Here is a 72,089-nt window from a genome sequence, read left to right on the forward strand (position 1 = left end):
TTTCAAGTAAACACGGTCGAAGTCCAGACTCACTAATGCATCCTAACAAACTCGATAAGACACACTAATGCAAAATTCTGGTTCTCTAAGACCAACGCTCTGATACCAACTGAAATGTCCCGTTCTTATTGATTAAAAACGTTCCATATTAATTGATTTCGTGGCGAGGTTTTGACCTCTATATGAGACGTTTTTCAAAGACTGCATTCATTTTAAAACAAACCATAACCTTTATTTCATCAATAAAGGTTTAAAAAGCTTTACGTAGATTATCAAATAATGATAATCTAAAATATCCTGTTTACACACGACCATTACATAATGGTTTACAATACAAATATGTTACAACAAAATAAGTTTCTTGAATGCAGTTTTTACACAATATCATACAAGCATGGACTCCAAATCTCGTCCTTATTTAAGTATGCGACAGTGGAAGCTCTTAATAATCACCTGAGAATAAACATGCTTAAAACGTCAACAAAAATGTTGGTGAGTTATAGGTTTAATCTATATATATCAAATCATAATAATAGACCACAAGATTTCATATTTCAATACACATCCCATACATAGAGATAAAAATCATTCATATGGTGAACACCTGGTAACCGACATTAACAAGATGCATATATAAGAATATCCCCATCATTCCGGGACACCCTTCGGATATGATATAAATTTCGAAGTACTAAAGCATCCGGTACTTTGGATGGGGTTTGTTAGGCCCAATAGATCTATCTTTAGGATTCGCGTCAATTAGGGTGTCTGTTCCCTAATTCTTAGATTACCAGACTTAATAAAAAGGGGCATATTCGATTTTGATAATTCAACCATAGAATGTAGTTTCACGTACTTGTGTCTATTTTGTAAATCATTTATAAAACCTGCATGTATTCTCATCCCAAAAATATTAGATTTTAAAAGTGGGACTATAACTCACTTTCACAGATTTTTACTTCGTCGGGAAGTAAGACTTGGCCACTGGTTGATTCACGAACCTATAACAATATATACATATATATCAAAGTATGTTCAAAATATATTTACAACACTTTTAATATATTTTGATGTTTTAAGTTTATTAAGTCAGCTGTCCTCGTTAGTAACCTACAACTAGTTGTCCACAGTTAGATGTACAGAAATAAATCGATAAATATTATCTTGAATCAATCCACGACCCAGTGTATACGTATCTCAGTATTGATCACAACTCAAACTATATATATTTTGGAATCAACCTCAACCCTGTATAGCTAACTCCAACATTCACATATAGAGTGTCTATGGTTGTTCCGAAATATATATAGATGTGTCGACATGATAGGTCGAAACATTGTATACGTGTCTATGGTATCTCAAGATTACATAATATACAATACAAGTTGATTAAGTTATGGTGGGAATAGATTTGTTACAAATTTTCACGTAGCTAAAATGAAAAAAAATTATCCAATCTTGTTTTACCCATAACTTCTTCATTTTAAATCCGTTTTGAGTGAATCAAATTGCTATGGTTTCATATTGAACTCTATTTTATGAATCTAAATAGAAAAAGTATAGGTTTATTGTCGGAAAAATAAGTTACAAGTCGTTTTTGTAAAGGTAGTCATTTCAGTCGAAAGAACGACGTCTAGATGACCATTTTAGAAAACATACTTCCACTTTGAGTTTAACCATAATTTTTGGATATAGTTTCATGTTCATAATAAAAATCATTTTCTCAGAATAACAACTTTTAAATCAAAGTTTATCATAGTTTTTAATTAACTAACCCAAAACAGCCCGCGGTGTTACTACGACGGCGTAAATCTCGTTTTACGGTGTTTTTCGTGTCTCCAGGTTTTAAATCATTAAGTTAGCATATCATATAGATATAGAACATGTGTTTAGTTGATTTTAAAAGTCAAGTTAGAAGGATTAACTTTTGTTTGCGAACAAGTTTAGAATTAACTAAACTATGTTCTAGTGATTACAAGTTTAAACCTTCGAATAAGATAGCTTTATATGTATGAATTGAATGATGTTATGAACATCATTACTACCTTAAGTTCCTTGGATAAACCTACTGGAAAAGTGAAAAATGGATCTAGCTTCAACGGATCCTTGGATGGCTCGAAGTTCTTGAAGCAGGATCATGACACGAAAACAAGTTCAAGTAAGATCATCACTTGAAATAAGATTGTTATAGTTATAGAAATTGAACCAAAGTTTGAATATGATTATTACCTTGTATTAGAATGATAACCTACTATAAGAAACAAAGATATCTTGAGGTTGGATGATCACCTTACAAGATTGGAAGTGAGCTAGCAAACTTGAAAGTATTCTTGATTTTATGTAACTAGAACTTGTAGAATATATGAAGAACACTTAGAACTTGAAGATAGAACTTGAGAGAGATCAATTAGATGAAGAAAATTGAAGAATGAAAGTGTTTGTAGGTGTTTTTGGTCGTTGGTGTATGGATTAGATATAAAGGATATGTAATTTTGTTTTCATGTAAATAAGTCATGAATGATTACTCATATTTTTGTAATTTTATGAGATATTTCATGCTAGTTGCCAAATGATGGTTCCCACATGTGTTAGGTGACTCACATGGGCTGCTAAGAGCTGATCATTGGAGTGTATATACCAATAGTACATACATCTAAAAGCTGTGTATTGTACGAGTACGAATACGGGTGCATACGAGTAGAATTGTTGATGAAACTGAACGAGGATGTAATTGTAAGCATTTTTGTTAAGTAGAAGTATTTTGATAAGTGTATTGAAGTCTTTCAAAAGTCTATAAATACATATTAAAACACTACATGTATATACATTTTAACTGAGTCGTTAAGTCATCGTTAGTCGTTACATGTAAGTGTTGTTTTGAAACCTTTAGGTTAACGATCTTGTTAAATGTTGTTAACCCAATGTTTATAATATAAAATGAGATTTTAAATTATTATATTATCATGATATTATCATGTATGAATATCTCTTAATATGATATATATATACATTAAATGTCTTTACAACGATAATCGTTACATATATGTCTCGTTTAAAAATCATTAAGTTAGTAGTCTTTTTTTTTACATATGTAGTTCATTGTTAATATACTTAATGATATGTTTACTTATCATAGTATCATGTTAACTATATATATATCCATATATATGTCATCATATAGTTTTTACAAGTTTTAACGTTCGTGAATCACCGGTCAACTTGGGTGGTCAATTGTCTATATGAAACATATTTCAATTAATCAAGTCTTAACATGTTTGATTGCTTAACATGTTGGAAACATTTAATCATGTAAATATCAATCTCAATTAATATATATAAACATGGAAAAGTTCGGGTCACTACAAACTTTGCGTTATTTAATTCTTGCACGATGTTCTATCTACATTGCTGTACGATGATTCTGTGGTATTTGTACCTAGATGCATTATTTATAACATGTGATGTTTTGATTCCATGTTGGTCACTATATACTGTATTATTACTACTTGCATACTGGATTTTGACTTGAGTCAAAATTTTTGTTTAGAATACCATGGCTAACGGAAGATCCACACCTACCGCCGCCCTGATTGAGGACATGATCAACGAACGGGTCGCTGGAGCCCTAGCAGAAAGAAATCTCGAAGCTCCACCGCCACCACCACCGGTTATTCCACCCGTTCGAAATGGGTGTACATACAAGGAATTCCAGAGCTGCAAACTGCATAACTTCAGCGGCACCGAGGGACTAGTTGGTCTCACCAGATGGTTCGATAAACTTGAATCGGTATTCCAAGTTAGCAACTGTTCGGAGGACAATAAGACCAAGTTTGCATCTTGCATGCTATCTGACGGCGCGCTAACGTGGTGGAACACGTTAGCTCAAGCGAAAGGTATCGATGAGGCGTATGCTACGCCATGGGAGGAATTCAAGGCGGCTATGATTGATGAGTATTGTCCGAGAACCGAAATTCAGAAGATGGAAATTGAATTCATACAGTTGAAGGCCGTAGGGAACGACCTTAACAGTTACAATCGTAGGTTTTTGGAGTTAGCATTAATGTGTCCGACCATGGTCACCCCCGAATTTAAGTGCTTGGAGAAATACTTCTTGGGACTTCCTAAGTCCATCAAGGGTAATGTTACCTCATCCAAGCCACCGAGTGTTCCCGAAGCAATGCGCATGGCGCATACTCTCATGAATCAGATTCTTATTGATGAGCCGGAGAAGGCTAAGTTTGAAGCTGGTAGTAGCGAAAAGAGGAAATGGGATAACAACCACAACAACCACAACAACAACAACAACAACAACAACAACAACAACAACAACAACAACAACAACAATAACAGGGGGAGAAACTACGATCAGACCCCCGCCAAGAGGCACAACAACGGTGGAAACCCCAATCCCAACAACAACACCAACACCAACCAGAACTACAAAGGAACCTTACCACAATGCAAGCGGTGCTACAAGCACCATACTGGATATTGCAATGTTGTCTGTGAGAAGTGCCAACGGGCTAGGCATATCGGAAAGGACTGCAAGGTCACCACTTTGAATGGGAAACCGAACACCAATGGACCGAAGAAGTGCTACGAATGTGGGCAGACGGGCCATTTCAGAAACGCGTGCCCAAACAAGCAAAAAGACGGAGGACCACCCCGAGGTAGAGCCTTCAATGTTAATGCAAGGGATGCACGAGATAACCCCGACTTGGTGACAGGTATATTCAAAATCAACAATCTCTTAGCTTCTGTCCTATTTGATTCTGGTGCCGATAGAAGTTACGTATGTAGACATTTTTGCGATAAGTTAGATTGGTCGTTAGTTCCTTTAAAGGAAAGTATGCTTGTCGAGGTAGCGAACGGTAAAATTGAAAAGGTTGACCATATTAGTCGTGGAGCTATTATCAACATAGCTGGTGCAGATTTCGAAATTGATTTGATACCTATCAAACTGGGAAGTTTTGACGTGATCGTCGGTATGGATTTGGTTGAGCAAGACAAAGGCCGATATTATCTGTGAAGATAAATCACTTCGCATACCACAAGGAGATGGCGAACCACTGGTTATCTATGGAGAGAGATGTACCTCGAAGTTGAACCTCATTAGTTGCATGAAAGCGCAAAATATTATGAAGAAGGGACGTTTTGCTGTCCTAGCACATGTGAAAGCGGTAGAAACTGAGGTGAAGAGCGTGAACGACGTTCGAATTGTGAACGAATTTTCCGATGTCTTCCCAGAGGAATTGCCTGGATTGCCGCCGCAGAGAGCTGTAGAGTTTCAGATTGATTTAGTGCCAGGAGCAGCACCTGTAGCTCGCGCACCTTATAGACTCGCACCTTCCGAGATGCAAGAATTACAGATTCAACTACAAGAGCTGTTAGACCAAGGATTTATTCAACCAAGTTTCTCGCCTTGGGGCGCACCTGTGTTGTTTGTGAAGAAGAAGAAGGATGGATCCTTCCGTATGTGTATCGACTACCGTGAACTCAACAAATTGACTATCAAGAATCGGTATCCTCTTCCACGAATTGGCGATCTTTTTGATCAACTACAAGGATCGAGTGTCTACTCAAAGATCGATTTGCGATCCGGCTATCACCAGTTGAGGGTGAAGGAAAGTGACGTGATGAAGACTGCATTCAGAACCCGTTATGGTCATTATGAGTTCCTCGTGATGCCATTCGGTTTGACAAATGCACCTGCCGTGTTCATGGATCTCATGAATCGTGTCTGCAAGCCTTACTTGGACAAGTTTGTTATCGTCTTCATAGATGATATCCTCATCTACTCTAAGAGCGAAGAAGAACATGAGCAACACCTCCGATTAGTGCTTGAACTCTTAAGACAAGAGCAACTTTATGCCAAATTCTCCAAGTGTGAATTTTGGTTGAAGGAAGTACAATTTTTGGGTCATGTTGTAAGCGACCAGGGTATCAAAGTTAATCCCGCCAAGATTGAAGCCATTAGCAAGTGGGAGACCCCCACTACTCCGACGCATATTCACCAATTCCTAGGTCTCGCCGGTTATTACAGAAGATTTATCGAAGGATTTTCTCTGATTGCGCGTCCTTTGACCGCACTGACTCACAAGGGCAAGAAGTTCATTTGGGAACCCGCACACGAATCAGCATTTCAAACTTTGAAGAAGAAGTTAACCACCGCACCTATCCTATCACTTCCTGAAGGCAGTGTCGACTTTGTTGTTTATTGTGATGCATCGAAGAGTGGTTTTGGTTGTGTACTGATGCAACGATCAAAAGTTATTGCCTATGCCTCCCGACAATTGAAGATTCACGAGCGGAACTACACTACTCACGATCTTGAACTTGGAGCCGTTGTCTTTGCACTCAAATTGTGGAGACATTATTTGTATGGAACTAAGAGCACTATCTTCACCGATCACAAGAGTCTCCAGCACATCTTTGATCAGAAGCAACTGAATATGAGACAGCGTCGATGGATCGAGACATTCAACGACTACGATTTTGAACTCCGTTATCACCCTGGCAAGGCCAATGTTGTAGCTGACGCTTTAAGCCGAAAGGAGAGGACGGCACCTCTTCGTGTTAGGGCTCTGAACATCACCATCCATTCGAACCTCAATAGCCAGATTAGAGTAGCCCAAGATGAGGCTCTCAAGGAGGAGAATATATCCCATGAACATTTGAACATACTTGTCTCTCGATTCGAGGTTAGGGAGTCTGGACTCCGATGTTATGCAGGAAGAATTTGGGTACCTCTTTATGGAGATCTACGGAACCTTATACTTGATGAAGCACACAAATTGAGATATTCGATTCACCCCGGTGTGGGCAAGATGTACCACGACCTTAAAGAACAGTATTGGTGGCCGAATCTCAAGAAGGACATTGTAACTTATGTTGGGAAGTGTTTGACTTATTCGAAAGTTAAGGCCGAACATCAGAGACCTTCTGGTTTACTTCAACAACCAGAAATCCCACAATGGAAGTGGGAACGGATAACAATGGATTTCATCACCAAGCTACCAAAGACGGTGGGCGGATACGATACCATTTGGGTTATTGTTGACCGCCTCACCAAATCTGCACACTTTCTAGCGATGAAGGAAACGGATACAATGGAGAGACTTGCTCAATTATACATCAAGGAGGTTGTATCTCGTCATGGTGTACCTTTATCGATCATCTCCGATCGCGATCCCCGTTTTGCCTCTAGATTTTGGCGTTCTTTGCAAGAAGCCATGAGAACTCGTCTCGACATGAGTACTTCGTATCATCCATAGACTGACGGGCAAAGTGAGCGAACGATTCAGACCTTGGAAGACATGCTGCGTGCATGTGTCATTGATTTCGGAAAGGCCTGGGAAAGGCATTTGCCACTCATCGAATTCTCGTACAACAATAGTTATCACTCGAGCATTAATGCCGCACCTTTTGAAGCATTGTATGGCCGCAAGGGCCGATCTCCTATTTGTTGGGCCGAAGTAGGCGAAAAGCAAATCACCGGACCCGAGGTAGTCCACGAAACGACGGAGAAGATTGCTCAGATCCAAGCTAGACTTAAGGCTGCCCACGATCGTCAAAAGAGTTATGCCGATCTTAAACGTAAGGACTTTGAATTCAACGTTGGTTATCGTGTAATGTTGAAGGTTGCACCTTAGAAAGGTGTGATCCGTTTTGGAAAACGTGGGAAGTTAAACCCACGATACATTGGTCCTTTTGAGATCTTGGAACGTGTTGGACCCGTTGCTTACCGTTTGGATCTACCAGCACAATTGAGCTCAGTTCATCCTACCTTCCATGTGTCAAACTTGAAGAAGTGTCTTGCTGCACCTGAACTTATCATACCACTGGAAGAACTTACAATTGACGACAAACTCCACTTTGTGGAAGAACCAGTTGAGATTATGGATCTTGAGATCAAAACTTTGAAACGCAACAAGATTCCGATCGTCCGAGTGCGATGGAATGCCAAATGAGGACCTGAGTTTACTTGGGAAAGAGAAGATCAAATGATGCGGAAGATCAAACGAATGTATGTTATTACATTTACATGTTACCATGATTGCCCGAACTTGACTTTAATTGCCCGAAACATCTTTGTGACACCCGGAACTTGCACGAATAATATTTCTAGATATTATTTGCATTCATGATTAGTTTTATTAATCATTTTAATTAGCAAAGGTTACTTGTTAGTTACTTGGGCTTTAATTGGTTTAACTTGGTAAATACTTGAACTTGGGCCTTGTTAGTGTTAATGGACTTATGTAAGCCCACCCTACCTTTAAGTGGGCTTAGTTAGCCCACTCTTTCAAAGTGTAAGTATTACTTGAACCTTAACTAGTTAGTTTGGAAGACATGAAGAATCTAGTTACCATAATCCACATGCATGTTCTCTTATTAACCACCTTTAAAGGACAAATACATACTAGTGACTAGTGAGCAATCCCTTTCCCCCTTCCCTCTTTGCAAACCGATGGCCAAGGGAGGCCTTTAGAGGTGTTTGGTTTCTTTTTTTGATTACTCCATTCACTTGTTCCATTTCATTTTTCACACACCCAAATTACTTGCAAATTTTCTCTTCTTTTTTCTCCCATCTTTCCTTTACATCTTTGTAAGTAACTTGAGTTTTCTCCTTCCTTTTTCTTTTGTAAAACCGAAATCTTAAGGCATTCATCATCATCATTCCTTGTTTGTTAAATCTTTTGTTACTTGTGTTGATTACTAGTTGTTATTATCTTTATTTACTTGCATGTTTTCAAGAATCAAACTTCTTAGTTTAATTCTTCTTTTATCTTGAATCTTCAAGAACATACAAGACATAAACTCTCTAGTTTATGATCTCCACTAAATACTTGTTCAAAGTTTATAAAGTTCATGGTTGAAAGACATACTTGAAGTTCATGAAGTAAACTTTAAAGTTTACTTTCTAAAGATCAAACCTTGGTTTGAATCTTTAAAGTATGAACAACCATGAACTTTTACTTGTTTACTTAGTTTACTACTTCATTCTTGCACTTTAATTTCATGAGTTATGTTCTTGTTGGTCAAATGTTACAAGTTAACTTTGATCTCATTAATCTTGAACTTAAAGTTAACTTTAAAGTTCAAGAACATATAAAGGAAACTTTTTTAATTTTAACTTTGTATACTTATGCTTGATCTAGACTTTTGGGTCTTGGATCTTCAAGATCTAACTAAGAACTATGTTCTACATTTTAAGATCTTGATTTCATAAGTTCATTTTCAAGTTTGTAACTTATTATTAGACTTATAGTTCATGTAAGTGTCAAACCTAAGACTTTGATGTAACTTTGGTTCATCAAACTACATGCAACTCTTAAGTGAGTTGTGCTTCATGTCTTAGACTTGCACTAGGGTTATGATGGTCAAGACTTGGTTAAGATGATGTAGATACATCAATGAGTTGTACAATTGAAGCTATATGCATCAAGGATGAGAACCATGATGAACATCAAGCACCAAGACCACCGGAACCCTTTTAAACTTACTGTTTCTGTCCAAAAGCTGCTGATCTGATGTTTCTGTAACAGACCAGTAGACCTGGGCTGTTCTAACCTTGATTTTTAGATAGAACTTTTCTAGTAGATAACTTTTCATATAGGACTCGTCTTAATCCGAGTTACGGTTTAGGATTTATGGCCCTCCGATCGTCACTATGTCCTTTAACGTTGTGCAGAAATTTCTGACCTACTCGCACTTAGACCGTCGCCACGGTCAAACCAAGACGAGTTTGCTTCTGTAAATTTTACCACACTTAAGAGACTCATAGTTGGAGCCATGGCCACTGGTCTCACCTTAATTCAGTAAGGGTAGAGGCCGTGGTGACTGACTGAAGTCAGACTTTGTTTTAAACTACTTTCATAAACGAAACCTACCTTACGCCTTTTGTTTAATGATGAATGATGATGACCCTTAAGACCTTAAATACATACTTTTAAACCTATTAAGACGATTTACTGACTTAGTATTATTTGCCTTAGGTTGAGGACCTTCGGACCGATTACTTGCACACCTTTTCCGAACCGACTTTACGACTACATTATCATTGTGAGTTATAGCATTCCCTTTTTACTTTAACTTATTTTGGGAACTGAGAATACATGCGGATTTTATGTTTTACATACTAGGCACGAGTACTTAAACTTATATATGTGTGGGTTATACAACGGCATAAACATTCCCTTTAGCTCGGTAACGTTTAATCATTGGTTTTTGAACCATGAACGCGAATCTTAGATATGGATCCATAGGGTTTGACATCTCCACTCGGGCTAGTAGCGCTAGCATTTAACGAGTGTTTAATACTTCGTAGACATACGCACTTTCCAAGTGTACTTTCAGGGGGTATAAACGTTAAGTTAGTTACCAAGTGCCCACGGTTAACATATACTTTATCATACTATTTTGAAACGCTCTTTGTAGCACTGAAATCTCGTGGCCTACCTTACATACTATTATACTTAAACTATAGCTCACCAACCTTTGTGTTGACGTTTTTAAGCATGTATTTCTCAGGTGCTTGAGGTTGCTTCCGCTGTCTTACTTGTTGTGCTGTAGACACCCGCTGCTTAGAGTTGTCCAGGCATGAACTACTTTATTTTGCATTCAAACATTCGTACTTTTGAACTATGACTTGTAACGACCATTGTAGTCATATACACTTATTATTTGCTTCTACATAGTGAAGCATGCTTTTGAAATGTAAAACATTTGATGTCGGTTATGACATCACCTTTTTATCGTGAATGCAACTTCTTTAATTATAGCATATAGTACTTAACCTTGTAATGATCCTGTTGTTGATGGTTCGTACATGATGATTTAGTACGGGGCATCACAACGAATTCACATTGACAAGTAGGTCATCCCCGTTGATGTTGATGACGTTGATGAGGCGTGTTGGGATGGTAAATCTTGTGTAGTTCAGATTCACAATGTCGTGTGTAGTTTCGACATTCCCATTTGTGTTGTTATGACTTAGGGTGTGCTTCTTGTGTAGTTCAGATCCACTCTGGCATGTGTAGTTCCGCCAACCCTATAGTCATTTAGTTGAGGTGTGAATCTTGTGTAGTTAAGATTCATAAGGCATGTGTAGTTCGGCCATCCTCAGTTGTAGTTAGGAGGAAGGTAGTGAATCTCGTGGAGTTCAGATTCACTTAGGCATGCGTAGTTCGGCCAACCTTCGTATGTTTAAGGTTAAGGGGTTAACCTTGTGTTTCGTGATACTCGTATGTATGTATATATATTGTTGTGTTCTAGCTAAACTTGCGGTTTTGGCATGGTGTTAGGTTATGTATAGCTTTGCTTAGTTATACTTGGATGCGGTACGTGTTTATTATTTGTGTTGGTGATGCGTATTCATTTTATGCATATGTATGTATATAGTATGTTTATCCTCAATAAGCTTTATAGCTTACCCTCTCGTTGATATTATTTTCATAGGTTTGCAAGGTGGCGGCTCGGGTAAGTACGGGAACTAGTGGACTTTTATAGGTTGCTTTAGAAGACGTGCTTTTGGGATGATTTAGGATTGGGTAGTGTGTCCCCAATCGCCATGCTTGGTGTTTTATTGTTTGTTTAAACGAAACGGGTTAAAATTGTCACGTTCATGTAATTATAGGTCGTTGGAGTCCCAATGGTTGTATTACACTCTTGTTAACTAAAACTCGGTCATTTAATGTTTGAGAAGCGTTGGTCGTGGTTTGGGGATTTACGAAACTTGTTTTGGGCGAAAATGGCTTGTTTTGTGTATTAAAGGGGCTGACCCTGTTTTCCAGCTGATATGTGCGCCGCGCGTTGGCCTACGCACCGCGTAAATGGCCAAATCCTGGGGGTCGCCCAGTTTTCAACTTCTGAATTCGTTTTGCGTTATAGACCGCGCCGCGCAACATTATGCGCGCAGCGCATATGGTCTGGCCTGCGACTGCTGTTGTTTGTTTTAAAAAAAATAAGCGTGTTTTCTAGTAAACGGTTTTGGGGTCGTTACATGTAGATGACATGATAATTACCGGAAATGATAAATAAGAAATTTAAAAACTAAAAATTAACTTGTTTAATGAATTTGAAATGAAAGACTTTGGCAGACTTAATTATTTTTTGCGGATTGAGGTCTTACGATCCCAACAGGGAATATTTATTTGTCAAAAGAAGTACATATTCTTGATTTTCTTGCAGAGACATGTATGATTGATTACAAACCAACCGCTAGTCCTATGATTCCAAACCAAAAGCTATATATGGAAGATGAAGCCGATCTTGCTGATAAAGGGCAGTATCAAAGGATGGTGGAAAAACTCATCTACCTTTCTCACTCTCGACCATTATAGCCCATGCAGTAGGAGTTGTTAGTCAATTTATGCATCAACCACAGGTTTACCATATGGAAGCTGTAGTGAGAAGCATCAGATGTTTAAAGAAAATGGCAGATCATGGAGTTGCTATTAAAAGAAATGAAGCCCTAAAGACTCAGATATATACAGATGCGAGCTGGGCTGGGAAAAAAGGAGATAGAAGATCCGCATCTGGATTATTCACTCTTATCAGAGGTAATCTAGTTGTGTAGAGAAGTAAGAAACAAAAGGTTGTCTCACTCTCAAGCGCGAAATCAGAATTCAGAGGAATAGTGAAAGGAGTGGCTGAAGACTTATGGATCAAGAAGTTATTAATAGAATTGGGTTTCCACCAGAAGAAGCTATTCAAATTATCTGCGATAACGAAGCAGCAATTGTCATATCAAAAAATCCAATTCAATATGACCGAACTAAGCATGTTGAGGTGGACAGACACTTTATCGGAGAGAAATTGGATGCAGAAATAATTTATCTCCCATACGTCAGATCAGAAGATCAATTGGCTGACATTCTAACAAAGTCAGTAAATGGAAGACTCTTTAGCAAAGTTTTTGTCAAGATGAATATCGGGAACCAACTTGAGGGGGAGTGTTAAAGAACATTAATAAAACAACACATACCTACATTTCCTTTTAAGGAAACTTAACTTTGGATCAGAGAAAAGTACTCTCATCACTTCCAAGTTTAGAGGGTCACAAGAAAACATAAGCAGCAGCAAAGTCAGCAGTCCAGGACATAAGTCAGTAGAAGTCAATAGATCTTTAACAACACACTTTCCTTTATGTTAAAATGGTTCTAAAAGTACTTTGGATCCATACTCAAGTTAGAAGTTACTGTTAGGCCATTTTGTGTATAAAACATGTTCATACTCACTTGTAATATTCACTTAACAGTTTGAAATAATTGTATTATCAATCAAAATCATTTTACAATTGTTACTTGAAAGCATAATTGGCAGTTTAACCTTTGGACTTGTCATGTTAAAGCTTGGAACTGTTGGTGGCTAAAGTAGAATTTTTCATTCTTGATTTTGCTGTTGTTTAAAGTTCAAGCATCTCAAGTCTAAAGATTAAAAGCTGGAGGGGCTGTTGTGTAATTTTTTAATTATGTCGGCCAAGTAATTAGCCTGGGATATAACCCAATTTCTAGGGTTTTCATTCATTCATTCATTATCATCTTCATTCATCCGATTGCTTTCACTCTCAAAACCAAATCTGTTTATGATCATCATCTTATTCAGTTTCATAGTTTTCATTCGATTATTGTAATAAGGATCGGCTCTTTGTTGAGTGTTATTGATTTGGTGTATTGTGGTTATTCGATTGCAACTGTTTTGGTTGTGATCTTGTTTAGTTATTGAAAATTTCTGATATAGTCTTATAGATTTTTACAACACTTGAAATGAGACATCTCAAATTAAAAATATGGACATTTGTGGTGGGACTAATAGAGTATTAAAAATAAATTACGACAATAAATTACAAATTGTGCGTCGGGTTTTGAAGCCACGATGTCTAGTTAACAATGGACTTGGAAAATCTACTAGAAATTCATAAAAGATAAAGCGCGACAATACTACATATAATATGGGACTTCCTAAACTTCTTGTCTCCAAGCGTGATGTTGTTTTGATATTTCCACAAATTTCAAAGCGTAGGAAGAGAACTTAACGATATTTCTCACAAAACCTTTAAACGAAATCAAACCAACTCTTCATATACGTGGCTAAAGACCACGAAACTATAAGAATATCGGATCATATCTATCTATCTATCTATCTATCTATCTATCTATCTATCTATCTATCTATCTATCTATCTATCTATCTATCTATCTATCTATCTATCTATCTATCTATCTATCTATCCATCCATCTATCTATCTATCCATCTATCCATCTATCTATCCATCTATCTATCTATCCATCTATCTATCCATCTATCTATCAATCCATCTATCTATCTATCTATCTATCTATCTATCTATCTATCTATCTATCTATCTATCTATCTATCTATCTATCTATCTATCTATCTATCTATCTATCTATCTATCTATCTATCTATCTATCTATCTATCTATCTATCTATCTATCTATCTATCTATCTATCTATCTATCTATCTATCTATCTATCTATCTATCTATCTATCTATCTATCTATCTATCTATCTATCTATCTATCTATCTATCTATCTATCTATCTATCTATCTATCTATCCATCCATCCATCCATCTATCCATCCATCCATCTGCTTTCTATATATTTATATAAATCTTTGAAATGATGATGTTATCATTTCAATAATTACTATTTAATTTTTATAATAATGAAGTCATTATTTAATATTAATATTAATATTAATTCTACTTAAAAAGATACAAAATAAAAACAAATAAAAGCCGATAATATATGAATGCCGATTTAAAAAATAAAATAATTAATAAACATATCATCTAATGTTTAATACGGTATTACTGTTTTATAAATATATATTCTGGAGCATGTCCGCCATATATTATCATAAATATTTTTCTCAATCTGTACAAAACTTTACAACTCTTTTTCACACTCCATCATATTATCCAATAACCTTTTGTTTCTAAAAAGCATGTACAAACCTTCATGTCATTGTAATTGTTTTTTCAAAGAATTATTCTCTTTTGTAAGACCCAAATTATTATTGTACAGCAGTGTAAATAGAGTACATGAAGTGTGGGTATCCTTGTGTAATTAAACAGAGGTCAGAGTCTGCCCAGACATTGGTGCGCGCCACGCAAGGGTAAGTGTGCGCACCGTACAATGCTCCTGTGCACAGTTTCCTGCATTTTAAATTAAAGTTAAATGAGGTGCATTCTTGTATTTTCACATGGGGACGAGTTTAGGGCATTAGAAGCCAGTTGTGTAATGGTTGAAAACACATTCAACACTACACCAACCTCATCTCCTCCCCATAAAGTTCTAGAGTGAGAAACACTTTGAGAGAGAGAAAGCTCAAATCAAGGAGGAAGAAGTTGATTTTGGGCCAAAACGTGTGTATTAAAGTTGTTCATCTAATCACTAGCTACGTTGTGATTGTGGTGGTATGCTCTAATCTTGAATTCCTTATTTTAATTTGTTTAAGGGTTAAGATTTTGGGTTAGTGATGAACATAAAACCCATATTTGGTGATTTTAGTTGTTCTTGGGTAAGATTGGGTCATGAAGACTCAAAGATAACTAACCTAGGGTTTTGAACTGATAAATGAATTTATGAGTCATAATTGGTTAGTTAATTACTAGCACACCTAGTTATTAAGTGAATGAGTGTTAATTGGGTTAGTGGATGACTCGAAATGGGTGTGTTGATTTTAAAATGGTCAAATGGATAATGATTGACCTAGTTAGGAAAGATGAGTATGAAACACCCCAATTTGGTATTAGTTAGTGTTGTTGGACCTTAATCACTAGCTTTTAGTGATTTATGATGGTCTTGACCTTAAATGGACGGTTTTGGTATAAATGGGGCATTTAATGCATTTAAGTCATTAAATGCACATGAGTGAATTGTTGGTGTTTACTCCAACTAGTATGTGTGTTGATTGAGTACTTATTGTATTAGGTACTTTACTTTGAAGCTTGTGGAAGTATAAAACTGTTACTGAATCGTTAAGGTGAGTGGAATAATTATGCATGTATGTATATGATGTATTTATTTGTGTGGCGTGAAATGTTGGGTAGTCGCGGTGTTAAGACACCACATAATACGTAACGAGTGGGTTGGTCGCGGTGTTAAGACGCCACTCCGAAAATTAATGGAATGTAGGGTAGTCGTGGTGTTAAGACACCACATAATATGTAATGAGTGGGTTAGTCGCGGTGTTAAGACGCCGCTCCGGGATTTAATGACATGTGGGTTAGTCGCGGTGTTAAGACACCACAATGTCATAGAGGGTGGGTTAGTCGCAGTGTTAAGATACCACCCGGGGGGTTAGTGATACGTGGTGTTAAGTACACTAATGGATGTTGCGAACTCCGATGGTCTTTGCAAGCACCATCTCCTTGTATGAATGGTTAACCATGGTTATGTGTCGTAGTATAGCATATTATATTGTTCGTGTTATATGCTATTGTTTGTGCTAGCTCGTGATATCGTGGATTTAGCATTGTACGTTGAAATGGTATGCTAATTTAAAATGCTAGCGTGTATGAGATATTTGTGTAAGTGATGGCAAGTAAGTAGGTTATATATGTATATGTGATAGTGCTCCAAATGAACATATATTTAGTCGCAATATGTAACATCCCGTTTTCCCGTACGTATCGAAAGGTACTTACTTAATCATTTGTACGTTTATAACTCGTTAGCTTATGCGTAAATGTATGAATATATGTGTAGATATATATATACATATATGTATACTTGATAATGTGTGCATGTATAAGTTTAAACATGGGTTTGGTTAGCGTTAAGTCTTGTGAGACTATTGTTGAAGGCTAGGTGAATATAGGAAGCGGGTTTGGAATGTACAAATTAAATAAAATCGAAAATTGTTTAAGTTGGTCGAGCTGTTCAGATACAGCCTTAGGCCGCGCCGTGACAGTTGGGTCCGCGCCGCGGCATATCAAGCAAATCTGGATCAGAAGTTAGGTTAAAAGGGGTTGTTTTTGCTTCGATACGTCGCGCCGCGACATTTGGGCCGCGCCGCGGCAAATCTACTAGACAGATTCCGGTTTTAGCTCAAATTAAATGACTTTAAGGGGCAAAGTGGTAATTTGGCGTATAAATCTGATGGGAGCATTAAATCCCAACCACTTATCCATTTCATTTAATTTCTTTTCTCTTTTCTTTCCAATTTCTCTCCCAAAACTTAAAACCCATTTGGATTAAAAGTGAGATTTGAGAGTGAAGGATTGAGGGTTGATCTTGGGAGCAAGAATTAAAGTTATTCCTTGTGTCTCTAGCTACGCGTTGGTAGTCTCGGTAAGTTCTAACCTTATGATTTAAGTTTTAATTGGTTAATGGCTAGGGTTTTGGTTACTAGAGAATTGTATGACCCATTTGAGGGTAAAATGGGCGAGTTTGAGTTATGTTGTTGTAATGAAGCCCTAATAGCCACAATCTAGGGTTGTGGCCTTGTGATTTGAGGTTGTAAGTGTCAATTGGTGTTGTTAGTCACTAATACACTTTAAGATTTATGAAAGAAGTGTTAATGGGTAAGTTTGACTTGATTGTGAGTTTAAGTGATATAAAATGGGTCAAAATGTACTAGTTGACCTAATTAGATGAAACGGGTATGGATTACCCTAAGTTTTATGTTAATTGAAGTTAATAGACTTTAATTCACTAGTCTTAGTGATTAAAGTCGAGTCTTGGCCATTTATGGGCGGTTGTGAGTAGTTGAGTCATTTAATGCAAATTGGGACATTAAATGCTCAAGTGGAAGTAATGTGGTAAATGCCATTAGTTGTATATTAAATGTGTACCTATGTATTAGGTACTTTGCTCGAGGTGTACGGAAGCATTTAAATCACCACCGAAGTGTTAAGGTGAGTGGAATAATTATATATGCATGTATATGATTTATTTGCTTGTGGGGTATGGGTTAAAGTTCGATGTTGACGATACCATACCCTAGAGTATATTACGTTGTGGATGAGGGTTTAAAGTTCGTTGTTGACAATACCTCATACGTATGGAATTAAAGTTCGATGTTGACGATCCCATATGATTTTTGTAGTGACGTTGATGAGGGTTTAAAGTTCGTTGTTGACGATACCTCATATGTGGGTTTAAAGTTCGGTGTTGACGATACCACATTAATATAGGCGAATGGGATTTAAGTTCGATGTTGACGATACCATTCGTTGGGCTAGCCTTGAGATCTTGAGTACTACGGATGTTGTGAACATCATCGTTATACTTGTGTTTTAGCATATTGTATTGTTGTGTTATAAGCTATTATTATACTAGCCTTGTTATCGTGATACTTAGCGTTATACATGTGAAAGGTATGCTAATTATGTAACTAGTATGTATGCGGATTTGGTAAGTGTTTGCAAGTAAGTAGGTTATATATATGTATGTATAATTGTTGCACTCACTAAGCGTTGCTTACCCTCTCGTTGTTTACCATTTTATAGGTTTCGGCTTGGACAAGGGTAAGGGCATATGTTTGGACTAGTGGTCTCCTGCTTATGTTGTCGGGGGGTGCTTTTGGTGTTAGCTCTTCGAAGTTGGCCTAACGTTTTGGGTAGTTTAGCCCCAAACCATGCTCGAGTGTCGTTTGGATTATAAACTATCATTTGTAGTGGGTCAAACTTGTATTAAACTTAATTAATGGCTTTCGTGCCTTTCGTAAACATTTAAATTGATGTACGTTTAAATGGAACTTGTGGAATGGTTTACATATTTAATTGGCGCATAAATGTGTATTATAAAAAAAAAATTATCGTATGGAATACGGGTTGGGTTGTTTCAAGTGTATCAGAGCATGATCTAAGTGATTTAGGCGACTCGAGATAGGTGTCTAGACTTAGACTTTATTGTGTGAGCGCTTTATGCGGGACTTGTAAGACTTTGGGTCTAATCGGGAATTGTTAGTGCTTTGGTTTATGTGAGCTAACCTTGTGCTAATTGTTTTGTGTTGTGTTTAGCAATTATCAAGCAAGACAGACGTTGTACTAGCGAGTTAATGTGACGTGCTCGCGTAACAACGATTAGCTACCGTTGTTAGGGGTGCAAATCGTTTCAAACGAGTAATGTACGACGATTGTTGAGCAAGATGGGGTAGTGTATTACGCATGTATATACTTACGTGTTATGCTTTTCGTTCATGGTTTAACCCTTTCCGTTTTATAGACTGAAGACGAGAAACGGACACGATAATGATATCGGTGGTACAAGCGAGGACCCCGAATTTTCGACCAAGGTTGAGGCCGTCTTTAAAAAGTTAAAAGCGGATTTCCTTACAGACATCCGAAAGGTCTTCCAAGATTCGGTCGATGGACAAGTGACCGATTTAATAAATGAATGAATGAAGGCCACTATCGAAGAGGCTCTTGAAGCTAGAAACATTTAATGGGGTGAGGGATCCATTGAAAAGCACTTGTTGGATTTCCGATATCGAGGGGGCGTTCCGTACTGCGGAGTGTCCTCCTAAGAAGAAGAAGAGGTAAGGGTCTAGCATGTTACGTGAAGAAGGCAAGTTGTGGTGGGACGATAAAATCAATTTATATGGTGAAGAGCAATGCATGAGCTTGACATGGGAGGAGTTTAAGAAGGAATTCTTCCAAGAATACCGAACTTCTTCCGACCTTGATAGAATCCGGGACGAGTTGCATCATTTGCAACAAGGTTCGATGGACTTGGTTACTCTCAAGTCTACCTTTTTGGCAAAGACTCGCTTTTGCCCGGAATATGTTGGTGACGATCACAAGCTAATGAAAGATTTCTATCGTACCTTGAACGATGAGTTCAAGGGTAAGATTAGTCGGGGAATGGCTAAGACTTTTGAAGAGCTATTCGAGTTGGCTCGGGGTTTTGAGCCGGAGGTTCCAAGAAAAAGCGATTTCACTTTTTCAAAAAGAAAGTTTGAAGGTTCGAGTTATTCGAATTTTTCAAATAAAAAGAACAAGAACAAAAAGGGTTCCGAAAGTGTCAATAGTGTGAAGAAGGGCGCTACCGGTGGTTTTGGGAACTTTGTCCCTACTTGCTACAATTGTGGGGTACGTGGACATATGGCTCGAGATTGTCCGAAGCCAAATTCAACAAACAAGCTCACTTGTTTTAATTGCAACAAAGAAGGACACCGAAAGTCAGAGTGTCCCGATTTGAACAACGATAATGTTAAAAGGCTAGAAAAGGCGGCGGGTACCGCTCGAGGTCGAAACTATTTGATGACTAACGACGAAGCCAAGCAATCCAATGAAGTTGTCTCAGGTACCTTCTTGGTTAATTCTAATCCGGAAAGGATTCTTTTTGATAGCGGTGCAAATTTTTCGTTTGTGTCTCCAAAATTTGTGCCTAAACTTGATAGACCGTTAGCTAAGTTAAGTCATCCGGTAGAAGTCGAAATAGCGGACGGCAAGACGGTGCTAGTGGTTGATGTGTGTAAGAATTGTGATGTCGTTTTTGGTGCCGAAAACTTTAAAATTGATCTCATCCCTATGACTTTGGGCGATTTTGATATCGTTGTTGGTATGGATTGGCTCGATCGAAATAGAGCCGATATTGCATGCCATGAAAAGTTTATACGTGTGAAGACCCCAAGTGGGGGAGAGTTGATTATTCATGGCGATAGACGAAGAAGACTTGTGCCGATATGTTCTTTTGCACGGGCACATCGTTTTCTTGTTAGTGGTGGTTTGGCTTTTCTTGCCCATGTTGTTGATACTCGTGATAAGCCACCACCTATTCGTGAAATTCCGGTGGTTAGGGAATTCGAAGACGTTTTTTCGGACGAGTTACCGGGTGTTCCGGCGGAAAGACAAGTTGAATTTCTCATTGAGTTGGTTCCGGGAGCTACTCCCATTGCTAAAACTCCTTATCGTTTAGCACCGACGGAAATGCAAGAGTTGTTAAATCAAACCCAAGAGTTGCTCGAGAAGGGTTTTATTCGACCGAGTGCTTCGCCATGGGGCGCTCCGGTTTTATTTGTGAAGAAGAAGGATGGTAGCATGCGAATGTGCATCGATTACCGGGAGTTTAATAAGGTGACGATCAAGAATCGTTATCCATTGCCTCGGATTGACTATTTGTTTGACCAACTCCAAGGTGCGACGTATTTCTCTAAGATCGACCTACTGTCCGGCTATCACCAAATGCGGGTCCGTGAGGAAGATATTGAGAAAACGGCTTTTTGAACACGTTATGGGCATTTTGAGTTTGTAGTTATGCCTTTTGGTCTTACGAATGCACCGGAGGCATTCATGGATCTTATGAACCGAGTGTGCCAACCTATGTTGGACAAGTCGGTAATTGTGTTCATTGACGACATACTTGTTTATTCAAAGAGTATGAACGAACATAAACGTCATTTGCGTGAAGTATTGAAGACGTTACGAAAGGAGAAGTTGTATGCTAAGTTCTCCAAATGTGAATTTTGGCTAAGGAAAGTTCAATTCCTTGGTCATATTGTGAACAAAGACAGCATTCAAGTGGATCCGGGGAAGAAAGAGATAGTGAAGAGTTGGAGACAACCGACTACGCCTACGGAGGTCTGAAGTTTTCTTGGATTGGCCGGTTATTATCGTCGGTTTATCCAAGACTTTTCTAAAATCGCTTCTTCATTGACGAAGTTGACAAGGAAGAACGCGAGATTTAATTGGAAGAACGAGCAAGAAATTGCTTTTCAATTGCTAAAAGAGAAGTTGTGTCAAGCACCGGTGTTAGTGTTGCCGGAAGGAGTGGAAGACATGACGGTTTATTGTGATGCTTCGTTAAATGGAATCGGGTGTGTTCTAATGCAAAGAGGTAAAGTCATCGCTTATGCCTCTCGACAATTAAAGGAACACGAGACGAGATATCCGACTCATGATCTTGAGTTGGCGGCGGTTGTGCATGCGTTGAAAATTTGGCGCCATTACTTGTATGGTGTCAAGTGTACGATTTATTCGGATCATAAGAGTTTGAAACATCTCTTTAATCAACGAGATTGGAATTATCGTCAACGTAGGTGGATGGATGTAGTAAAAGACAATGATTGTGAAATACTTTATCATCCGGGCAAGGCGAATGTGGTCGCGGATGCGTTAAGTCGAAAGAGTCATCACCCGGCGTTACGATTGGGATTGTTACTTATGATTAATACTAACGATTTTCTTGAAAAACTCGGCATGATTCAAATAGAGGCTTACGTTCACAACAAGCATGCGGAGCGAATTGTGGGACAATCGGAGTTCATTACTATGGGCTCGCGGGGTTTGTTGTCATTTCAAGGAAGAGTGTGGGTGCCTAAGATGGGAGATTATCGACAAGTGCTACTTGATGAAGCACATAAGTCAAAGTATTCCATTCATCCGGGCGCAACGAAAATGTATCTTGATTTAAGGAAAGATTATTGGTGGCCGGGCATGAAACGTGATGTTGTGAAGTATGTTGAGCAATGCGTCACGTGTTTGCAAGTTAAGGCCGAGCACCAAAAACCGTATGGTAAGTTACAACCGTTAGAAATCCCGAAATGGAAATGGGAGCACATTACCATGGATTTCATCACAAAGTTACCTAAAACGGCGAGAACCCAACTTGATTCGATTTGGGTTATAGTAGATCGATTGACGAAAAGCGCTTTGTTTCTTCCCATTAAGGAAGCGATATCGTCAGAGACCTTGGCTAAGTTGTTTATCAAGGAAGTTATCTCTCGACACGGAGTTCCTATATCTATTATTTCGGATCGAGATACACGTTTTACATCTCAGTTTTGGGAGAAATTTCATGAAGATATGGGTACACAGTTAAAATTAAGCACGGTGTATCATCCTCAAACGGACGGTCAAACTGAACGTACGAATCAAACTTTGGAAGATATGTTACGTGCGTGCATTATTGATTTCGGTGGTAGTTGGGATGAACATTTGCCTTTGGTGGAATTCTCGTACAATAATAGTTATCATACTAGGATCGGGATGCCGCCATATGAGATGCTTTATGGGCGTAGATGCCGAACCCCGATTTGTTGGGGTGAAGTGGGACAAAAGGAAATCGGGAGTACCGATTTGGTTTTAGAGATGAATAGCAAGATTGATATGATTCGAGTGCATTTGAAAAAGGCTCAAGATAGGCAAAAGTCGTATGCTGACAAACGTAGACGAACGATCGAATTTCAAGAAGGTGACATGTTGATGCTTAAGGTTTTGCCATGGAAAGGTATTATTCGATTCTGGAAAGGAGGAAAGTTAGCTCCTCGGTTTATTGGACCGTTTAAGGTTTTAGCTCATGTTGGTGAAGTCGCGCATCGTTTGGAATTACCTGAAGAGCTTGCGGGGATCCATAATACATTTCATGTTTCTCATCTCCGTAAGTGTCTTGCGGATGATTCTTCTTGGGTGCCATTAGACGAGATTGAGCTAAATAATAAGTTAGAGTATATCGAGGAACCGATTGCCATACTCGATGAGAAGGTCAAAAGGTTGAGACATAAAGAGGTTAGGACTTTTAAAGTTCAATGGCGTCGTAGTAAGGGTTTCGAGTTTACTTGGGAGCCCGAAGAGTTTGTGTTGGTTTATCTTCCTTCTTGTCATGCGGCTTGGATCGCGAGGACGCGCTCCGATTCAAGTGGGGGAGAGTTGTAACATCCCGTTTTCCCGTACGTATCGAAAGGTACTTACTTAATCATTTGTACGTTTATAACTCGTTAGCTTATGCGTAAATGTATGAATATATGTGTAGATATATATATATATGAATATATGTGTAGATATATATATACATATATGTATACTTGATAATGTGTGCATGTATAAGTTTAAACATGGGTTTGGTTAGCGTTAAGTCTTGTGAGACTATTGTTGAAGGCTAGGTGAATATAGGAAGCGGGTTTGGAATGTACAAATTAAATAAAATCGAAAATTGTTTAAGTTGGTCGAGCTGTTCAGATACAGCCTTAGGCCGCGCCGCGACAGTTGGGTCCGCGCCGCGGCATATCAAGCAAATCTGGATCAGAAGTTAGGTTAAAAGGGGTTGTTTTTCCTTCGATACGTCGCGCCGCGACATTTGGGCCGCGCTGCGGCAAATCTACTGGACAGATTCCGGTTTTAGCTCAAATTAAATGACTTTAAGGGGCAAAGTGGTAATTTGGCGTATAAATCTGATGGGAGCATTAAATCCCAACCACTTATCCATTTCATTTAATTTCTTTTCTCTTTTCTTTCCAATTTCTCTCCCAAAACTTAAAACCCATTTGGATTAAAAGTGAGATTTGAGAGTGAAGGATTGAGGGTTGATCTTGGGAGCAAGAATTAAAGTTGTTCCTTGTGTCTCTAGCTACGCGTTGGTAGTCTCGGTAAGTTCTAACCTTATGATTTAAGTTTTAATTGGTTAATGGCTAGGGTTTTGGTTACTAGAGAATTGTATGACCCATTTGAGGGTAAAATGGGTGAGTTTGAGTTATGTTGTTGTAATGAAACCCTAATAGCCACAATGTAGGGTTTTGGCCTTGTGATTTGAGGTTGTAAGTGTCAATTGGTGTTGTTAGTCACTAATACACTTTAAGATTTATGAAAGAAGTGTTAATGGGTAAGTTTGACTTGATTGTGAGTTTAAGTGATATAAAATGGGTCAAAATGTACTAGTTGACCTAATTAGATGAAACGGGTATGGATTACCCTAAGTTTTATGTTAATTGAAGTTAATAGACTTTAATTCACTAGTCTTAGTGATTAAAGTCGAGTCTTGGCCATTTATGGGCGGTTGTGAGTAGTTGAGTCATTTAATGCAAATTGGGACATTAAATGCTCAAGTGGAAGTAATGTGGTAAATGCCATTAGTTGTGTATTAAATGTGTACCTATGTATTAGGTACTTTTCTCGAGGTGTACGGAAGCATTTAAATCACCACCGAAGTGTTAAGGTGAGTGGAATAATTATATATGCATGTATATGATTTATTTGCTTGTGAGGTATGGGTTAAAGTTTGATGTTGACGATACTATACCCTAGAGTATATTACGTTGTGGATGAGGGTTTAAAGTTCGTTGTTGACGATACCTCATACGTATGGAATTAAAGTTCGATGTTGACGATGCCATACGATTTTTGTAGTGACGTTGATGAGGGTTTAAAGTTCGTTGTTGACGATACCTCATATGTGGGTTTAAAGTTCGGTGTTGACGATACCACATTAATATAGGCGAATGGGATTTAAGTTCGATGTTGACGATACCATTCGTTGGGCTAGCCTTGAGATCTTGAGTACTACGGATGTTGTGAACATCATCGTTATACTTGTGTTTTAGCATATTGTATTGTTGTGTTATAAGCTATTATTATACTAGCCTTGTTATCGTGATACTTAGCGTTATACATGTGAAAGGTATGCTAATTATGTAACTAGTATGTATGCAGATTTGGTAAGTGTTTGCAAGTAAGTAGGTTATATATATGTATGTATAATTGTTGCACTCACTAAGCCTTGCTTACCCTCTCGTTGTTTACCATTTTATAGGTTCCGGCTTGGACAAGGGTAACGGCATACGTTTGGACTAGTGGTCTCCTGCTTATGTTGTCGGGGGGTGCTTTTGGTGTTAGCTCTTCGAAGTTGGCCTAACATTTTGGGTAGTTTAGCCCCAAACCATGCTCGAGTGTCGTTTGGATTATAAACTATCATTTGTAGTGGGTCAAACTTGTATTAAACTTAATTAATGGCTTTCGTGCCTTTCGTAAACATTTAAATTGATGTACGTTTAAATGGAACTTGTGGAATGGTTTACATATTTAATTGGCGCATAAATGTGTATTATAAAGAAAAAATTTATCGTATGGAATACGGGTTGGGTTGTTTCACAATATCATCCCAATATGTAAAGTTTTTAGTTGTAATTATTCTATTTTTAAGTTGTAATCGTTTAAATAAATAAATGTGAAGACGAAGCACGAAGATTAAAGAATTGAAGAAAAAGTGCCACTAAAGCCATAGTGCACTCAAAAGTGTCACTAAAAGTGAGTTAAAGACTTGCGCGGATTTTGGGAGTTAAGGAAAATAATTTTTTGTGCAACTTACAAATTACAAAACGCAAAGTACAAGATATCTAAGCATACGAAAGGACGTTCGAAAATCCAGAATCGAAACATAAATCGAGCATCAACACGCGAGTCAACGGAGCTAAAATTACAAGTCAACTAGGCACAAGAATTTAATATAATATATATATAATTATATAAAATTATATATATTATATTATATATAATAAATTAATCAGCAGCCCACGTTTTGAATCAAAAATATCTGCACCCAGCTGGCCATGCGATCGCATGGCCTGGAAGAACAAATTCCATTCGATCGCATGGCTTCAGATTCCTGGCCAAGTCTCTAAATTCAGCAATTTCCGGACGAGTTTAACACTTCACACTTATTTTCTTTCTTTCCTCTGTAATATTTATAATTATATTTATAATTATAATTAAGTTTAAGTAAGATTAATAATAAATTATGGTTTAGTTGGGTTATTGTAAGCAATGTTTTTGTAACATCCCGCCTTTTTCCATTTACTTTTACGTTATACTAATTTAAACTCCGTTATATGTTTATAACATCTCCCGTTGATACGCGTTTTAAATTATCTCGTTTAGGTAATTCACGCACCCGAACGAAAGTTGAGGGACTAAACTTGACAAGGGATCAAACCCTTGACTAGGTCAAAGGGTCAAACCCCTTTCACCCATTCATTATCATCTCCATCTCTCTCTCTTTCTCTCTAGCAAGAACACACACCCATTTACCAAATTCATTCAATCATCATCTAAATTCGATCTAGGAGGCTTACAACAAAATAAATTACATATTCGTGATCCTCTCTTCATCCTCTTCATTTTGGTACCAACTTCATCTAGTTTGGGTAACATTTCTAAAACTCTAGATTTCTCTAAATTCGTGTTTTTGACTTGAAATGGTGTTAGATAGTGTCTATGGCTCATTGTGATGTCGTGTATGTAATTTGTATGCTCGATCTCGTTGTTTTAGTATAACTAGCATGAACTTGAATTTTGGTGTGTTGTTCTTGAATTTTGGATGATCATATGTTGTTAGATGTTAAAAGTTCATGTTTTAATTGTGTTCCTAGTATCACTAGCTTCAATTTGATGTGTAGGTTGCTTGAGAAAACTCCATAAACTTGATTAGTGATTTTTGGTGGAATTGAGCTAGGGTTTAATGAACTTGAAATGATTATTTGATGCATTGATTGTCATGATTTGTTGTTAGTAAGTTGTTAGTTGTATTGTATGCTCAATTACCTACAAAATGGCATGTCATATGTATGCATTGAATGCCTAAATCATTAAATGTGCATTGGTGAGTTTGAAGCATTAATGTGTGCATTGAATGATCACTTGGTTTGAAAACTCGGTTGTTACAAATGAGGTTTTTGATTGATGAATTGTGTTTAGTTGCATTCTACGTCAAAAGAGCTTTCCAACGATATAAGGTGCGAGTCCTAAGTGTTAGCGGTTTGTGTTTTATGCACAAAAAGGTTTAGGATTGGGACTTGAACATTTAGGACTGGCCAGGCACCAGCACCCGGCCTTTGCCGCGGCGCGGCATTTCCTGTCGCGGCGCGACATATAAGGGGGTCAGGTTCTGACCTCCATGTCCAAAATACGAAAAATGTTTGGCATACTACGGACCTCCGATTCACATGAAACTTGTTCTAACATGCTCATATATGATTAAAAACCTCAGAAAAATAGTTCGGGACCCGACCCGAACATGTTGACTTTTTCGTTGACTTTGACCCGACCAAGTTGACTTTTAATCAAACTTAACCAATTGTTTGTGCAATCGTTCTAACATGCTTTTATACTTGTACCTTGCATGAAACATGACAATTTGATTCACATGCTGTTATGATCGAGTCTTAACGAGCCATAGGACTAATTGAACATTTTCGACCAATCGTGACTATCGTTATTGATACAACCTATTTGTTTAGGTCAAGACTAGCATTGTTCTTTGCACACGTTTACTTGTTGAAGTACTTTACTACTCGTGCACTCAAGGTGAGATCATAGTCCCACTTTTACTCTTTTTGAACTTACATTTGGGATGAGAAAGCATAAACATTTCTTTACTAAGTGAACACAAGTACAGGAAAACAAACATTCTACATACGAGTTTAGAACAAAATCCTCAATTCGATTATCATTAGTTACACTTGCCGGGTGTAAGCGAGAACTTATGTTGTATGGATCCATATGGGTTTGACAAACCCTCATTCAAACGGTTCGCTACCGTTTACGAATGAAATATATTTTCGAGAAACAGTGTATGTTCTGGCACTAAGTGATGGGGTTCTATGGAAGGAATGTTAAGCATTGATAATTGGGTGCTCGTGAAACAAACTTTTGGAATGTATTACTATTATTTCATTGATGCAAATCTTGTGGTTCACTTGTACTTACTTACTTAAACCTATGATTTCACCAACGTTTTCGTTGACAGATTTCTATGTTTTTCTCAGGTCCTTGAACGATACATGATACATGCTTCCGCTCATTATTTGATACTTGCATTGGATGTCGAGTATATGTGCATACATGGAGCGTCTTTTGACTTTATTTAAAACTGTGTCGTATAAGATTTCGTTTGTACTTAACTTTGTGACGTAACTTTTGGATGAACAATTCTTGTAAACTGGGGAACAATCTTTACTTTTGAAATGAATGCGACATCTTTTGGTCAAACGTTGTTTTAAAGACTTATGACCACGTAACGGGACCTAAGTAGACGGCGCCGTCAAACATGATTTGGTCGGGTCGCTACAGATGGTATCAGAGCGTTGGTTGTAGGGATTTAGAGTTCATTGGTGTCAACCTCGAGTCATAGGGTACATTGGTGAGTCTAGACTACAACCGGCATATAGACTTGAAGTAGGAATTACTTGACTACTTGTGCATTTATACTCGAACGCTTCTACTCATATGTACTCTTAGTTCATCTTAATCTCACGTTGTTTAATTTGATTGACACGCCACCTTGACTATATGAAATGATGTCGAATGCACATATGAATCAGGGTAATATAATTTCCGGGATTATATTACGGTGACTCATATGAACGTTCCGACATTATGGCATAAAGAATTTAAGGCGAGTCGAGGAAAAACTTCTCTTTATCTTTATTCTATATCACGGTTAGTATTATTGAAAATACTAATCAATGATATTCTTGTGTCTTGAAGGAACAATGGCTCCTCGTCATGTACGCCGCAATGAAACTCCCGAACAAGCTCTCGAACGGATGATAGCTACCGCCGTAGATGCGGCCATTGTCGGTCACTCTTCCAACAACAATAACAATAACAACAACCACAACAACAACAACAACAACAACAATGGGGCCGGTAACTCAAACGAGGGATGCTCCTATAAAGCTTTCATGGGGTGCAAACCTCACACTTTCGATGGAACCGGGGGACCGGTCGTGCTCACCCGATGGTTTGAGCAAACGGAAGCCGTCTTTAGCATAAGCGGTTGTCGGGACCAAGACAAGGTCAAATACTCCACTCACACTTTCTCCGGCGTCACTCTCACTTGGTGGAACACCTATGTACAATCGGTGGGTACCGATGAAGCCCACGCTCTCTCTTGGTCCGATTTGAAAGGAAAGATGATCACCGAATACTTTCCGCGCGAGGAGACCCGAAAGCTCGAACAAGAGCTAAGAACTCTAAAAGCGGTCGGAAACGATCTCAAGGCCTATAATCAACGATTTTCTGAACTAGCCTTGATGTGCCCAAACCTTGTGAACCCCGAGTCTTTAAGGGTTGAACTTTACATGGATGGTCTTCCAAAGAGCATCAAACACGGAGTAATGTCATCCAAACCCCCTAATCATCAAGAAGCTTTGAACATGGCCCGCAAATTGATAGAGACGGTGGACGAAATCGTAGTACCGGCACCTAAAGCCGAGGACAAGTCGGGTAACAACAAAAGAAAATGGGAAGCTCCCCAATCAAGCAACAACTTTGCCAAGAAATCTTTCACCTCCGACGGCAAGAAGGGTTATGACGGAAATCTACCTCTTTGCAACAAATGCAACAAACATCACTTTGGAGAATGTAGTAAGCTAATTTGCCATCGGTGCCAAGAAATTGGTCATAAGGCCAACGATTGTAAAAGTACCACTCCCGTCGCTCGAAAGTGGCCCAATGCACCAACGATGATAGCTACCGCCGTAGATGCGGCCATTGTCGGTCACTCTTCCAACAACAATAACAATAACAACAACCACAACAACAACAACAACAACAACAATGGGGCCGGTAACTCAAACGAGGGATGCTCCTATAAAGCTTTCATGGGGTGCAAACCTCACACTTTCGATGGAACCGGGGGACCGGTCGTGCTCACCCGATGGTTTGAGCAAACGGAAGCCGTCTTTAGCATAAGCGGTTGTCGGGACCAAGACAAGGTCAAATACTCCACTCACACTTTCTCCGGCGTCACTCTCACTTGGTGGAACACCTATGTACAATCGGTGGGTACCGATGAAGCCCACGCTCTCTCTTGGTCCGATTTGAAAGGAAAGATGATCACCGAATACTTTCCGCGCGAGGAGACCCGAAAGCTCGAACAAGAGCTAAGAACTCTAAAAGCGGTCGGAAACGATCTCAAGGCCTATAATCAACGATTTTCTGAACTAGCCTTGATGTGCCCAAACCTTGTGAACCCCGAGTCTTTAAGGGTTGAACTTTACATGGATGGTCTTCCAAAGAGCATCAAACACGGAGTAATGTCATCCAAACCCCCTAATCATCAAGAAGCTTTGAACATGGCCCGCAAATTGATAGAGACGGTGGACGAAATCGTAGTACCGGCACCTAAAGCCGAGGACAAGTCGGGTAACAACAAAAGAAAATGGGAAGCTCCCCAATCAAGCAACAACTTTGCCAAGAAATCTTTCACCTCCGACGGCAAGAAGGGTTATGACGGAAATCTACCTCTTTGCAACAAATGCAACAAACATCACTTTGGAGAATGTAGTAAGCTAATTTGCCATCGGTGCCAAGAAATTGGTCATAAGGCCAACGATTGTAAAAGTACCACTCCCGTCGCTCGAAAGTGGCCCAATGCACCAACGATGATAGCTACCGCCGTAGATGCGGCCATTGTCGGTCACTCTTCCAACAACAATAACAATAACAACAACCACAACAACAACAACAACAACAACAATGGGGCCGGTAACTCAAACAAGGGATGCTCCTATAAAGCTTTCATGGGGTGCAAACCTCACACTTTCGATGGAACCGGGGGACCGGTCGTGCTCACCCGATGGTTTGAGCAAACGGAAGCCGTCTTTAGCATAAGCGGTTGTCGGGACCAAGACAAGGTCAAATACTCCACTCACACTTTCTCCGGCGTCACTCTCACTTGGTGGAACACCTATGTACAATCGGTGGGTACCGATGAAGCCCACGCTCTCTCTTGGTCCGATTTGAAAGGAAAGATGATCACCGAATACTTTCCGCGCGAGGAGACCCGAAAGCTCGAACAAGAGCTAAGAACTCTAAAAGCGGTCGGAAACGATCTCAAGGCCTATAATCAACGATTTTCTGAACTAGCCTTGATGTGCCCAAACCTTGTGAACCCCGAGTCTTTAAGGGTTGAACTTTACATGGATGGTCTTCCAAAGAGCATCAAACACGGAGTAATGTCATCCAAACCCCCTAATCATCAAGAAGCTTTGAACATGGCCCGCAAATTGATAGAGACGGTGGACGAAATCGTAGTACCGGCACCTAAAGCCGAGGACAAGTCGGGTAACAACAAAAGAAAATGGGAAGCTCCCCAATCAAGCAACAACTTTGCCAAGAAATCTTTCACCTCCGACGGCAAGAAGGGTTATGACGGAAATCTACCTCTTTGCAACAAATGCAACAAACATCACTTTGGAGAATGTAGTAAGCTAATTTGCCATCGGTGCCAAGAAATTGGTCATAAGGCCAACGATTGTAAAAGTACCACTCCCGTCGCTCGAAAGTGGCCCAATGCACCAAAGACGGGCACTTGTTACGAATGTGGCCAAATGGGTCATTATAGAAATGCATGCCCGAAGAGGAAAGATAACCCCAATACGCACGGCCGAACTTTCAACATCAACACCGAGGAAGCCCGGGATGACACTGAACTAGTCACGGGTACGTTTCTTCTCAACAATTCTTATGTCTCTTGCTTATTCGATTCGGGTGCCGATAAATGCTTTGTATCCAAGACTTTGACTCATTCTTTTAGCACTCCACCTCTTCCATTAGATACCACTTATACCATCGAAGTGGCTAACGGGAAACTATTAAGTGCCGACACATATTACCGGGGGTGTACGTTAAACATTTTGGGTAAGGAATTTGAAATTGACTTGATACCTATGGAACTAGGAAGCTTTGATGTAATAATCGGTATGAATTGGTTAGTAAAAACGAAATCTCACATCCTTTGTGATCTTAACGCAATCCGAATTCCTATCGAGAATGGTGAACCTTTGATTGTTTATGGCGATAAGAGTTGCACCAGACTCAACCTCGTTTCGTGTATTAAAGTTAGAAAACTACTCCGTAAGGGTTGTTTTGCGATCCTTGCCCACGTTAAGAAAGTCGAGTCTGATGAGAAGCATATCGATGATGTGCCAATTGTTAGTGACTTTTCTGATGTATTTCCCGACGAATTGCCGGGTCTTCCACCTCATCGACCGGTTGAATTCCAAATTGATCTTATTCCGGGAGCCGCACCCGTAGCACGTGCACCGTATAGACTTGCTCCATCCGAAATGCAAGAATTGCAAAGTCAAATCCAAGAACTACTTGACAGTGGTTTTATCCAACCTAGCCATTCACCTTGGGGCGCTCCGATTTTGTTTGTTAAAAAGAAAGACGGATCCCTACGAATGTGCATTGATTATCGTGAACTAAATAAATTGACGGTTAAGAACCGATATCCTCTTCCTCGCATCGATGACCTCTTTGATCAACTACAAGGGTCTTGTGTATATTCGAAAATCGATCTCCGCTCGGGTTATCATCAATTAAGGGTTAAGGGGGAAGATGTCTCCAAAACCGCTTTCCGGACTCGTTATGGTAGTTATGAATTCCTTGTCATGCCATTTGGTCTTACTAACGCACCGGTGGTGTTCATGGATCTTATGAACCGCGTGTGCAAACCGTATCTCGATAAATTCGTTATTGTGTTCATCGATGACATATTGATCTATTCTAAAAATGAAGAGGAGCACGAACAACATCTCCGACTTGTGCTTGAACTCTTGAGACAAGAACGACTTTATGCCAAATTCTCCAAGTGTGAATTTTGGTTGAAGGAAGTTCAATTTCTTGGTCATGTTGTAAGTGATCAAGGTATTAAAGTCGATCCATCAAAAATCGAAGCCATTAGTAAATGGGAGACTCCTACTACTCCTACTCACATTCGTCAATTCTTGGGTCTCGCCGGGTACTATCGTAGATTCATCGAAAACTTCTCTTTGGTTGCACGTCCTCTAACCGCATTAACTCACAAGGGAAAGAAATTCATTTAGGCTACCGAGCAAGAATCCGCGTTCCAAATCTTGAAGACAAAGCTAACCACCGCTCCTATCTTGTCACTTCCTGAAGGCAACGATGATTTTGTTGTGTATTGCGATGCCTCAAAACATGGTTTTGGGTGTGTATTGATGCAACGAACGAAAGTCATTGCTTATGCCTCCCGACAACTCAAAATTCATGAACGAAACTACACGACGCATGATCTCGAACTCGGAGCCGTTGTCTTTGCACTTAAAATGTGGAGACACTATCTTTATGGAACCAAGAGTACTATCTTTACCGACCACAAAAGTCTCCAACACATTTTCGATCAAAAGCAACTAAACATGAGACAACGACGGTGGATTGAAACTTTGAACGATTACGATTGCGAGCTTCGTTACCATCCCGGGAAGGCAAACGTAGTAGCCGATGCCTTGAGTCAAAAAAAAGAGCGGTGCCTCTTCGTGTCCGAGCTTTAAACATCACCATTCACAGCAACCTCAATAGTCAAATTCGGGTAGCCCAAGATGAGGCTCTCAAGGATGAAAACCTTTCACACGAGCTCTTGAACATTCTCGTCTCTCGATTCGAAATTAGGGAGACCGGACTCCGATATTTCGCCGGAAGAATTTGGGTACCTAGTTATGGGGACTTGCGAAGCCTTATTTTAGACGAAGCCCATAAGTCAAGATATTCGATTCACCCCGGTGCCAATAAGATGTACCACGACCTTAAACAACTATATTGGTGGCCGAACATCAAAAGGGACGTAGCTACTTATGTTTCCAAGTGTTTGACATGTTCCAAAGTCAAAGCCGAACACCAAAGACCGTCCGGACTACTTCAACAACCCGAGATCCCGCAATGGAAGTGGGAAAGGATAACGATGGATTTTATCACCAAACTACCAAAGACGGTTGGCGGTTATGATACTATTTGGGTCATTGTTGACCGACTCACCAAATCCGCGCACTTCCTAGCCATGAAAGAAACCGACAACATGGAGAAACTCGCCCAACTCTACATCAAAGAAATCGTAGCCCGACACGGTGTACCCTTATCGATTATCTCCGACCGAGATGGCCGTTTTGTTTCTAGATTTTGGCGTACTTTGCAAGAAGCATTGGGAACGCGTTTAGACATGAGCACCGCATATCATCCACAAACCGACGGACAAAGCGAACGCACAATTCAAACCTTGGAAGACATGCTACGAGCTTGCGTTGTCGACTTTGGAAAAGCTTGGGATAAGCACTTGCCCCTCGCCGAATTCTCCTACAACAATAGTTATCACGCGAGTATTAACGCCGCACCATTCGAAGCATTATATGGCCGAAAATGTCGTTCTCCTCTTTGTTGGGCCGAGGTAGGCGACGAGCAAATCACCGGACCCGAACTCATTCACGAAACTACCGAGAAGATCGTACAAATCCGAGATAGGCTCTGGACGGCCCGGAGTCGTCAAAAGTGCTACACCGACAAAAGACGCAACGACCTCGAATTTCAAGTCGGTGACCGAGTAATGTTAAAAGTTGCACCTTGGAAAGGTGTAATCCGTTTTGGGAAACGCGGGAAGCTAAATCCGCGGTATATTGGTCCTTTCGAAATCTTGGAGCGTATTGGAAACGTTGCTTATCGTTTAGATCTTCCGCCTCAATTGAACTCCGTTCATCCTACCTTCCATGTATCTAACTTGAAAAAGTGTCTTGCCGAACCTGACATCGTCATCCCTCTCGAGGAACTTACTATTGATGACAAGCTTCATTTTGTGGAGGAACCGGTTGAAATTGTGGACACCTCCGTCAAGACATTGAAACAAAGCCGAATCCCGATTGTTAAAGTCCGTTGGAACGCCAAAAGAGGACCCGAGTTTACTTGGGAAAGGCAAGATCAAATGCAAAAGAAATACCATCATTTATCCCCAATTCCGGAAACGCAGGATTCCGAGGAAGAAACAACGACTACTATGCCTACTTAAATTTCGGGACGAAATTTCTTTTAAGGAGTAGGTAATGTAACATCCCGCCTTTTTCCATTTACTTTTACGTTATACTAATTTAAACTCCGTTATATGTTTATAACATCTCCCGTTGATACGCGTTTTAAATTATCTCGTTTAGGTAATTCACGCACCCGAACGAAAGTTGAGGGACTAAACTTGACAAGGGATCAAACCCTTGACTAGGTCAAAGGGTCAAACCCCTTTCACCCATTCATTATCATCTCTATCTCTCTCTCTTTCTCTCTAGCAAGAACACACACCCATTTACCAAATTCATTCAATCATCATCTAAATTCGATCTAGGAGGCTTACAACAAAATAAATTACATATTCGTGATCCTCTCTTCATCCTCTTCATTTTGGTACCAACTTCATCTCGTTTGGGTAACATTTCTAAAACTCTAGATTTCTCTAAATTCGTGTTTTTGACTTGAAATGGTGTTAGTTAGTGTCTATGGCTCATTGTGATGTCGTGTATGTAATTTGTATGCTCGATCTCGTTGTTTTAGTATAACTAGCATGAACTTGAATTTTGGTGTGTTGTTCTTGAATTTTGGATGATCATATGTTGTTAGATGTTAAAAGTTCATGTTTTAATTGTGTTCCTAGTATCACTAGCTTCAATTTGATGTGTAGGTTGCTTGAGAAAACTCCATAAACTTGATTAGTGATTTTTGGTGGAATTGAGCTAGGGTTTAATGAACTTGAAATGATTATTTGATGCATTGATTGCCATGATTTGTTGTTAGTAAGTTGTTAGTTGTATTGTATGCTCAATTACCTACAAAATGGCATGTCATATGTATGCATTGAATGCCTAAATCATTAAATGTGCATTGGTGAGTTTGAAGCATTAATGTGTGCATTGAATGATCACTTGGTTTGAAAACTCGGTTGTTACAAATGAGGTTTTTGATTGATGAATTGTGTTTAGTTGCATTCTACGTCAAAAGAGCTTTCCAACGATATAAGGTGCGAGTCCTAAGTGTTAGCGGTTTGTGTTTTATGCACAAAAAGGTTTAGGATTGGGACTTGAACATTTAGGACTGGCCAGGCACCATCACCCGGCCTTTGCCGCGGCGCGACATTTCCTGTCGCGACGCGACATATAAGGGGGCCAGGTTCTGACCTCCATGTCCAAAATACGAAAAATGTTTGGCATACTACGGACCTCCGATTCACATGAAACTTGTTCTAACATGCTCATATATGATTAAAAACCTCAGAAAAATAGTTCGGGACCCGACCCGAACATGTTGACTTTTTCGTTGACTTTGACCCGACCAAGTTGACTTTTAATCAAACTTAACCAATTGTTTGTGCAATTGTTCTAACATGCTTTTATACTTGTACCTTGCATGAAACATGACAATTTGATTCACATGCTATTATGATCGAGTCTTAACGAGCCATAGGACTAATTGAACATTTTCGACCAATCGTGACTATCGTTATTGATACAACCTATTTGTTTAGGTCAAGACTAGCATTGTTCTTTGCACACGTTTACTTTTTGAAGTACTTTACTACTCGTGCACTCAAGGTGAGATCATAGTCCCACTTTTACTCTTTTTGAACTTACATTTGGGATGAGAAAGCATAAACATTTCTTTACTAAGTGAACACAAGTACAATAAAACAAACATTCTACATACGAGTTTAGAACAAAATCCTCAATTCGATTATCATTAGTTACACTTGCCGGGTGTAAGCGAGAACTTATGTTGTATGGATCCATATGGGTTTGACAAACCCTCATTCAAACGGTTCGCTACCGTTTACGAATGAAATATATTTTCGAGAAACAGTGTATGTTCTGGCACTAAGTGATGGGGTTCTATGGAAGGAATGTTAAGCATTGATAATTGGGTGCTCGTGAAACAAACTTTTGGAATGTATTACTATTATTTCATTGATGCAAATCTTGTGGTTCACTTGTACTTACTTACTTAAACCTATGATTTCACCAACGTTTTCGTTGACAGATTTCTATGTTTTTCTCAGGTCCTTGAACGATACATGATACATGCTTCCGCTCATTATTTGATACTTGCATTGGATGTCGAGTATATGTGCATACATGGAGCGTCTTTTGACTTTATTTAAAACTGTGTCGTATAGGATTTCGTTTGTACTTAACTTTGTGACGTAACTTTTGGATGAACAATTCTTGTAAACTGGGGAACAATCTTTACTTTTGAAATGAATGCGACATCTTTTGGTCAAACGTTGTTTTAAAGACTTATGACCACGTAACGGGACCTAAGAAGACGGCGCCGTCAAACATGATTTGGTCGGGTCGCTACAGTTTTATGGGTTTTAAAGTCGGAATCCTGTCAGTGTAACGCTACGCGATAAATAATCACTGTAAGATATGTTCTTCCTTTTTAAATTAATGTATCGTAACTAAGTTATTATTATGCTTATTTGAGCCGAAGTAATCGTGATGTTAGACTAAATATTAAGATGGGGTTATTGGATTTTGTACCATAATTCGGGTTTGGACAAAAGACCGACACTTGTGAACATTGGACTATTGACTATTAATAGGTAGGGGGTATTGTCTAATTGAATGACAACTCATTGGAACCCGTCGAACCTATCTTCAAATTAGTTAATCTAATAATTATTAAATTGATTACAAATGTCCTATTTAGTGACGTTTATACGACATCGTTTACAATCATTTAATTAATTATTAGGGTTGGGTAATTGATTATTCATTCTGATCAAATGGGTAAATTAATATTCATATCTCATTAAAACAGGGGTGGATTACATACAAGGATAATTGGTGTAATTGTTAACAATTATTAGAACCTTGGATTACACGCAGTCGATAACCTGGTGTAATTATTAACAAAGTATTAAAACCTTGTTACAGTTTAAATCCCTAATTAGTTGGAATATTTGACTTCGGGAATAAGGTTAATTTGACGAGCATTTTATAATTATGACCGATGGACTATTATGAAACGACCCGTCCTAATCCATCCGAACGAAGTCCATATCGATTATAAACGATTCACAATAGTTGATTACATCACGAGGTACTTGACCTCTATATGATACATTTTACAAACATTGCATTCGTTTTTGAAAAGACAATATTTCATTACATTGAAAGTTGACGGCATGCATACCATTTCATAATATATCTAACTATAATTGACTTAATAATAATCTTGATGAACTCAATGACTCGAATGCAACGTCTTTTGAAATATGTCATGAATGACTTCAAGTAATATCTTTAAAATGAGCAAATGCACAGCGGAAGATTCCTTTCGTACCTGAGAATAAACATGCTTTCAAGTGTCAACCAAAAGGTTGGTGAGTTCATTAGTTCATCATAAATAATCATTTCATAATTTTAATAGACCACAAGATTTCATATTTCCATTTCACATAAACATACGTCCCATACATAGAGACAAAAATATCATTCATATGGATTGAACACCTGGTAATTGACATTCACAATATGCATTTAAGAATATCCCCATCATTCCGGGATCCTCCTTCGGACATGATATAAATTTCGAAGTACTAAAGCATCCGGTACTTTGGATGGGGCTTGTTGGACCCGATAGATCTATCTTTAGTGTTCACGTTAATTAGGGTGTCTGTTCCCTAATTCTTAGATTACCAGACTTAATAAAAAGGGGCATATTCGATTTTGATCATTCAACCATATAATGTAGTTTCGATTACTTGTGTCTATTTCGTAAAATATTTATAAAAGCGCATGCATTCTCAGTTCCAAAAATATATATTGCAAAAGCATTTAAAAAGGGATTAATGAAACTCACGCATATAAATATTGTAAAACAGTTAATAAAGCATTTGCATGTATTCTCAGCCCAAAAATGTAATGAGTAAAAAGGAGCAAATGAAACTCACTGTAATGTATTTTGTAGTAAAAATACATGTGACGATATTGAACAACTGAACAATGCAGGGTTGGCCTCGCATTCACGAACCTATATCATTTGTGTATATATATTAATATACATAATCGTAATCGAATAAATATATATAACTTTCTTAGTTATATCGTCTTTATGTTAATAACTTATATGTTCTGTGTAATTATTATATATATTTTAACTAAATAAGATATTAAATTTGTTATGTTTTATATATTAAAAATAAATATATATATATATATATATATATATATATATATATATATATATATATATATATATATATATATATATATATATATATATATATATATATATATATATATATATATATATATATATATATATATATATATATATATATATATATATATATATATATATATCATTTGTTTGTTAAAACAGTATTTTAACAATACCAAGATAATATTTGAATTAATATAATGATAATACTAATATTAAATATAATGATAACATTAGTAGTTTTAAAGAGATTGATAATTTAATAATAATGGTAATAAAATTAATAATTTTGATATCATTACATAATACTTAATAATAATAATAATTATAACAATCTTATTACTAGTGGTAATCCTAATAATAATACTTTTATTCATAATAATAATAAGTCTAAAATGATACTAATACTAATATTTACGAAAATAATAATAATTTGTATTATTTTCATAATACTATTATCTATAAACCTTTCCATCATAGTGACAATAATATTGAAATTTTGAAATTACCAATAATATCAGGAGTAATACTCATAGTAATAATAATAGATCTAATACCTTTAATTATGATAATAATAAGAGTAATTATGATACTTATAATAATATTTATAATGTTAAATTGTATTATGTTCATAAATAATAATAATAATAATAATAACAATAACAATAATAACAATAATAATAATAATGAAATACTAATAATAATAATAATAATAATAATAATAATAACAATAACAATAATAACAATAATAATAATGAAATAATAATAATAATAATAATAATAATAATAATAATGAATAATAACAACCTTTGAAGAAAGCCCAAAAAAACGTCGCTGACGGGACTCGAACCCAAGACCTCTCGAGCAACTGCAACCACCCTCTACCATTGAACCATAGTTGTCTTTCTGATTAAATCCTAATTATATCTAATTAACCCTTTTATAAAATTGTTCGATTCTTATTCTCCTTCTTAACAATTCAGTCGACTCAAAAACCAAATAATAATCATAACAGCTAGTTTAGAGCTTGGATTAGGATATGTATACAAAACAGAAACGATCTTTTATCAGCTGGTTGGATTAATTAAAACAGATAGGATGAAATTGAAGCTGTAACAGAAAAATAATATGAACGTATAACATAAAAATTGATTATGATTTGTAGAACGTTTTAGGGAAAGATCATAACATAAAGTATGTTTCAAATGCTTCATATAAACTTTATAAATTATCTATTTAACAGAAAACCTCAAAACCAGTTCGAATTTTGTGAAGAACAGATGATTGACTTTTTAAAATTGAAACTTTGACTCTCGAATTCAACTTTGATTTTGAGAATTAAGCATTGAAACTTTGCAGATAGTTTCAATGATAGATTCTTAACACAACTGCAATATTACTTTCTGAAGATTTATTCGAATTTGATAAATGGTTGTTTCACTTTTTCAATAACATGAACTCAAGATCCAAATTTAAAATCTAGATTGTTTTAGATATAAATTATAACATGAATTAGATGGTATTTCATTCCTAGAAGCTTTATAAATCCTCAATTGATTCTGAAACATCATAACAAACTCAAATTTTTCAATGATCAAAACGTTTGACTTTTTAATAATTGAGTTTGACTCGAAAATTGGAACTTGATAGAAAAATTCGAGACCTGGGATTTTCCAGATAGTTTAAGTGGAAGATTTACAATATAACTGCATTAATAGATTTTTAAAATTGTTAAGAATTCGAAGAATTTAAAAAAAAAAGCAAACGAACAGAGTAGAACCTGTTCTTCTTTTATTTCCTATTTAAATTCAATCACCTTAGGGTTGTTAACTTGATAACTTGTGATGGTGATGATGAAACAGAGTGAGTTAGTTAATAATACAGACAATTCGATGGATTTTATATTCCAATTTGCTCGACAGTAAAATTTGCTAGTACAGCAGAAAAGAAAAAAAAATAAAAAATAAAGGAAGATCATGAGGGAATATATTTTGGTACGTTTGATACAGACGTGAAACAGATTGGAGACACAAACAAAAACCTACTACAGTCTGATTGATATATATAAACTGCTACGTACTATATTTTCAAGTTTTATATAATTTATATAATTAATATTAATATTAATAATTAATAATTAATAACTATATTAATAATAATTATTATTATAAAAATAGATACTAATGATACTAATAATCATAAAATGATAATAGTTATATTATCAATGATAATACTAATATATTGTATTATTTTCTATTAACATAACTATAATAATACTAATGTTAATAATATTGATTAAAAATCATAATAATAATAATAATAATTAATCAACATCACTTAAAATAAAAATCTTACTACTAATTATAATGATATAACAAATTAGATGTATCAATTCTATATATATTAGATTAAATAATAAAATACTAATATTAAAATTTATACTAATATTAATAATGAAAGTAAATATTAATAACATTTATATTTTAACTTGCAATTGAATATATTAATATTACAATTTATTAATCAATTAATATTTAATACTTATATATAACAACATATATTAAATATTTATTATTTTATTATTTATTCCTTTTAATAATTATTTATAGAAATCATATATATATGTATGTATGTGTGTATATATATATATATATATATATATATATATATATATATATATATATATATATATATATATATATATATATATATATATATTCATTTAATAGCACTTAATTATTTTGTATCTTGTTTTACATATCTAATAAATTCTTTTATGATTAAATTATATTTTATAATTTTTTTTATTTATTATACCTACTTACATTTATATATATACATTTTTATTTACAAACAATCGTTCGTGAATCGTTAGGAATAGTCAAAGGTCAAATGTATTCATGTAAACAGTTCTAAAATTTTGAGACTTACCATTACATACATTGATTATCGTGTCGAGATCAAATAAAGATTAGGTTTAAATTTGGTCAGAAATTCTCGGGTCATCACATATTATGGACAAAAACCAAATAGGTATCAAATAATCCAGGACAAAGGACAATTAACTCAGGATAATAAATTAAAATTAAAACGTCAAGCATCATGATTACAGAAGTTTAAATAAGCATAATACTTTTATTTTATATTTCATCGTACCTTTATTACTGTCATTTTAATTACTGCAATTTACTTTATCGCAATTTAAATTCTGTCATTTATATTATCGTCATTTATCTTTACGCTTAAAATATAAAATCGATAAACCGGTCATTAAACGGTAAAAACCCCCTTTTATAATAATATTACTATATATAATTATATATATTTTATATAAATATAGTTGTTAAAAATATAGCGTTAAACTCCGCTAGCTCCCTGTAGAACGAACCGGACTTACTAAAAACTACACTACTCTACGATTAGGTACACTGCCTATAAGTGTTGTAGCAAGGTTTAGGTATATCCATTCTATAAATAAATAAATAACTTGTGTAAATTGTATCGTATTTAATAGTATTTCGTAGTAAAATAATAACTATTTCGTACTACACCTCCGCTGCACACATCAAGTTTTTGGGGCCGCTGCCGGGGAACCGGCGAAACGATATATTTTTACGCAATATTTTAGTAAAACTATATTTTTGTAAAAATATATTATTTCTTATATCGTAAAATATTTTGTATTTATAATAAGTTTTAAAAATAAAAAAAGAAAAAGAAAAATAAATAAATAAATAAATAAATAAATATATATATATATATATATATATTTATATATATATATATATATATATATATATATATATATATATATATATATATTTAAGATTTTATATATAATATTAACAAGTACTTTTATTTTTAGATTTAAAATATAAGTTTATTTTAAATTATATAAATATTTTGTAATATTTTGAAAATTGGAAAAAATCAAATAATAAATAAAATATAAATTGAGTCGAGCCTGTTAAAAGCCCGGAAGGATTTCTGGAATCTTGAGCCATGCGATCGCATGACCCTGATGACTAAATCTCATGCGGTCGCATGAGTTGAGCTGACAGGACTATCCTCGAACATTAATTACACGTAGGGTTTTTAATTAATTATTATTATTATTATTATTATTAACCTAATTAGGGTTTTAATTAATTAATTAGTTTTTAAGATTAGTTTTAATTTATATTTAGTAATATTAAGTGTTATTATTATTATTAATTATATAAATTAATACTTTTATAAAATAATAATATAAAAATAATATTTTTATAAAAATAAATAATTTTATCATTTTTTTTATAAATTGTATTATTTTTACCGTTTAATTCGTAATTTGTATTTTTATCGTTCGTAATTAATTTTAAACTTAGTATCTTGCCGTAGAAACTTTTATATTTCTAGATTTTTAGGCTTTGCAGTAAATTCTCTTAAGTGCTTTTTCTTTAGATTAAGATTTAGGCGCTTTAGAATCTTACGACGTCGCTTATCGCCTTAGTTTCACATAAATTTTAGTGCCTATTAAGTAATTTTTTTTTTTGATTTAGAATTCCTTTTAAGCTTTAATACCTTTAGACGCAAGTTTTAATATTTAGTTTTTAGACTTTTAAGTTTCGACGCTCTACTTTCTTATTATTGTTTTTCGACTTTTTATTTTTCGACGTTTGTTTTTCGATTCTTATTTTTCGACGCATTTTTTCTTTCTCATTTCTACGCTCTAGTTTTTAGGACATAGAATTTTTTTTATTTTCTTTAAATTTCGACGGAAAAATTATTTTAAGCGGTTAAATTGATAGACATCCAAAATTTTCTGCTTCGTAGTAATAGTTGGATTTGTTAGTGGCTGAGTTGTGGATTTTCTGACTTAAAGGATCCTGGCTCCCTGCTGCATCTTTTGGCTATTCGAAACGTGGGCAAAATCAGAAAAGTCTATTAATTTGATAACTTATATAATTTTTATCTTTATAACTAATAGGATATTCAGTGAATACACCGAGCAAAACGTTCACCACCTTTCATACGTTCACCACCTGTAGCTCGATCAAGACATCTAGCCAATATTGTCGCCATTAATTTTTCTTTAGAATCATCATATAGTAATCCAAGTACTCCAATTCAAATTTCCGATAATCCATTTTTTGAACCCGACTTCACAATTGAGAACCCGGAGGATATTCAAGGACAATTCAGAGATCCTGAACCACTAATCATTCCTCCTGAACCACAAATCATTCAACCAGAGATTGTCGAGGAAGAAACCATTAAATCAGAATCCTCTAGTGATTCAGATTCAACAAATTCAATCATGGAAAATCAGGAACCTCTAAGTATGGAAGATCGAATGAGAGCTACACGCACTGGCCAAGGTCACGCAATTACTCAACCAGACATTAATGCGTCAGATTATGAAATCAAAGGACAAATCCTACACATGGTAACTAATCAATGCCAATTTAGTGGTACGCCGAAGGAAGATCCAAACGAACATCTTCGAACCTTTAATAGGATCTGTACTCTATTCAAAATCAGAGAAGTTGAGGATGAACAGATCTATCTCATGTTATTTCCCTGAACTTTAAAGGGAGAAGCCAAAGATTGGTTAGAATCGTTACCTAAAGGAGCGATTGACACATGGGATGTCTTAGTTGAGAAATTTCTTAAAAGATTCTTTCCGGCATCTAAAGCCATGAGACTTCAAGTAGAAATTGTTACGTTCGCGCAAAAGCCAAATGAAACGCTATATGAAGCATGGACAAGATTCGGAAAAATGTTGAGAGGATGTCCTCAACACGGTCTATATACTTATCAAATAGTACAAATATTCTACCAAGGTGTCGACGTTGCTACACAAAAAGACATCGACACAGCAGCTGGTGGTTCCATTATGAAGAAAACCGCAACTGAAGCTTACAAAATTATTGATAACACAGCATCCCACTCACATGATTGGCATCAAGAAAAAGATATTATTCGATCATCTAAAGAAGCTAGAGCCGATTCTAGCCATGACTTTGATTCTGTTTCTGCAAAAATAGATGCTTTCGAAAGACGAATGGAAAAGATGAATAAAGATATTCACGCAACACGAATCAGTTGTGAGCAATGCGGTGGACCACACTTAATGAAAGATTGTCACATTGAGCAAACCATGGAACAACGTGAGAATGTTTCCTACATGAACCAAAGGCCGGGAAATAATTACCAAAATAGTTATCATCCGCCAAGGCCAAACTTCAATCGAAATCAAAACATTCTTTACAATCCAAATGGACACAACAATAACTCGTACAACCAACAAGGTCCGAATAACCAATCAACTCAAAACAACACTTTCAATCAATAAAGACCTAGCTTGTATAAATCACCACAACAAACTGAAGAGAAAAAGCCAAATATGGAAGAAATGATGGCAAAGCTAATGGAATCTCAAACATAATTTATTACATCTCAAACCCAAAAAAATGAGAGGTTTGATCAGTCATTAAGAACTCAACAAGCTTCCATTTTGAATTTAGAAAAACACGTAGGCACTCTTGCTAGCTTGATGAGTGAGAAGGAACAAGGAAAGCTACCGAGTAATATAGAAGTAAATCCTCGGAATGAAAATGTTAATATGGTGTCAACGAATTCTGAAAAACCAGCATCAGAAGATGGGAAGGTTTTTGATGTGAGTAACAATGAAGAAGTTACAACACCACCACCACCACCCGAGTATGTAAAGCCAGTGGTGGCACCATACAGACCACCCATCCCGTTTCCAAGAAAAGGAGTTGAGTATGAGCAAGTAATAGGTAATAAATGAAATGTCCCGTTCTTATTGATTAAAAACGTTCCATATTAATTGATTTCGTTGCGAGGTTTTGACCTCTATATGAGACGTTTTTCAAAGACTGCATTCATTTTAAAACAAACCATAACCTTTATTTCATCAATAAAGGTTTAAAAAGCTTTACGTAGATTATCAAATAATGATAATCTAAAATATCCTGTTTACACACGACCATTACATAATGGTTTACAATACAAATATGTTACAACAAAATAAGTTTCTTGAATGCAGTTTTTACACAATATCATACAAGCATGGACTCCAAATCTCGTCCTTATTTAAGTATGCGACAGCGGAAGCTCTTAATAATCACCTGAGAATAAACATGCTTAAAACGTCAACAAAAATGTTGGTGAGTTATAGGTTTAACCTATATATATCAAATCATAATAATAGACCACAAGATTTCATATTTCAATACACATCCCATACATAGAGATAAAAATCATTCATATGGTGAACACCTGGTAACCGACAATAACAAGATGCATATATAAGAATATCCCCATCATTCCGGGACACCCTTCGGATATGATATAATTTCGAAGTACTAAAGCATCCGGTACTTTGGATGGGGTTTGTTAGGCCCAATAGATCTATCTTTAGGATTCGCGTCAATTAGGGTGTCTGTTCCCTAATTCTTAGATTACCAGACTTAATAAAAAGGGGCATATTCGATTTCGATAATTCAACCATAGAATGTAGTTTCACGTACTTGTGTCTATTTTGTAAATCATTTATAAAACCTGCATGTATTCTCATCCCAAAAATATTAGATTTTAAAAATGGGACTATAACTCACTTTCACAGATTTTTACTTCGTCGAGAAGTAAGACTTGGCCACTGTTGATTCACGAACCTATAACAATATATACATATATATTAAAGTATGTTCAAAATATATTTACAACACTTTTAATATATTTTGATGTTTTAAGTTTATTAAGTCAGCTGTCCTCGTTAGTAACCTACAACTAGTTGTCCACAGTTAGATGTACAGAAATAAATCAATAAATATTATCTTGAATCAATCCACGACCCAGTGTATACGTATCTCAGTATTGATCACAACTCAAACTATATATATTTTGGAATCAACCTCAACCCTGTATAGCTAACTCCAACATTCACATATAGAGTGTCTATGGTTGTTCCGAAATATATATAGATGTGTCGACATGATAGGTCGAAACATTGTATACGTGTCTATGGTATCTCAAGATTACATAATATACAATACAAGTTGATTAAGTTATGGTTGGAATAGATTTGTTACCAATTTTCACGTAGCTAAAATGATAAAAATTATCCAATCTTGTTTTACCCATAACTTCTTCATTTTAAATCCGTTTTGAATGAATCAAATTGCTATGGTTTCATATTGAACTGTATTTTATGAATCTACACAGAAAAAGTATAGGTTTATAGTCGGAAAAATAAGTTACAAGTCGTTTTTGTAAAGGTAGTCATTTCAGTCGAAAGAACGACGTCTAGATGACCATTTTAGAAAACATACTTCCACTTTGAGTTTAACCATAATTTTTGGATATAGTTTCATGTTCATAATAAAAATCATTTTCTCAGAATAATAAGTTTTAAATCAAAGTTTATCATAGTTTTTAATTAACTAACCCAAAACAGCCCGCGGTGTTACTACGACGGCGTAAATCCGGTTTTACGGTGTTTTTCGTGTTTCCAGGTTTTAAATCATTAAGTTAGCATATCATATAGATATAGAACATGTGTTTAGTTAATTTTAAAAGTCAAGTTAGAAGGATTAACTTTTGTTTGCGAACAAGTTTAGAATTAACTAAACTATGTTCTAGTGATTACGAGTTTAAACCTTCGAATAAGATAGTTTTATATATATGAATCGAATGATGTTATGAACATCATTACTACCTCAAGTTTAGTAGGTAAACCTACTGGAAGTGACAAGAAATGATCTAGCTTCAAAGGATCTTGGATGGCTTGAAAGTTCTTGAAGTAGGATCATGACACAAAAACAAGTTCAAGTAAGATTTTTGCTCGAATTAAGATAGTTTATAGTTATAGAAATTGAATCAAAGTTTGAATATGAATATTACCTTGAATAAGAAAGATAACCTACTGTATATAACAAAGGTTTCTTGATCTTAGATGATTACTTGGAATGGATTAGAAAGCTTGGAAGTAAATTAGTAAACTTGAAGGGATTTTTGAAGTATTCTTGAAGTGTTCTTCCTATGATGATTATAGCTTGATTCTTGAAGTGATTTTTGATGAAGATGATGATTAACTACTGGAAAAATACGTTCATAATAGTGTGGGTGTGTTGAGAGAGAATTAGAAAGAGATTTGGAAGTGAAATGGAGTGAATGATGAGTGTTAATTGGTGAGTGGTGAGTGGGGTTAAAAGGAGTTCTAGTTAGTTGACTAGCTCATGGTAGAAGTTAAAATTGATTAGTCATACATGACATAATCAAGAGTGGAATCCCATGCTAGTTCCTATTGGTATATACCCATAGTAAGTACGTTTTGAAGCTGTGTATAATACGGGTAAGAATACGACTAGAATTCTTGATGAAAGAAAAGAATGGGAAAGTAACTGTAACCATTTTCGTTAAGTATGAGTGTTTTGATATATGTCTTGAAGTCTTCCAAAAGTATTTTAATACATCTAAATACACTACATGTATATACATTTTAACGGAGTCGTTAAGTCATCGTTAGTCGTTACATGTAAGTGTTGTTTTGAAACCTTTAAGTTAACGATCTCAATTAATGTTGTTAACCCATTGTTTATTATATCTAATGAGATGTTAAATTATTATATTATCATGATATTATGATATATTAATATATCTTAATATGATATATATACATTTAAATGTCGTTACAACGATAATCGTTACATATATGTCTCGTTTCGAAATCCTTAAGTTAGTAGTCTTGTTTATATGTATATAACTCATTGTTAATATACTTATGGAGATACTTACTTATCATAATCTCATGTTAACCATATGTATATCCATATATATATCGTCAAGTCGTTTTTACAAGTTTTAACGTTCGTGAATCGCCGGTCAACTTGGGTGGTCAATTGTCTATATGAAACATATTTCAATTAATCAAGTCTTAACAAGTTTGATTGCTTAACATGTTGGAAACATTTAATCATGTAAATATCAATCTCAATTAATATATATAAACATGGAAAAGTTCGGGTCACTACAGTACCTACCCGTTAAATAAATTTCGTCCCGAAATTTTAAGCTGTTGAAGGTGTTGACGAATCTTCTGGAAATAGATGCGGGTATTTCTTCTTCATCTGATCTTCACGCTCCCAGGTGAACTCGGGTCCTCTACGAGCATTCCATCGAACCTTAACAATTGGTATCTTGTTTTGCTTAAGTCTTTTAACCTCACGATCCATTATTTCGACGGGTTCTTCGATGAATTGGAGTTTTTCATTGATTTGGATTTCATCTAACGGAATAGTGAGATCTTCTTTAGCAAAACATTTCTTCAAATTCGAGACGTGGAAAGTGTTATGTACAGCCGCGAGTTGTTGAGGTAACTCAAGTCGGTAAGCTACTGGTCCGACACGATCAATAATCTTGAATGGTCCAATATACCTTGGATTTAATTTCCCTCGTTTACCAAATCGAACAACGCCTTTCCAAGGTGCAACTTTAAGCATGACCATCTCTCCAATTTCAAATTCTATATCTTTTCTTTTAATGTCAGCGTAGCTCTTTTGTCGACTTTGGGCGGTTTTCAACCGTTGTTGAATTTGGATGATCTTCTCGGTAGTTTCTTGTATAATCTCCGGACCCGTAATCTGTCTATCCCCCACTTCACTCCAACAAATCGGAGACCTGCACTTTCTACCATAAAGTGCTTCAAACGGCGCCATCTCAATGCTTGAATGGTAGCCGTTGTTGTAGGAAAATTCTGCTAACGGTAGATGTCGATCCCAACTGTTTCCGAAATCAATAACACATGCTCGTAGCATGTCTTCAAGCGTTTGTATCGTCCTTTCGCTCTGCCCATCAGTTTGTGGATGATAGGCAGTACTCATGTCTAGACGAGTTCCTAATGCTTGCTGTAATGTCTGCCAGAATCTTGAAATAAATCTGCCATCCCTATCAGAGATAATAGAGATTGGTATTCCATGTCTGGAGACGACTGAAATGTCCCGTTCTTATTGATTAAAAACGTTCCATATTAATTGATTTCGTTGCGAGGTTTTGACCTCTATATGAGACGTTTTTCAAAGACTGCATTCATTTTAAAACAAACCATAACCTTTATTTCATCAATAAAGGTTTAAAAAGCTTTACGTAGATTATCAAATAATGATAATCTAAAATATCCTGTTTACACACGACCATTACATAATGGTTTACAATACAAATATGTTACAACAAAATAAGTTTCTTGAATGCAGTTTTTACACAATATCATACAAGCATGGACTCCAAATCTCGTCCTTATTTAAGTATGCGACAGCGGAAGCTCTTAATAATCACCTGAGAATAAACATGCTTAAAACGTCAACAAAAATGTTGGTGAGTTATAGGTTTAACCTATATATATCAAATCATAATAATAGACCACAAGATTTCATATTTCAATACACATCCCATACATAGAGATAAAAATCATTCATATGGTGAACACCTGGTAACCGACAATAACAAGATGCATATATAAGAATATCCCCATCATTCCGGGACACCCTTCGGATATGATATAATTTCGAAGTACTAAAGCATCCGGTACTTTGGATGGGGTTTGTTAGGCCCAATAGATCTATCTTTAGGATTCGCGTCAATTAGGGTGTCTGTTCCCTAATTCTTAGATTACCAGACTTAATAAAAAGGGGCATATTCGATTTCGATAATTCAACCATAGAATGTAGTTTCACGTACTTGTGTCTATTTTGTAAATCATTTATAAAACCTGCATGTATTCTCATCCCAAAAATATTAGATTTTAAAAATGGGACTATAACTCACTTTCACAGATTTTTACTTCGTCGAGAAGTAAGACTTGGCCACTGTTGATTCACGAACCTATAACAATATATACATATATATTAAAGTATGTTCAAAATATATTTACAACACTTTTAATATATTTTGATGTTTTAAGTTTATTAAGTCAGCTGTCCTCGTTAGTAACCTACAACTAGTTGTCCACAGTTAGATGTACAGAAATAAATCAATAAATATTATCTTGAATCAATCCACGACCCAGTGTATACGTATCTCAGTATTGATCACAACTCAAACTATATATATTTTGGAATCAACCTCAACCCTGTATAGCTAACTCCAACATTCACATATAGAGTGTCTATGGTTGTTCCGAAATATATATAGATGTGTCGACATGATAGGTCGAAACATTGTATACGTGTCTATGGTATCTCAAGATTACATAATATACAATACAAGTTGATTAAGTTATGGTTGGAATAGATTTGTTACCAATTTTCACGTAGCTAAAATGATAAAAATTATCCAATCTTGTTTTACCCATAACTTCTTCATTTTAAATCCGTTTTGAATGAATCAAATTGCTATGGTTTCATATTGAACTGTATTTTATGAATCTACACAGAAAAAGTATAGGTTTATAGTCGGAAAAATAAGTTACAAGTCGTTTTTGTAAAGGTAGTCATTTCAGTCGAAAGAACGACGTCTAGATGACCATTTTAGAAAACATACTTCCACTTTGAGTTTAACCATAATTTTTGGATATAGTTTCATGTTCATAATAAAAATCATTTTCTCAGAATAATAAGTTTTAAATCAAAGTTTATCATAGTTTTTAATTAACTAACCCAAAACAGCCCGCGGTGTTACTACGACGGCGTAAATCCGGTTTTACGGTGTTTTTCGTGTTTCCAGGTTTTAAATCATTAAGTTAGCATATCATATAGATATAGAACATGTGTTTAGTTAATTTTAAAAGTCAAGTTAGAAGGATTAACTTTTGTTTGCGAACAAGTTTAGAATTAACTAAACTATGTTCTAGTGATTACGAGTTTAAACCTTCGAATAAGATAGTTTTATATATATGAATCGAATGATGTTATGAACATCATTACTACCTCAAGTTTAGTAGGTAAACCTACTGGAAGTGACAAGAAATGATCTAGCTTCAAAGGATCTTGGATGGCTTGAAAGTTCTTGAAGTAGGATCATGACACAAAAACAAGTTCAAGTAAGATTTTTGCTCGAATTAAGATAGTTTATAGTTATAGAAATTGAATCAAAGTTTGAATATGAATATTACCTTGAATAAGAAAGATAACCTACTGTATATAACAAAGGTTTCTTGATCTTAGATGATTACTTGGAATGGATTAGAAAGCTTGGAAGTAAATTAGTAAACTTGAAGGGATTTTTGAAGTATTCTTGAAGTGTTCTTCCTATGATGATTATAGCTTGATTCTTGAAGTGATTTTTGATGAAGATGATGATTAACTACTGGAAAAATACGTTCATAATAGTGTGGGTGTGTTGAGAGAGAATTAGAAAGAGATTTGGAAGTGAAATGGAGTGAATGATGAGTGTTAATTGGTGAGTGGTGAGTGGGGTTAAAAGGAGTTCTAGTTAGTTGACTAGCTCATGGTAGAAGTTAAAATTGATTAGTCATACATGACATAATCAAGAGTGGAATCCCATGCTAGTTCCTATTGGTATATACCCATAGTAAGTACGTTTTGAAGCTGTGTATAATACGGGTAAGAATACGACTAGAATTCTTGATGAAAGAAAAGAATGGGAAAGTAACTGTAACCATTTTCGTTAAGTATGAGTGTTTTGATATATGTCTTGAAGTCTTCCAAAAGTATTTTAATACATCTAAATACACTACATGTATATACATTTTAACGGAGTCGTTAAGTCATCGTTAGTCGTTACATGTAAGTGTTGTTTTGAAACCTTTAAGTTAACGATCTCAATTAATGTTGTTAACCCATTGTTTATTATATCTAATGAGATGTTAAATTATTATATTATCATGATATTATGATATATTAATATATCTTAATATGATATATATACATTTAAATGTCGTTACAACGATAATCGTTACATATATGTCTCGTTTCGAAATCCTTAAGTTAGTAGTCTTGTTTATATGTATATAACTCATTGTTAATATACTTATGGAGATACTTACTTATCATAATCTCATGTTAACCATATGTATATCCATATATATATCGTCAAGTCGTTTTTACAAGTTTTAACGTTCGTGAATCGCCGGTCAACTTGGGTGGTCAATTGTCTATATGAAACATATTTCAATTAATCAAGTCTTAACAAGTTTGATTGCTTAACATGTTGGAAACATTTAATCATGTAAATATCAATCTCAATTAATATATATAAACATGGAAAAGTTCGGGTCACTACAGTACCTACCCGTTAAATAAATTTCGTCCCGAAATTTTAAGCTGTTGAAGGTGTTGACGAATCTTCTGGAAATAGATGCGGGTATTTCTTCTTCATCTGATCTTCACGCTCCCAGGTGAACTCGGGTCCTCTACGAGCATTCCATCGAACCTTAACAATTGGTATCTTGTTTTGCTTAAGTCTTTTAACCTCACGATCCATTATTTCGACGGGTTCTTCGATGAATTGGAGTTTTTCATTGATTTGGATTTCATCTAACGGAATAGTGAGATCTTCTTTAGCAAAACATTTCTTCAAATTCGAGACGTGGAAAGTGTTATGTACAGCCGCGAGTTGTTGAGGTAACTCAAGTCGGTAAGCTACTGGTCCGACACGATCAATAATCTTGAATGGTCCAATATACCTTGGATTTAATTTCCCTCGTTTACCAAATCGAACAACGCCTTTCCAAGGTGCAACTTTAAGCATGACCATCTCTCCAATTTCAAATTCTATATCTTTTCTTTTAATGTCAGCGTAGCTCTTTTGTCGACTTTGGGCGGTTTTCAACCGTTGTTGAATTTGGATGATCTTCTCGGTAGTTTCTTGTATAATCTCCGGACCCGTAATCTGTCTATCCCCCACTTCACTCCAACAAATCGGAGACCTGCACTTTCTACCATAAAGTGCTTCAAACGGCGCCATCTCAATGCTTGAATGGTAGCCGTTGTTGTAGGAAAATTCTGCTAACGGTAGATGTCGATCCCAACTGTTTCCGAAATCAATAACACATGCTCGTAGCATGTCTTCAAGCGTTTGTATCGTCCTTTCGCTCTGCCCATCAGTTTGTGGATGATAGGCAGTACTCATGTCTAGACGAGTTCCTAATGCTTGCTGTAATGTCTGCCAGAATCTTGAAATAAATCTGCCATCCCTATCAGAGATAATAGAGATTGGTATTCCATGTCTGGAGACGACTTCCTTCAAATACAGTCGTGCTAACTTCTCCATCTTGTCATCTTCTCTTATTGGCAGGAAGTGTGCTGATTTGGTGAGACGATCAACTATTACCCAAATAGTATCAAAACCACTTGCAGTCCTTGGCAATTTAGTGATGAAATCCATGGTAATGTTTTCCCATTTCCATTCCGGGATTTCGGGTTGTTGAAGTAGACCTGATGGTTTCTGATGCTCAGCTTTGACCTTAGAACACGTCAAACATTCTCCTACATATTTAGCAACATCGGCTTTCATACCCGGCCACCAAAAATGTTTCTTGAGATCCTTGTACATCTTCCCCGTTCCAGGATGTATTGAGTATCTGGTTTTATGAGCTTCTCTAAGTACCATTTCTCTCATATCTCCAAATTTTGGTACCCAAATCCTTTCAGCCCTATACCGGGTTCCGTCTTCCCGAATATTAAGATGCTTCTCCGATCCTTTGGGTATTTCATCCTTTAAATTTCCTTCTTTTAAAACTCCTTGTTGCGCCTCCTTTATTTGAGTAGTAAGGTTATTATGAATCATTATATTCATAGATTTTACTCGAATGGGTTCTCTGTCCTTCCTGCTCAAGGCATCGGCTACCACATTTGCCTTTCCCGGGTGGTAACGAATCTCAAAGTCGTAATCATTCAATAATTCAATCCACCTACGCTGCCTCATATTCAGTTGTTTCTGATTAAATATGTGTTGAAGACTTTTGTGGTCGGTATATATAATACTTTTGACCCCATATAAGTAGTGCCTCCAAGTCTTTAATGCAAAAACAACCGCACCTAATTCCAAATCATGCGTCGTATAATTTTGTTCGTGAATCTTCAATTGTCTAGACGCATAAGCAATCACCTTCGTTCGTTGCATTAATACACAACCGAGACCTTGCTTTGATGCGTCACAATAAATCACAAAATCATCATTCCCTTCAGGCAATGACAATATAGGTGCCGTAGTTAGCTTTTTCTTCAATAACTGAAACGCTTTCTCTTGTTCATCATTCCATTCAAATTTCTTCCCTTTATGCGTTAATGCAGTCAAGGGTTTTGCTATTCTGGAAAAGTCTTGGATGAACCTTCTGTAGTAACCAGCTAGTCCTAAAAACTGGCGTACGTGTTTCGGAGTTTTCGGTGTTTCCCACTTTTCAACAGTTTCTATCTTTGCTGGATCCACCTTAATACCTTCTTTGTTCACTATGTGACCGAGGAATTGAACTTCTTCCAACCAAAATGCACACTTTGAAAACTTAGCGTACAATTCTTCCTTCCTCAATACTTCTAACACCTTTCTCAAATGTTCACCGTGTTCTTGGTCATTCTTTGAGTAAATAAGTATGTCATCAATGAAAACGATGACAAACTTGTCAAGGTATGGTCCACACACTCGGTTCATAAGGTCCATGAACACAGCTGGTGCATTAGTTAAACCAAACGGCATGACCATAAACTCGTAATGACCGTAACGTGTTCTGAAAGCAGTCTTTGGAATATCATCTTCTTTCACCCGCATTTGATGATACCCGGAACGTAAGTCAATCTTTGAATAAACAGACGAGCCTTGTAGTTGATCAAATAAGTCGTCGATTCTCGGTAGTGGGTAGCGGTTCTTGATGGTAAGTTTGTTCAACTCTCGGTAGTCGATACACAACCTGAATGTACCATCTTTCTTCTTGACAAACAAAACAGGAGCTCCCCAAGGTGATGTGCTTGGTCGAATGAAACCACGCTCTAAAAGTTCTTGTAATTGGCTTTGCAGTTCTTTCATCTCGCTGGGTGCAAGTCTGTAAGGAGCATGAGCTATTGGTGCAGCTCCTGGTACAAGATCTATTTGAAATTCAACGGATCGATGTGGGGGTAATCCCGGTAATTCTTTCGGAAATACGTCGGGAAATTCTTTTGCGACGGGAACATCATTGATGCTCTTTTCTTCAGTTTGTACTTTCTCGACGTGTGCTAGAACAGCATAGCAACCTTTTCTTATTAGTTTTTGTGCTTTCAAATTACTAATAAGATGTAGCTTCGTGTTGCCCTTTTCTCCGTACACCATTAAGGGTTTTCCTTTTTCTCGTATAATGCGAATTGCATTTTTGTAACAGACGATCTCTGCTTTCACTTCTTTCAACCAGTCCATACCGATTATCACATCAAAACTCCCTAACTCTACTGGTATCAAATCAATCTTAAATGTTTCGCTAACCAGTTTAATTTCTCGATTCCGACATATATTATCTGCTGAAATTAATTTACCATTTGCTAATTCGAGTAAAAATTTACTATCCAAAGGCGTCAATGGACAACTTAATTTAGCACAAAAATCTCTACTCATATAGCTTCTATCCGCACCCGAATCAAATAAAACGTAAGCAGATTTATTGTCAATAAGAAACGTACCCGTAACAAGCTCCGGGTCTTCCTGTGCCTCTGCCGCATTAATATTGAAAACTCTTCCACGACCTTGTCCATTCGTGTTCTCCTGGTTCGGGCAATTTCTAATAATGTGGCCCGGTTTTCCACATTTATAACAAACTACATTGGCATAACTTGCTCCGACACTACTTGCTCCGCCATTACTCGTTCCGACACCATTTGTTCCTTTCGTTCTATTAACCCCTGGTCCGTAGACCTCACACTTCGCCGCGCTATGACCATTTCTTTTACACTTGTTGCAAAATTTGGTGCAGAACCCCGAGTGATTCTTTTCACACCTTTGGCATAGCTGCTTCTGATTGTTGTTGTTGTTGCGGTTATTATTGTTGTTAGGATGATTGTTGTAGTTGCTGTTGTTGTTGTTGTTGTTGTTGTTGGGCCGTTTGTTGTAGTTGCGATTGTTGGGATAATTGTTGCGATTATTGTTGTAATTGCTGTTGTTGCTGTATTGGCGATTCTTATCACCGTTTTCCTCCCACTTTCTTTTGACTTGCTTCACATTGGCCTCTTCAGCAGTCTGTTCTTTAATTCTTTCTTCAATCTGGTTCACTAGTTTGTGAGCCATTCTACATGCCTGTTGTATGGAGGCGGGCTCGTGTGAACTTATATCTTCTTGGATTCTTTCCGGTAATCCTTTCACAAACGCGTCGATCTTCTCTTCCTCATCTTCGAACGCTCCCGGACACAATAGGCACAATTCTGTGAATCGTCTTTCGTACGTGGTAATATCAAATCCTTGGGTTCGTAACCCTCTAAGTTCTGTCTTGAGCTTATTGACCTCGGTTCTAGGACGGTACTTCTCGTTCATCAAGTGCTTGAATGCTGACCACGGTAGTGCGTACGCATCATCTTGTCCCACTTGCTCTAGATAGGTATTCCACCATGTTAACGCAGAACCTGTGAAGGTATGCGTAGCGTACTTCACTTTGTCCTCTTCAGTACACTTACTTATGGCAAACACCGATTCAACCTTCTCGGTCCACCGTTTCAATCCGATCGGTCCTTCGGTTCCATCAAATTCCAAAGGTTTGCAGGCAGTGAATTCTTTGTAGGTGCATCCTACACGATTTCCTGTACTGCCAGATCCAAGGTTATTGTTGGTATATAGCGCAGCCTGTACTGCGGCTATGTTTGAAGCTAGAAAAGTACGGAATTCCTCTTCATTCATATTCACGGTGTGTCGAGTAGTCGGTGCCATTTCCTTCAAAATAGTCAAATGGAACAAGTTAATCATACAGAATATTAAGAGTAGTTAATAGTATTTCGTAGCATAATATGAACTCATTTATAAAAGCTTTTTCTTCATATTAGCGTTTTATAAGTTTAAATTCGGGTAGTACCTACCCGTTAAGTTCATACTTAGTAGCTAATATACAATTCAACTACTACAATTCTATATGAAAAACTGATTATAATAATATTTCGCGTTCAAACTTTTATACAATATTTTACAAACTTACAATACCGCTTATTTTACATAAAGCATGAAATATAGCACACAATAACTTTGATACAAGATAGTTGTGAAGATAATTCTAGCTAGTACACAAGTCGTTCAGCAAAGGCAATAAAGACACGTAATTCATACGTCCAGAAACAAGTCATGCATTCTGGTTTTACTAGGACTACTTCCCATCCTTGGTCTTGTGGAACATAACCGTTATGGCCGTTGATAAGACAGCGTGTTGTAACGTCGTCAAAGGGACGAGGGTTACGTAATGACCAACAGTCTCGTAATAACCTAAAAACCTCATTTCTTACCCCAATTACCGACTCCGTCACTTGAGGGAACGTTTTGTTTAATAGTTGTAGCCCGATGTTCTTGTTCTCACTTTGGTGAGAAGCGAACATTACTAACCCGTAAGCATAACATGCTTCTTTATGTTGCATGTTAGCCGCTTTTTCTAAATCACGAAGTCCTATATTTGGATATACTGAGTCAAAATAATTTCTTAACCCGTTGCGTAAAATAGCATTTGGGTTCCCCGCAATATATGCGTCAAAGTAAACACATCGTAACTTATGGATTTCCCAATGTGATATCCCCCATCTTCCGAACGAAAGCCTTTTATAAACCAAATCATTCTTGGAACGTTCTTCGAATGTCTTACAAACTGATCTCGCCTTAAATAGTTGTGCCGAGGAATTCTGACCGACTCTAGACAAGATTTCATCAATCATGTCTCCGGGTAGGTCTCTTAAAATATTGGGTTGTCTATCCATTTTGTGTTTTTATACTGTAAAATAGACAAGAGTTAGATTCATAAAAAAATACTTATTAATACAAGCAATTTTTACATATATCATAAAGCATAAGCACACTGTATTACATATATTACACCACACGAATACAACTATCTTATTCCGACTCGCTTGTTTCTTCTTCTTTGGTTTTGGTTCGTTTTCCCAAATTTCTAGGGATATATGATGTTCCCCTAATACGAGCCGTTATTTTCCACATTGGTTTAGAAAAACCTGGTGGTTTAGAGGTTCCCGGGTCATTGTTACAACTTAAGGACTTCGGGGGTTGACGATACATATAAAGTTCATCGGGGTTGGAATTAGATTTCTCTATTTTTATGCCCTTTCCCTTATTATTTTCTTTTGCCTTTTTAAATTCAGTTGGGGTAATTTCTATAACATCATCGGAATTCTGGTCGGAATCCGATTCATCGGAGAATTGGTAATCCTCCCAATATTTTGCTTCCTTAGCGGAAACACCATTGACCATAATTAACCTTGGTCGGTTGGTTGAGGATTTTCTTTTACTTAACCGTTTTATTATTTCCCCCACCGGTTCTATTTCTTCATCCGGTTCCGATTCTTCTTCCGATTCCGATTCTTCTTCTGGTTCCGACTCTTCTTCCGGTTCCTCTTCGGGAACTTGTGAATCAGTCCACGAATCATTCCAATTTACATTTGACTCTTCATTATTATTAGGTGAGTCAATGGGACTTGTTCTAGAGGTAGACATCTATCACATAATATCAAACGCGTTAAGAGATTAATATATCACATAATATTCACATGTTAAAAATATATAGTTTCCAACAAAATTTGTTAAGCAATCATTTTTCAAGTAAACACGGTCGAAGTCCAGACTCACTAATGCATCCTAACAAACTAGATAAGACACACTAATGCAAAATTCTGGTTCTCTAAGACCATCGCTCTGATACCAACTGAAATGTCCCGTTCTTATTGATTAAAAACGTTCCATATTAATTGATTTCGTTGCGAGGTTTTGACCTCTATATGAGACGTTTTTCAAAGACTGCATTCATTTTAAAACAAACCATAACCTTTATTTCATCAATAAAGGTTTAAAAAGCTTTACGTAGATTATCAAATAATGATAATCTAAAATATCCTGTTTACACACGACCATTACATAATGGTTTACAATACAAATATGTTACAACAAAATAAGTTTCTTGAATGCAGTTTTTACACAATATCATACAAGCATGGACTCCAAATCTCGTCCTTATTTAAGTATGCGACAGCGGAAGCTCTTAATAATCACCTGAGAATAAACATGCTTAAAACGTCAACAAAAATGTTGGTGAGTTATAGGTTTAACCTATATATATCAAATCATAATAATAGACCACAAGATTTCATATTTCAATACACATCCCATACATAGAGATAAAAATCATTCATATGGTGAACACCTGGTAACCGACAATAACAAGATGCATATATAAGAATATCCCCATCATTCCGGGACACCCTTCGGATATGATATAATTTCGAAGTACTAAAGCATCCGGTACTTTGGATGGGGTTTGTTAGGCCCAATAGATCTATCTTTAGGATTCGCGTCAATTAGGGTGTCTGTTCCCTAATTCTTAGATTACCAGACTTAATAAAAAGGGGCATATTCGATTTCGATAATTCAACCATAGAATGTAGTTTCACGTACTTGTGTCTATTTTGTAAATCATTTATAAAACCTGCATGTATTCTCATCCCAAAAATATTAGATTTTAAAAATGGGACTATAACTCACTTTCACAGATTTTTACTTCGTCGAGAAGTAAGACTTGGCCACTGTTGATTCACGAACCTATAACAATATATACATATATATTAAAGTATGTTCAAAATATATTTACAACACTTTTAATATATTTTGATGTTTTAAGTTTATTAAGTCAGCTGTCCTCGTTAGTAACCTACAACTAGTTGTCCACAGTTAGATGTACAGAAATAAATCAATAAATATTATCTTGAATCAATCCACGACCCAGTGTATACGTATCTCAGTATTGATCACAACTCAAACTATATATATTTTGGAATCAACCTCAACCCTGTATAGCTAACTCCAACATTCACATATAGAGTGTCTATGGTTGTTCCGAAATATATATAGATGTGTCGACATGATAGGTCGAAACATTGTATACGTGTCTATGGTATCTCAAGATTACATAATATACAATACAAGTTGATTAAGTTATGGTTGGAATAGATTTGTTACCAATTTTCACGTAGCTAAAATGATAAAAATTATCCAATCTTGTTTTACCCATAACTTCTTCATTTTAAATCCGTTTTGAATGAATCAAATTGCTATGGTTTCATATTGAACTGTATTTTATGAATCTACACAGAAAAAGTATAGGTTTATAGTCGGAAAAATAAGTTACAAGTCGTTTTTGTAAAGGTAGTCATTTCAGTCGAAAGAACGACGTCTAGATGACCATTTTAGAAAACATACTTCCACTTTGAGTTTAACCATAATTTTTGGATATAGTTTCATGTTCATAATAAAAATCATTTTCTCAGAATAATAAGTTTTAAATCAAAGTTTATCATAGTTTTTAATTAACTAACCCAAAACAGCCCGCGGTGTTACTACGACGGCGTAAATCCGGTTTTACGGTGTTTTTCGTGTTTCCAGGTTTTAAATCATTAAGTTAGCATATCATATAGATATAGAACATGTGTTTAGTTAATTTTAAAAGTCAAGTTAGAAGGATTAACTTTTGTTTGCGAACAAGTTTAGAATTAACTAAACTATGTTCTAGTGATTACGAGTTTAAACCTTCGAATAAGATAGTTTTATATATATGAATCGAATGATGTTATGAACATCATTACTACCTCAAGTTTAGTAGGTAAACCTACTGGAAGTGACAAGAAATGATCTAGCTTCAAAGGATCTTGGATGGCTTGAAAGTTCTTGAAGTAGGATCATGACACAAAAACAAGTTCAAGTAAGATTTTTGCTCGAATTAAGATAGTTTATAGTTATAGAAATTGAATCAAAGTTTGAATATGAATATTACCTTGAATAAGAAAGATAACCTACTGTATATAACAAAGGTTTCTTGATCTTAGATGATTACTTGGAATGGATTAGAAAGCTTGGAAGTAAATTAGTAAACTTGAAGGGATTTTTGAAGTATTCTTGAAGTGTTCTTCCTATGATGATTATAGCTTGATTCTTGAAGTGATTTTTGATGAAGATGATGATTAACTACTGGAAAAATACGTTCATAATAGTGTGGGTGTGTTGAGAGAGAATTAGAAAGAGATTTGGAAGTGAAATGGAGTGAATGATGAGTGTTAATTGGTGAGTGGTGAGTGGGGTTAAAAGGAGTTCTAGTTAGTTGACTAGCTCATGGTAGAAGTTAAAATTGATTAGTCATACATGACATAATCAAGAGTGGAATCCCATGCTAGTTCCTATTGGTATATACCCATAGTAAGTACGTTTTGAAGCTGTGTATAATACGGGTAAGAATACGACTAGAATTCTTGATGAAAGAAAAGAATGGGAAAGTAACTGTAACCATTTTCGTTAAGTATGAGTGTTTTGATATATGTCTTGAAGTCTTCCAAAAGTATTTTAATACATCTAAATACACTACATGTATATACATTTTAACGGAGTCGTTAAGTCATCGTTAGTCGTTACATGTAAGTGTTGTTTTGAAACCTTTAAGTTAACGATCTCAATTAATGTTGTTAACCCATTGTTTATTATATCTAATGAGATGTTAAATTATTATATTATCATGATATTATGATATATTAATATATCTTAATATGATATATATACATTTAAATGTCGTTACAACGATAATCGTTACATATATGTCTCGTTTCGAAATCCTTAAGTTAGTAGTCTTGTTTATATGTATATAACTCATTGTTAATATACTTATGGAGATACTTACTTATCATAATCTCATGTTAACCATATGTATATCCATATATATATCGTCAAGTCGTTTTTACAAGTTTTAACGTTCGTGAATCGCCGGTCAACTTGGGTGGTCAATTGTCTATATGAAACATATTTCAATTAATCAAGTCTTAACAAGTTTGATTGCTTAACATGTTGGAAACATTTAATCATGTAAATATCAATCTCAATTAATATATATAAACATGGAAAAGTTCGGGTCACTACAACGACTTCCTTCAAATACAGTCGTGCTAACTTCTCCATCTTGTCATCTTCTCTTATTGGCAGGAAGTGTGCTGATTTGGTGAGACGATCAACTATTACCCAAATAGTATCAAAACCACTTGCAGTCCTTGGCAATTTAGTGATGAAATCCATGGTAATGTTTTCCCATTTCCATTCCGGGATTTCGGGTTGTTGAAGTAGACCTGATGGTTTCTGATGCTCAGCTTTGACCTTAGAACACGTCAAACATTCTCCTACATATTTAGCAACATCGGCTTTCATACCCGGCCACCAAAAATGTTTCTTGAGATCCTTGTACATCTTCCCCGTTCCAGGATGTATTGAGTATCTGGTTTTATGAGCTTCTCTAAGTACCATTTCTCTCATATCTCCAAATTTTGGTACCCAAATCCTTTCAGCCCTATACCGGGTTCCGTCTTCCCGAATATTAAGATGCTTCTCCGATCCTTTGGGTATTTCATCCTTTAAATTTCCTTCTTTTAAAACTCCTTGTTGCGCCTCCTTTATTTGAGTAGTAAGGTTATTATGAATCATTATATTCATAGATTTTACTCGAATGGGTTCTCTGTCCTTCCTGCTCAAGGCATCGGCTACCACATTTGCCTTTCCCGGGTGGTAACGAATCTCAAAGTCGTAATCATTCAATAATTCAATCCACCTACGCTGCCTCATATTCAGTTGTTTCTGATTAAATATGTGTTGAAGACTTTTGTGGTCGGTATATATAATACTTTTGACCCCATATAAGTAGTGCCTCCAAGTCTTTAATGCAAAAACAACCGCACCTAATTCCAAATCATGCGTCGTATAATTTTGTTCGTGAATCTTCAATTGTCTAGACGCATAAGCAATCACCTTCGTTCGTTGCATTAATACACGACCGAGACCTTGCTTTGATGCGTCACAATAAATCACAAAATCATCATTCCCTTCAGGCAATGACAATATAGGTGCCGTAGTTAGCTTTTTCTTCAATAACTGAAACGCTTTCTCTTGTTCATCATTCCATTCAAATTTCTTCCCTTTATGCGTTAATGCAGTCAAGGGTTTTGCTATTCTGGAAAAGTCTTGGATGAACCTTCTGTAGTAACCAGCTAGTCCTAAAAACTGGCGTACGTGTTTCGGAGTTTTCGGTGTTTCCCACTTTTCAACAGTTTCTATCTTTGCTGGATCCACCTTAATACCTTCTTTGTTCACTATGTGACCGAGGAATTGAACTTCTTCCAACCAAAATGCACACTTTGAAAACTTAGCGTACAATTCTTCCTTCCTCAATACTTCTAACACCTTTCTCAAATGTTCACCGTGTTCTTGGTCATTCTTTGAGTAAATAAGTATGTCATCAATGAAAACGATGACAAACTTGTCAAGGTATGGTCCACACACTCGGTTCATAAGGTCCATGAACACAGCTGGTGCATTAGTTAAACCAAACGGCATGACCATAAACTCGTAATGACCGTAACGTGTTCTGAAAGCAGTCTTTGGAATATCATCTTCTTTCACCCGCATTTGATGATACCCGGAACGTAAGTCAATCTTTGAATAAACAGACGAGCCTTGTAGTTGATCAAATAAGTCGTCGATTCTCGGTAGTGGGTAGCGGTTCTTGATGGTAAGTTTGTTCAACTCTCGGTAGTCGATACACAACCTGAATGTACCATCTTTCTTCTTGACAAACAAAACAGGAGCTCCCCAAGGTGATGTGCTTGGTCGAATGAAACCACGCTCTAAAAGTTCTTGTAATTGGCTTTGCAGTTCTTTCATCTCGCTGGGTGCAAGTCTGTAAGGAGCACGAGCTATTGGTGCAGCTCCTGGTACAAGATCTATTTGAAATTCAACGGATCGATGTGGGGGTAATCCCGGTAATTCTTTCGGAAATACGTCGGGAAATTCTTTTGCGACGGGAACATCATTGATGCTCTTTTCTTCAGTTTGTACTTTCTCGACGTGTGCTAGAACAGCATAGCAACCTTTTCTTATTAGTTTTTGTGCTTTCAAATTACTAATAAGATGTAGCTTCGTGTTGCCCTTTTCTCCGTACACCATTAAGGGTTTTCCTTTTTCTCGTATAATGCGAATTGCATTTTTGTAACAGACGATCTCTGCTTTCACTTCTTTCAACCAGTCCATACCGATTATCACATCAAAACTCCCTAACTCTACTGGTATCAAATCAATCTTAAATGTTTCGCTAACCAGTTTAATTTCTCGATTCCGACATATATTATCTGCTGAAATTAATTTACCATTTGCTAATTCGAGTAAAAATTTACTATCCAAAGGCGTCAATGGACAACTTAATTTAGCACAAAAATCTCTACTCATATAGCTTCTATCCGCACCCGAATCAAATAAAACGTAAGCAGATTTATTGTCAATAAGAAACGTACCCGTAACAAGCTCCGGGTCTTCCTGTGCCTCTGCCGCATTAATATTGAAAACTCTTCCACGACCTTGTCCATTCGTGTTCTCCTGGTTCGGGCAATTTCTAATAATGTGGCCCGGTTTTCCACATTTATAACAAACTACATTGGCATAACTTGCTCCGACACTACTTGCTCCGCCATTACTCGTTCCGACACCATTTGTTCCTTTCGTTCTATTAACCCCTGGTCCGTAGACCTCACACTTCGCCGCGCTATGACCATTTCTTTTACACTTGTTGCAAAATTTGGTGCAGAACCCCGAGTGATTCTTTTCACACCTTTGGCATAGCTGCTTCTGATTGTTGTTGTTGTTGCGGTTATTATTGTTGTTAGGATGATTGTTGTAGTTGCTGTTGTTGTTGTTGTTGTTGTTGTTGGGCCGTTTGTTGTAGTTGCGATTGTTGGGATAATTGTTGCGATTATTGTTGTAATTGCTGTTGTTGCTGTATTGGCGATTCTTATCACCGTTTTCCTCCCACTTTCTTTTGACTTGCTTCACATTGGCCTCTTCAGCAGTCTGTTCTTTAATTCTTTCTTCAATCTGGTTCACTAGTTTGTGAGCCATTCTACATGCCTGTTGTATGGAGGCGGGCTCGTGTGAACTTATATCTTCTTGGATTCTTTCCGGTAATCCTTTCACAAACGCGTCGATCTTCTCTTCCTCATCTTCGAACGCTCCCGGACACAATAGGCACAATTCTGTGAATCGTCTTTCGTACGTGGTAATATCAAATCCTTGGGTTCGTAACCCTCTAAGTTCTGTCTTGAGCTTATTGACCTCGGTTCTAGGACGGTACTTCTCGTTCATCAAGTGCTTGAATGCTGACCACGGTAGTGCGTACGCATCATCTTGTCCCACTTGCTCTAGATAGGTATTCCACCATGTTAACGCAGAACCTGTGAAGGTATGCGTAGCGTACTTCACTTTGTCCTCTTCAGTACACTTACTTATGGCAAACACCGATTCAACCTTCTCGGTCCACCGTTTCAATCCGATCGGTCCTTCGGTTCCATCAAATTCCAAAGGTTTGCAGGCAGTGAATTCTTTGTAGGTGCATCCTACACGATTTCCTGTACTGCCAGATCCAAGGTTATTGTTGGTATATAGCGCAGCCTGTACTGCGGCTATGTTTGAAGCTAGAAAAGTACGGAATTCCTCTTCATTCATATTCACGGTGTGTCGAGTAGTCGGTGCCATTTCCTTCAAAATAGTCAAATGGAACAAGTTAATCATACAGAATATTAAGAGTAGTTAATAGTATTTCGTAGCATAATATGAACTCATTTATAAAAGCTTTTTCTTCATATTAGCGTTTTATAAGTTTAAATTCGGGTAGTACCTACCCGTTAAGTTCATACTTAGTAGCTAATATACAATTCAACTACTACAATTCTATATGAAAAACTGATTATAATAATATTTCGCGTTCAAACTTTTATACAATATTTTACAAACTTACAATACCGCTTATTTTACATAAAGCATGAAATATAGCACACAATAACTTTGATACAAGATAGTTGTGAAGATAATTCTAGCTAGTACACAAGTCGTTCAGCAAAGGCAATAAAGACACGTAATTCATACGTCCAGAAACAAGTCATGCATTCTGGTTTTACTAGGACTACTTCCCATCCTTGGTCTTGTGGAACATAACCGTTATGGCCGTTGATAAGACAGCGTGTTGTAACGTCGTCAAAGGGACGAGGGTTACGTAATGACCAACAGTCTCGTAATAACCTAAAAACCTCATTTCTTACCCCAATTACCGACTCCGTCACTTGAGGGAACGTTTTGTTTAATAGTTGTAGCCCGATGTTCTTGTTCTCACTTTGGTGAGAAGCGAACATTACTAACCCGTAAGCATAACATGCTTCTTTATGTTGCATGTTAGCCGTTTTTTCTAAATCACGAAGTCCTATATTTGGATATACTGAGTCAAAATAATTTCTTAACCCGTTGCGTAAAATAGCATTTGGGTTCCCCGCAATATATGCGTCAAAGTAAACACATCGTAACTTATGGATTTCCCAATGTGATATCCCCCATCTTCCGAACGAAAGCCTTTTATAAACCAAATCATTCTTGGAACGTTCTTCGAATGTCTTACAAACTGATCTCGCCTTAAATAGTTGTGCCGAGGAATTCTGACCGACTCTAGACAAGATTTCATCAATCATGTCTCCGGGTAGGTCTCTTAAAATATTGGGTTGTCTATCCATTTTGTGTTTTTATACTGTAAAATAGACAAGAGTTAGATTCATAAAAAAATACTTATTAATACAAGCAATTTTTACATATATCATAAAGCATAAGCACACTGTATTACATATATTACACCACACGAATACAACTATCTTATTCCGACTCGCTTGTTTCTTCTTCTTTGGTTTTGGTTCGTTTTCCCAAATTTCTAGGGATATATGATGTTCCCCTAATACGAGCCGTTATTTTCCACATTGGTTTAGAAAAACCTGGTGGTTTAGAGGTTCCCGGGTCATTGTTACAACTTAAGGACTTCGGGGGTTGACGATACATATAAAGTTCATCGGGGTTGGAATTAGATTTCTCTATTTTTATGCCCTTTCCCTTATTATTTTCTTTTGCCTTTTTAAATTCAGTTGGGGTAATTTCTATAACATCATCGGAATTCTGGTCGGAATCCGATTCATCGGAGAATTGGTAATCCTCCCAATATTTTGCTTCCTTAGCGGAAACACCATTGACCATAATTAACCTTGGTCGGTTGGTTGAGGATTTTCTTTTACTTAACCGTTTTATTATTTCCCCCACCGGTTCTATTTCTTCATCCGGTTCCGATTCTTCTTCCGATTCCGATTCTTCTTCTGGTTCCGACTCTTCTTCCGGTTCCTCTTCGGGAACTTGTGAATCAGTCCACGAATCATTCCAATTTACATTTGACTCTTCATTATTATTAGGTGAGTCAATGGGACTTGTTCTAGAGGTAGACATCTATCACATAATATCAAACGCGTTAAGAGATTAATATATCACATAATATTCACATGTTAAAAATATATAGTTTCCAACAAAATTTGTTAAGCAATCATTTTTCAAGTAAACACGGTCGAAGTCCAGACTCACTAATGCATCCTAACAAACTAGATAAGACACACTAATGCAAAATTCTGGTTCTCTAAGACCATCGCTCTGATACCAACTGAAATGTCCCGTTCTTATTGATTAAAAACGTTCCATATTAATTGATTTCGTTGCGAGGTTTTGACCTCTATATGAGACGTTTTTCAAAGACTGCATTCATTTTAAAACAAACCATAACCTTTATTTCATCAATAAAGGTTTAAAAAGCTTTACGTAGATTATCAAATAATGATAATCTAAAATATCCTGTTTACACACGACCATTACATAATGGTTTACAATACAAATATGTTACAACAAAATAAGTTTCTTGAATGCAGTTTTTACACAATATCATACAAGCATGGACTCCAAATCTCGTCCTTATTTAAGTATGCGACAGCGGAAGCTCTTAATAATCACCTGAGAATAAACATGCTTAAAACGTCAACAAAAATGTTGGTGAGTTATAGGTTTAACCTATATATATCAAATCATAATAATAGACCACAAGATTTCATATTTCAATACACATCCCATACATAGAGATAAAAATCATTCATATGGTGAACACCTGGTAACCGACAATAACAAGATGCATATATAAGAATATCCCCATCATTCCGGGACACCCTTCGGATATGATATAATTTCGAAGTACTAAAGCATCCGGTACTTTGGATGGGGTTTGTTAGGCCCAATAGATCTATCTTTAGGATTCGCGTCAATTAGGGTGTCTGTTCCCTAATTCTTAGATTACCAGACTTAATAAAAAGGGGCATATTCGATTTCGATAATTCAACCATAGAATGTAGTTTCACGTACTTGTGTCTATTTTGTAAATCATTTATAAAACCTGCATGTATTCTCATCCCAAAAATATTAGATTTTAAAAATGGGACTATAACTCACTTTCACAGATTTTTACTTCGTCGAGAAGTAAGACTTGGCCACTGTTGATTCACGAACCTATAACAATATATACATATATATTAAAGTATGTTCAAAATATATTTACAACACTTTTAATATATTTTGATGTTTTAAGTTTATTAAGTCAGCTGTCCTCGTTAGTAACCTACAACTAGTTGTCCACAGTTAGATGTACAGAAATAAATCAATAAATATTATCTTGAATCAATCCACGACCCAGTGTATACGTATCTCAGTATTGATCACAACTCAAACTATATATATTTTGGAATCAACCTCAACCCTGTATAGCTAACTCCAACATTCACATATAGAGTGTCTATGGTTGTTCCGAAATATATATAGATGTGTCGACATGATAGGTCGAAACATTGTATACGTGTCTATGGTATCTCAAGATTACATAATATACAATACAAGTTGATTAAGTTATGGTTGGAATAGATTTGTTACCAATTTTCACGTAGCTAAAATGATAAAAATTATCCAATCTTGTTTTACCCATAACTTCTTCATTTTAAATCCGTTTTGAATGAATCAAATTGCTATGGTTTCATATTGAACTGTATTTTATGAATCTACACAGAAAAAGTATAGGTTTATAGTCGGAAAAATAAGTTACAAGTCGTTTTTGTAAAGGTAGTCATTTCAGTCGAAAGAACGACGTCTAGATGACCATTTTAGAAAACATACTTCCACTTTGAGTTTAACCATAATTTTTGGATATAGTTTCATGTTCATAATAAAAATCATTTTCTCAGAATAATAAGTTTTAAATCAAAGTTTATCATAGTTTTTAATTAACTAACCCAAAACAGCCCGCGGTGTTACTACGACGGCGTAAATCCGGTTTTACGGTGTTTTTCGTGTTTCCAGGTTTTAAATCATTAAGTTAGCATATCATATAGATATAGAACATGTGTTTAGTTAATTTTAAAAGTCAAGTTAGAAGGATTAACTTTTGTTTGCGAACAAGTTTAGAATTAACTAAACTATGTTCTAGTGATTACGAGTTTAAACCTTCGAATAAGATAGTTTTATATATATGAATCGAATGATGTTATGAACATCATTACTACCTCAAGTTTAGTAGGTAAACCTACTGGAAGTGACAAGAAATGATCTAGCTTCAAAGGATCTTGGATGGCTTGAAAGTTCTTGAAGTAGGATCATGACACAAAAACAAGTTCAAGTAAGATTTTTGCTCGAATTAAGATAGTTTATAGTTATAGAAATTGAATCAAAGTTTGAATATGAATATTACCTTGAATAAGAAAGATAACCTACTGTATATAACAAAGGTTTCTTGATCTTAGATGATTACTTGGAATGGATTAGAAAGCTTGGAAGTAAATTAGTAAACTTGAAGGGATTTTTGAAGTATTCTTGAAGTGTTCTTCCTATGATGATTATAGCTTGATTCTTGAAGTGATTTTTGATGAAGATGATGATTAACTACTGGAAAAATACGTTCATAATAGTGTGGGTGTGTTGAGAGAGAATTAGAAAGAGATTTGGAAGTGAAATGGAGTGAATGATGAGTGTTAATTGGTGAGTGGTGAGTGGGGTTAAAAGGAGTTCTAGTTAGTTGACTAGCTCATGGTAGAAGTTAAAATTGATTAGTCATACATGACATAATCAAGAGTGGAATCCCATGCTAGTTCCTATTGGTATATACCCATAGTAAGTACGTTTTGAAGCTGTGTATAATACGGGTAAGAATACGACTAGAATTCTTGATGAAAGAAAAGAATGGGAAAGTAACTGTAACCATTTTC

This window comes from Rutidosis leptorrhynchoides, chromosome 1, assembly GCF_046630445.1.
Source record: "Rutidosis leptorrhynchoides isolate AG116_Rl617_1_P2 chromosome 1, CSIRO_AGI_Rlap_v1, whole genome shotgun sequence".
Lineage (NCBI taxonomy): Eukaryota > Viridiplantae > Streptophyta > Magnoliopsida > Asterales > Asteraceae > Rutidosis > Rutidosis leptorrhynchoides.